We start from the raw sequence: 72089 nt of genomic DNA on the forward strand, positions 1-72089 counted from the left end.
AAAGCAAACAAACAATCTATATTTCAATATAATTACCAACCAGCCAATCATGCCTACATTATCATAAGCCATTCGATTGAAAATATAATTTATAACACAACAAGTAGCAGTCTCCAATCACTCTTAAATTTCTTGGTTAAAATGAAATCACCTTTTAAAAGCATTCCAAATTTGATCTTCAAGGGAATATTTTAAATCTTTCTCAAAATATCGATCCCCGTATTACGTTAAAACTCTCTTTTCGTAAAATGTTCATTGTAAATATTTAAATGATATTTTGTATCAAAATAGCATGGTGAATATGTAATAAATTTCATGAATGCACACCACACGAACAATAAGGCACAATTTCCTTTGATGTAAATCTTTTCAAAAAGCTTGTTTCCCGATTTAAAACACTTTACGTCTAATATATATATATATATATATATTTCAAATGATTTCTGAAAATAACTTACACCCACAACTCCTTAAAATTTGATCAACGCATGCTTTCCATAAATTTTGCACTTCACGTAAAATATACGTAAATGTATATATGTATATATATATAGAATTTTTAAAATTGACACCCCCTACTCACCTCATAATAGTGGGATATTACTTCACTATTAATTCGTACGCGTATATAATTATTCCTATTTGTCAGTCACATACTTAGTTCAGCACGTCTCCACGACAAACTTTCCTAGCAACAATTTAAACTCAGTATATTTAATCACACATTTGTATGAGTAGTAACTCAATTAAAAATTCCTTAAACAACTTGCATATTTTTCATCCAAAATATGCACAATATTAAACTACCCATAAATCTTAAAATATAACATTAACTTACCATTGGGCATTTTTCATTTCTTTATGACCTTTGGGCCTTCTCCATGGGCTTTTCCATTTTCCCTATTTAGGCTAAGCCCATTTATTTTTATTTCTTATTGGGTCATGCCCACTTATTTTCTATTTGGTCATGCCACTTATTTTCTATTAGGTCATGCCCATTTATTTTCTATTTCTTTTCTTTTCTTTTTCTTTCTTTTTCTCTCTTCCATGTTTCTTCTTCTTTTTTCTTTCCAGCCCGTCACTTCCCTTCACCACCGTGGCTTCCTCCCTTCACCACCGTGGCTTCCTCTCTTCCTTTCCTCTTAAAATCGATTACCAAAAGCCTCATTTTCTCACCCTTTTTGCTACCATTTTCTGCTCTAAAATCAGCAGATTTTCAACTCAATTTCTAGCAACAAAACTCCTCAATTTTGAAAGCACAAAGCTGTCCAATTTTCCTACACAAATTACCAGCAAACAGCTCCAATTTTTTTGCAAATTGTTTGCACAAAATTGGCAACAAATAGGTCCAATTTTCTGCACAAATTGGCAGCAAACAGCTCTAATTTTTCAGCAGCAAAATTTGTCCCTCAATGACAGCAAAAACCTCTAAAATTTCCAACAGCAAATTCACACAATTTTAGCAGCAAAAACCTTGAATTTTTAGCACCAAAATCAGCCATAATAACCTCAAAAATTCCAGCAACATAACCTCAAAATTCAGCTTTCTTACCTCACAAATTTTAAGCTTTCTTCTTCCTCTAAAAATTGTAACAAAAGCTCTCTTTTTCCTTTCTCAAAGTGCAACAAAATTGTTCTCTTTTCTCTTCCTCTCCCACAGTTCTTTCTCTCCCCTTTTCTCTTTATTTCTTTCTTCCTCTCCCACAGTTTTTCTTTCCTTTATTTTTTTCTTCACTTAACCGACTTAATTTTTCTCTCTTATCTCTTTTTCTTTTCTTTCATCTCACATGGCCGGCCCCCACCATCATTTCTACATTCTTCTTTCTTTGTTTATTTGCTTTTCATTTCTTTACTCCATTCACTTGGCCGGCCACCCATTTCACTTGGTTCCAATTTAGTATTCTTTCAAATGACTTTGACTTTTCTTCATTCCCATCCAAACCACATCATTCCCATTCTTGACTCATGTACATATAAAAATATTATTTGACTTTTCAACATCTTTTCTTCATTATTTTATCATCCATTTTATTTTCATTTTATTTTTATTTCTTCAAAACAAAAAAATTTACATATTATGCCTTAACTTCATTTTATTTAATACACCTCCCTCAAATTTTCATATTTTAAAATTAATTCTTCTGACACGTGTAAAAATTCTAATTTTCTTCTATCTTCCTTTTTTTACACGTGTATAATCAAAATATCGAGATCGCATTTCAATGCGATCTCACCATAATATTTAAACATTTACTGACCCGCGTTAGCTCGATTTAATAAAATCACATTGTCACAATTATCATCGTTTTCCTTCAAAATTCTTCTTTACTTCTTCTCCCCCACTTAAATTAGTCATATTCCATTTTTCATGACTAATTCCGATAACATATAAAATATTAATATTTTAATATTATTTTATTTCAAAATTTGTCACTTGCCTTCTTTGGTCCCAAAACGCATCATTACATCTCGGTTTACTTCTAAATCATCCTTTAGCTTACTAATTCTTCTCCAACGAAAATATTATTATTTAATTATTATTTTTGCATGCACGAAGTATTTTATTCTTAAACGTACCTTTCATCCTTTGTCGCTCTTTAGCACGCCAATTCACATCAAACGATCATTCGTTTGATCAATAAGGTCTTATTTGTGTCCAACGAGAGTGCGGGATATTACAATATCTTTATTTATATTTATTATTTGCTCATTTCAATTTATTATTAAAAATTAGTATAGAAAGATCACACACTTTATTTTTTACATAAAAAAGAGATTTTTGGTTGCACAAGTTTTGATTCTTATACGTAGTCTTCAAAAGAATATTTAAAAACTAATTCACCCCCTCTTGCATATTGCTTATTGAGACTTCTACACTAACAAAAATGATCCTAATCTACCAATTTTGAAATTCAATTTTTTAAAAAAGAGAGTCCCAATCCAAGCTAAGATTAAAACAAAAATGACTACAAATACCTATTCATCAACCAAGAATAGAGGAAAGGTAAAAAACAGAAAAAAAAAAAAAAGCTTTCAACAAACAGAAAACTTTGCTTTTAGTGGTGAGAGAGACAGATAGGTTTTGGGAAAATCTAAAGGTTCCAATTGGTGAAAAGGGCAAGAAGAGAGAAAGGGTGCTACGCCGCTAAAAAGAGAAGCTTGAGTAAAAATGAAGCGAGGTTTTATTTTGGGTTTATATACTGAGAGTATTAAACGACACCGTTCATATCAAAATAGGAAAATAATAATCAATTAGCGCCATAAATTGGTTGGTTGGTTGGTTTGTAGTTTTGTGTTGGCGCCATAGCTTGGTTGGTTGGTTGGTTAAAGTATAGTTTGGTGAGTGGGAGGTCTTATGTTTAAACCTTTACTACTAGTTGTACCATTTTTTATGTTTATGAGGTTGATGTTGACCATGGACTTGTGTTGACCAGCTTTGAGCAAGGTCCATTTCAATCCAATCTTAGCTTGTGACCCATTCAAAGTAGTGGGCTCTAAAAGGGGGCAAACCTAGTTCATGTAAAGAAGGTATGGACTCATTTTCTCTTGTTTTTTATCATTTCATTTTGGTATTTATTTTTATTTTTATTATTAGTTTATTTTTTATTTATTATGTCATTTTTATGGTAATAATAAAACCAACAAAAATATAAAATAAAAATAATAATAAATAAATAAATGGTGGAAATATTTAGTAATTTGGAAACTGTACCATGATATTAAATTGTGAGCTTAGTTTAAAAAATAATAATTAAAAAATAAAAATTTTTCGATAATGAAACTTCAAGAATATTATATGGGATAATCTTTTTGAAACTTTTTAAGTGATAAAGTTTTTCTTAAATTCTACCAAAAGAGTTGGGGAATTTAGGAAAAATTTTAATATGAAAGGATTTTTATTTATTTCAAAATAATAAAAAAATTTAAAATAAATATGTAAAATAAGTTTAACATAAATAAATAAATGAATGAGTAAATAAAAACTCTCCGATGAAGGAATTTCAAGAATATTACAAGGGATAATTTTCTTGAAAATTTCTAGGTGAGAAATTTTTCTTGTATTCTACCATAAGTATTGAAGTATTCAAGAGACATTCCAATAGCAAGAGATTTTTTTTACTTGAAGAAACATATAACTATAAATATAAATTAAATAAACAAAACAAATAAAGGAGTAAATAAAAATTCTTCGATGATGAAATCTTGAGAAGGCTATAAGTAATAACTTTGAGAAATTTTCTAGGTGAGAAATTCATCTTTAAGAGTATTCAAAAGATATTTCGATATCAAAGGATTTTTTCTTAGTTGTCAAATGATAAAATAAAATAACAAAATATAAAAATAATTAAGAAAAATAAAACTGGATATTGAATTTAAAATTGATTTATTAAGGCTAAAAGGATAACATATGATTAATTAGGTACCACATTAAGTGGGCCTTTTAAGGGTGCTAATACTTTCTTCATACGTAATTGTACTTCCAAACTTAACTTGTTTTGTGGACTGGAACCTATCCTTTTAAATGAACTTATGTCAAGCTTAAGACCTCATTAAAAAGTATAGTTTTACGTAGGTGACAAACCACACCTAAATAAAAAAAGATTGGTGGTGACTCCTCTTTCATGTTGAATGATTGAGTTTACGGACTCACATGTTATGACAATGGTTATTTTTATTTTATTTTTATTGTATTGGTTTTTACATTTACATGTAAGCTAAGTCCAAGGCCATTTGTCTTGGCAACCAACGATAAAATTGCACATTTCTCAAAAAAAAAATACTCGAAAATGTAAATGATTAATTTTTATAAAAAATATGTTATTCTCTTTGTTAATTCTTTTCTTTTAATTAATATTTTTTATTTTTTTGTTAAGGATTATTTAAGTTAGTTTTCTTAACCCATTAAATAGGTAAACAAGTTGTAATTTTTTTTATTGACCAATTATTGAAATAAAAGTCTCTAAATCTAATGACTCTTATTTAATATCCTTATGGTAAGCTCAACTTTATTGACCTTATTGTAGAATTCATCCATTATGTAAGATTAATTGGTAGATACAAATTTTAAAGTCTTAAATTATTTTGGATTGCTTTCGAGTCGAAATAAAAAATATTAAATTTGTCATAAGATCTTAACTCTTACCTCAATTGTAAATAAAAGATATTAGAATTTTGAAGTCCTAAATCCAAGTTTCGTAATTTGTACTTTTTATCCAATTGGATATATACATGTTGATACGTTGAGTAAAATACAAAAATCACCTTCAATATACTTTTAAAGCACACTTGGACCTCTCTTATTTCAAAATGCATTGTTTCACCCCTTGATTATTTATTATCATTAATCAACCGTAATTTGCATATATGAAAAGTTATAATTACTCTCAAACCATTGAAAAATAAAAAATATAAAAAATATCATAATCTAATTTAATTAAATGATAAGGAAATTATTTTTTATTTAACATTTATCAATATAAAAAATAAAAAGGAGACATGTAAGGATTGAAAAGGAAAACATAAAAGAAATAAATAAATTATTTAAGATTATTTTATTTAACAATTTAAAAAAACTTATAAATTTGAAGTGAAAAAAACTAAAATCTAAAAAAAAATTAAGTAATAATATTCTAATTAAATTAGGCATAATTTTTTAATTATTTTCTCTTTTTTCTATTTTCTTCCCTTCCTCTCGTTCTCATTGATGTCAAAAAGTATAATGGTTTGTTTCTTTTTCTTCCCCTTTTTCCTTTATCTCTCTTACTTTGATTTATTAATCAAATTTTTACTAGATGTAATACTACATTTATATTGAACTATTGCTTAATTCATTGTAATTATAATTTATACTATCATAATAAAATATATAAAAAAATCTTAAGTCATCTAAACAATAATGATTCCTATACAAGTTCGCAATCCTTAACACCAATTTTTGAAATTTCACGATATTTAAAGGGTATTTTTAAACTTTCTCTCTTTTTCTTCTTCTCTCTTCATCCTTCCCCTCTGATTAGGCCATCGCTCTCGTTTCAACTCATCCCCATTCCTAACGTAAACATTCTCAACTAATGAGAGAATTATAAAGACAAGAGCAAGGCTAGGGGATGGGGATGGAGATGGGGATGGGAGTTAGTAGGAGTTGGAGGAGCTTCTGTTAAGAATACATCAAGCATGAAATTGACAGTTAGAACTGTCACGACTCGGAACTCCCATCGGGCCCGTGACAACCGCCGCGACGCTCGATAGGCACTCATTATCCCGAATGCCAATTGGAACCCCGCAAGGCTTAGCATCAGCTTTCGCATCTCCCCGGTGAGCAATAGTTATTAAATCTTGTATTTCAAAAAAATCATATGTCGTTTCCAAATCAAAATAATAAAATATTATTTTCTGGCTCACAAAGGCATTTTCGTCATTTTTCTTCTATAATACCAAAACTCGCCAAAAACATGGTGTAAAAGCTTAATATGTTCATACATATTTTAAATCAGATAACTAAAGTATAAAATTACTTTTACAATGACACGTGGGCCCCCAACTAACCAATAAGAAGCGAGTTTGTGAACCTATAATTTTGACAATGCAAGGCTAACTGAAGTCCTTGATGCAATCGGCTATCTGCCAGCTATCCCGAACCTGAAATGTGGGGAATTGAGGGTGGTGAGATTATAAAATCTTAGTGAGTAAACAGACACCATCTAAACTATCTAAAGGCGAGTAAATGGAGACAATTAAAAAATAATTAACTTCAGCAAATTTTTCACATCACGAATATTCATTTCAACCAAATGATCAACGTGGCTCGTGAATTACTCAAAATTTGGCTCATGCCAAATCCTGTACTCGGTGACACCTAGACCAGGGGTATCCAACCGAGCCCGCCAAGGCTGTTAAAAATTCATATTTCGCATAAATCATATTTTTATTTTGAAACATAGCCGTTCTTTGGCGTTGGCTGAGTCTCACTCTCACGCGGTGGTCCACGTGAAGTGCACTCAAAAAGCCCACCTCAGGAGATACCCTACGCGCCTCTACGACCGAGGTGAGAATATAAAGGAGTTTACCGTGCCCCTCTAATAGGCTAGCCCACGGAACCCCCCACCACTGCAGTAGCTAATCTTTTATCTACCACCTGATTTATAAAATCTTTTTCTGCATGACATGGCAATTTATCGCAACCTAGCCTCTCAAGGCTAAATACACAGTACAAATAATTCTAACACCAAAATCAGTTTAGCCATTCATGCTCATTTATTGTCATAAGCCATTCAATTTAAAACCATAAATTTACAACACAAGCAGGCAATCTCCAATTACTCTATTTTCAAAACCAGTATTCGATTTTTCAGAAAATTTATAAAATCATTTTATAAAATCACAATTTCTCCTAAAACATAGCAATTTACAATTTAAACCCATTTTCCATAAAATCACACAATTGTATAAAACTACTTTAGATAATTAAGACGATAATAAGTTTACTCACAGTTTCTGAAAACTAAATTCGGGTACTCCAACTATTACTCCTCGAGTGCGATTTCTTTGCCCTTGCTAGAGGATTCGCCACCTTGACAAATTGCACAATTAAGAGGTTTACTACTTTGGTACTAAACCAAAATAAACTAATTTATACTACTAATGCATGATATGAAGTGCAAAATGTCTAAATTTTGCCTAAACGAGATGTTAGTCTATTTCGATCTTTTACCATATAAATCGATATACGCGTCCGTTTAAACTCCAAATTAATTTTTTTTCAATTTCTATACCTCAATTGCACCCAAATTGACTTAATGTTCCTCAGTGTGGTGCAAATTATCAATCCCGATAGCAAATTACGAAAACACCCCTAATGGGTAAAAATTCATATTTTAGCTCTGAAAATTTCCATTATTTTTCTAGGCTCATAATTCATCATTATTCATCATAATTCCTCAAATAAACATCAAGATCAGCAGCCAATATTCCCTTAGAAAATTTGGCATAATGGGTTTCAATGGGAGAAAATTATTTCTCTAGCTTATTTTTGCTATATTTCAATATAACCTAACTAAAATCACTTAATTCAATTAAAATCAACCAAAACTCAAGCTCAAAACTCATCCATGGAGGTTTGGCCAGCATGGGTGTCCATACCCACTTTTTAATTTTGTATAGAAATGAGAAAAAATGCGTGGGTAGTGAAAATCACAAGGAAAATTAATGAAATTTACCTTTTTAATGCTTGATTTCTTGATTTCTCTTGATTTTCCCCAAACTTTTTCGGCTAGGGTTCTTATTTCTTTTCCCCCTTTTTCTCTCCTGGTTTGGACAGCTGAAGAAGATGAGAATTCTGGAATTTTGACATTTTTAAAGGCTAAAATAATATATAATTGTTTTATTCATTGTTTTTGTTTTATTAATTCCTGAAATTCTAGCCATCCATTTATTTCCAAATTTTCACCATACACTTGTACTACATATCCATAGCTTAGATAAAATTCTCAGACTTATCCAAAGTCTTGGTGGAGTAATTTTTGAAATTTACACTTTTACCCCCGTAAAAGTCAAAAATTACATTTTTGCCCCAAAAACTGAAAAATTGCCCATAGACATATTTTTCATCCCTTATACTGATACCATTCTCAAATTTGTCAAATTTGATCTAAATTCTCTCAAAATCTCAAATTTTTTTAGTGAGTGGAAAAATTACGATTTTGCCCCTACACTCCAAAAATCACCGAAATTAAACTTTGTCACTGCCAAACCCTCAAATTATACTCCAATACTCAAATCATACTCCAATAAGTTAAATGGGGCCAAAAAAAATCTTTTCTCAAAATTCTCATTTTATCTCCAAGTGGCAAATGATCATTTTGCCCCTAAATAGTGAAAATTTTGGTTTGACTCCAAATTGATCCTCGAACTCCGAATTACCATTTTGAGTCATCCTTGAACTGTGAAACTCTTAATTTCACCTCAAAATTCTTATTTGAACTAGTTCAAAGCTTAATCGACTTAATGGTACTATTAGGGTCAATATTGTCTTTTAACGATTCCTCGAACTTCCTAAACATGCAAACATTCTATTGAGCATGTAAATGAAGTCGTAATTATTTTATATAACAGGGTTTGACAACACTACCCCCCTTAAAATAAAATTTTGTCCTCAAAATTTCACTTATCAAACTCAAAGAAAATGTGGGGTATTTTCTTCCATTATTTCCATGTACTTCATGTTTATCTCACAGGTATGAAATATCAATCTTCTTAATCATATTAATCCATCTCGTACGGCTTAACCATGCTATAGATCACATTTCCTTGATATTATCTCCTTGACTATCTCTTAGAGTCTTTTATGTTCACATAGTTTAATTTCTAATAAAATTTCTTATCATGGTACTACCTGTATCATTCATCATATATTAAGTTTGAATCTTAGTTCACTAAAAATCATTCTTCATTTTAGTTGATCACAATATCAACCCCACATATGTGTATATGCCTTATAATCCCATTTATACTTCCAAGATCTACCTTGATTTGATCATTGAATACGATGCAATATCATAATTTCTCAGAGTCATTCTTTTGTCCTTAATCATCTTTTATGCCTCTATATTACCTTGTATCTTTCTTGCGTTACAATATTGATTTGTCACTTAAGACTCAAACTCATTTGAATCATGTATACCTCAAGCATTTTCGAATTCCAATTTCCATAATGTATTAGGAAAATTTCATTATCTAACTTCATTTTCAAGGTTAACTTCTATCATCCTTTGTTCTACTCTTTCATATAAATTTAACATCATTTTTTCTTAACCAATTTACAAATTGTACCTGAAATTGTAAACTTGAAACTAGATTCCCCTCAAGTACTTTTCAATATTAATATGAATATCACTTTCAGCTTACAACTTCCTTTTTATAACTACATAACTTAGTGTTTGCTTTCACGAAATCCAGGGTAGAACTTCTCTTGATTATTTTCTTGGGAATATCTACTTTAGACTTATGTCTCACAACAGATGATTACTTAACTTGTGACTTAGCCGTTAGGCTCCTCAACAAGTTTTAAAAACTCACATCTTATACTCATCTCGTATAATGTATAATTCTTCCTCAAAGGTATTTAAATATTCTTGAAACACCTAATCACTTATTTGCTCTTTCATACTTCAAGTATATCATTTCCATAAAGGTATACCCAACTACTCATATTTAAGTTTATCTCCAAGAGTTTCTAGCATGTCACCTAGTTTACTCTTGTTGTCACTAATCCTTTCCTTTCAACAAAGTTAAGACAAGATCAGTATATTCTCATAACAATATTCTATATCAACTCATTTGCTATATCATTATTGAAATCTTTATTTACATTTTTCCTCACTTGGTATTGACATCTCTTATCAGTATCTCATACATTCATCTAACCTTTCACTCGCTTCCTCATTAGTCTTTAACAAGACTTAATCTCTTATTTTCCTTATTTCTTAATATTTGACTTCAGCCATCATATTATTCATCTTAACACTCCCCATGTTAATTTATTTTTATGTAACCATCTCAAAAACTCTTTAACTTTTCTTTCTCTTACATGCCAATATACAAGGCAATAAAGAAACTTTACAATTTCACTCATCATCTTTATCTTAATACCTCCCCAATGCACTTAAGATTCCAAACAACAAAGCTTAGCATGAAAATCAATGACCATTCCTCAACTCGCAAGTTTCATCTTCATGCCACTATCAGTTTGCTCATGCTTGCTAGCCATTAGGGGTTCTTAACGCGACAACGTTTGATAGTCAATACTGTGGTGTTCAACTATTTGAATTTACTTTATCCCAACAATTCTTCTACCTTTAAAGCTACTACCTCAATTATTCACAATCGTGTGGTTTCCCTCTGAGTTTATACCACAATTAGCAATAATAACTTTCTATCACAAGTACGCGATCAGAACATTGATTTAATGTCTTTATTTTGCCACTAACATTCATATATCTTTACCATAACATTTAGTATGAGTTTGCTTAAGCAAAGATGTCCAAATTTATTCATAGCTACATGTATCTCAGATTGCACATCACTTATCATCAGTCAATAAATCTCACTTTAGAATACTCTTTCCATATTGTATAGTAACTTCACCATATAGTATCACGACACTATATTCCTCCATTCTACTATCATGCATACTCCATAGAATTTAATTAAAAGATTTATGTACCTTAACTAATGCCAATTCCATTTAATCATATCTTAAATACTCCAAACTTGTAAATTACAACTCCAAGCGTATGTCCATATATTGATAATCTTTATATATTTCATGATCATGAAAACTACAACTTATGAACTAGCTTTCGATCATATGCACACTATTAGAACATTAACTTCAACATGTTTAATTCTCCTTTGGTGATATGTTAAGATCATTCCTGGATACATTTTCATATTAACATTGATATGCCTTTACCATAGCATTTAGTGCAAATTTGATGAAGAAATTGTCTCCAAATAACCCTTAAATACATAATTATCAAATTGTATTCCACTAAACATCAAGATCTTGACTTTATTCATCAATAATCAATCACATTTATTAAGTGAATAATTTACTTAGTTATTACACCTTGCCTTTGCAATCATAAGATCAAAGTTGTTCTAAACTTAAGATGCAGAAGTTCTCTCTCTTAGAGTATATCCGAACATCAACATTTTCTAAATTCCTTGCTCTGGGGAGATCACCTTTAAGACTGATCATTCGCATCATAGACCACACTTTGAATCGAATAAACTTTTAAATTGATCTTTCAAGTAATTCGTATATCAATCTCAATTATAGAACTTCATATGGCACTTAAACTAGATTCGACATTTCCAAGTCATTTAACCTCAAGCTGCCAATTCCACATCTAGTCCTTTAGTCCCTTGGCTCCTCTTTACTATGCATAGCAAAGTTCAAGCTCATCCTTAGAGCAAATTTGTTTACTAACTTCTTACTTCATGACCACACATCAATTATAGTAATCATTAGTACTCACTCTCGAGTTTGTTCACGTGCTTATATCCATGAACTATAATAGATCCAATCAATTTTTGAAATCTCACAATCATTTAATTGAAATCAACACCACTTTTATATGGGCATAACACGCTCAATTAACATAGTGTTCTCATCTTCATGCACTCCACCAAATGAATTTACTCTTACCTCAATGCTTAATTTATACACTCCACCAAATGAATAAATTATCACGGCCTATTTGTCCAACTCCAAATTTCTCCATCCATAATCGGAGGGATATCTCATTTCATTAATCTTTCATTAGGAGCATTCATTTTAAGATCTCTCTAACATTGGCTCGTGGCACGGGTGGCATCTTAAACTCGAACAACGGCCCTACTAATGACCTTTGCATGACATTAACAAGGAAGTGAATTACTGGGAACAGGAGTTCCTATAGCTCCCATAAGATCTATAAGAAAAACCAAAATAAGTCTAAACAACTCCAAATTCTATATGCAGATGCACGTATTCTATTCTACCTAACCTGACTTAACTTAACTAACTTAACTTAACTTAACTTGAGCCACGCAGTGTCAGTGTGGATTTCTTAAAACAACTTTAAAACCAAAAACTTTAAAATCAAAAGCTTTAAAATCAAAATCTCTGATCTTTAAATCATGCTCGGATACCACTTTAATTGTCACGACCCGGAACTCCCATCGGGCCCGTGACAACCTCCGCGACGTCTCGATAGGCACTCATTACCCCGAATGCCGATCGGAACCCTGCAAGGCTTAGCATCAGCTTCCGCATCTCCCCGGTGAGCAACAGTTATTAAATCTTGCATTTCAAACAAATCATAAGTCATTTCCAAATCAAAACAATAAAATATTATTTTCTGGTTCACAGGGGCATTTTCGTCATTTTTTTTTATAATGCCGAAACTCGCCAAAAACATGGTGTAAAAGCTTAATATGTTCATACATATTTTAAATCAGATAACTAAAGTATAAAATTACTTTTACAATGACAGGTGGGCCCCCAACTAACCAATAAGAAGCGAGTTTGTGAACCTATAATTTTGACAATGCAAGGCTAACTGAAGTCTTTGATGCAATCGGCTATCTACCGGCTATCCCGAACCTGAAATGTGGGGAATTAAGGGTGGTGAGATTATAAAATCTCAGTGAGTAAACAAACACCATCTAAACTATTTAAAGGCGAGTAAATGGAGACAATTAAAAAATAATTAACTTCAGCAAATTTTTTACATCACGAATATTCATTTCAACCAAATAATCAACATGGCTCGTGAATTACTCAAAACTTGGCTCATGCCAAATCCTGTACTCGGTGATACCTGGACCAGGGGTATCCAATCGAGCCCACCAAGGTTGTTAAAAATTCATATTTCGCATAAATCATATTTTTATTTTGAAACATAGCCGTTCCTTGGCGTTGGCTGAGTCTCACTCTCACACGGTGATCCACGTGAAGTGCACTCAAAAAGCCCACCTCAGGAGATACCCTACGCGCCTCTACGACCGATGTGAGAATATAAAGGAGTTTACCGTGCCCCTCTAATAGGCTAGCCCACGGAACCCCCCACCACTGCAGTAGCTAATCTTTTATCTACCACCTGATTTATAAAATCTTTTTCTACATGACATGGCAATTTATCGCAACCTAGCCTCTCAAGGCTAAATACACAGTACAAATAATTCTAACACCAAAATCAGTTTAGCCATTCATGCTCATTTATTGTCATAAGCCATTCAATTTAAAACCATAAATTTACAACACAAGCAGGCAGTCTCCAATTACTCTATTTTCAAAACCAGTGTTCGATTTTCTAGAAAATTTATAAAATCATTTTATAAAATCACAATTTCTCCTAAAACATAGCAATTTACCATTTAAACCCATTTTCCATAAAATCACACAATTGTATAAAACTACTCTAGATAATTAAGACGATAATAAGTTTACTCACAGTTTCTGAAAACTAAATTCGGGTACTCCAACTATTACTCCTCGAATGCGATTTCTTTGCCCTTGCCAGAAGATTCGCCACCTTGACAAATTGCACAATTATGAGGTTTACTACTTTGGTACTAAACCAAAATAAACTAATTTATACTACTAATGCATGATATGAAGTGCAAAATGTCTAAATTTTGCCTAAACGAGATGTTAGCCTATTTCGGTCTTTTACCCGATAAATCGATATACGCGTCTGTTTAAACTCCAAATTAATTTGCTTCAATTTCTATACCTCAATTGCACCCAAATTGACTTAATGTTCCTTAGTTTGGTGCAAATTATCAGTCCCGGTAGCAAATTACGAAAATACCCCTAGTGGGTAAAAATTCATATTTTTGCTCTGAAAATTTCCATTATTTTTCTAGGCTCATAATTCATCATTATTCATCATAATTCCTCAAATAAACATCAATATCAGCAGCCAATATTTCCCTAGAAAATTCGGCATAATGGGTTTCAATGGGAGAAAATTATTTCTCTAGCTTATTTTTGCTATATTTCAATATAACCTAACTAAAATCACTTAATTCAATTAAAATCAACCAAAACTTAAGCTCAAAACTCATCCATGGAGGTTTGGCCAGCATGGGTGTCCATACCCACTTTCTAATTTTGCATGGAAATGAGAAAAAAATGCATGGGTAGTGAAAATCACAAGGAAAATCAATGAAATTTACCTTTTTAATGCTTGATTTCTTGATTTCTCTTGATTTTCCCCAAATTTTTTCAGCTAGGGTTCTTATTTCTTTTCCCCCTTTTTCTCTCCTGGTTTGGACAGCTGAAGAAGATGAGAATTCTGGAATTTTGACATTTTTAAAGGCTAAAATAATATATAATTATTTTTTTTTGTTTTATTAATTCCTTAAATTCTAGCCATCCATTTATTTCCAAATTTTCACCATACACTTTTACCACATATCCATAGCTTAGATAAAATTCTCAGACTTATCCAAAGTCTTGGTGGAGTAATTTTTGAAATTTACACTTTTACCCCCGTAAAAGTCAAAATTTACATTTTTGCCCCAAAAACTGAAAAATTGCCCATAGACATATATTTTCATCCCTTATACTGATACCATTCTCCAATTTGTCAAATTTGATCTAAATTCTCTCAAAATCTCAAATTTTGTCCGTGTGTGGAAAAATTACGATTTTGCCCCTACACTCCAAAAATCACCGAAATTAAACTTTTTCACTGTCAAACCCTCAAATTATACTCCAATACTCAAATCATACACCAATAAGTTAAATGGGGCCAAAAAAAAATCTTTTCTCAAAATTCTCATTTTGTCCCCAAGTGGCAAATGATCATTTTGCCCCTAGATAGTGAAAATTTCGGTTTGACTCCAAATTGATCCTCGAACTCCGAATTACCATTTTGAGTCATTCCTGAACTGTGAAACTCTTAATTTCACCTCAAAATTCCTATTTGAACAAGTTCGAGGCTTAATCGACTTAATGATACCATTGTAGGCAATATTATCTTTTAACGATTCCTCGAACTTCCTAAACATGCAAACATTCTATTAAGCATGTAAATGACGTCGTAATTATTTTATAGAACAGGGTTTGACAAGAACCATGTAGCCATCATCCTTGTAGATTGAAATCTCAACTCATCCAATTTGAAGCATGACAAGAGAAGGAAGATACGTTATGACTTATCTTTAAGGAACTCACTAAAATGGTTTTTTAAAAGGGTGAGAGAGCGATGGAGATAAATTAAATTAGAGGAGTTTGGAGTTAAAGTTTGTTTGGTTAGTGAGAAAGTGAGAGAAAGTGTAAGAAATCTTTGTCTGCAATTCGGTTTTATATTATCAAATTTCAAAGATAGAAATTAAAAGAATAGTTAAGGTGAATTTATTTGTGGTTTGTGTAGAAAAAGAACAGTTAATTTTTTGTTAATTTTTTAATTTAAAAAATAATAAGAAGAAAATGAAAAAAATAGACAAGTAATATAAGGAAAAAAAGAAATTGAAAAAGAAATTAGTTAGAATTTTTTTAAATGAACTATTTTGTGAATTATTTTTAATGAAAATGGTATTGTCATGAAAAATTTAAAATATACTTTTCACTTACCATCATGCCTCTGCTATGTAAACCAAAAAATTGATTCAACTTATTTTTTGAAGAATATAATTTTCATCACTGGATATAAAATAACTTTTTATACAAATTGTGGCAAGCTATCTTTGTACATGTGTAAAAATTTAATTGGCATGATGAAACTATATATATATTCAATTTGTTGCTAAGATATGTAATAATACCATTCACAATTTTTAACCTCAAATGATAATTAAATTTTAAAAAATGCATATCGATCCAATATTTAACAAAAATCATGATATTATCATCAAAAAATCTTTACCAGTTATAAATCTTGTTGCGTAGTGCAAATATCTTCTAATTAGAAATTAAAATAGAATTTTAGGTGAAAAAAAAAAGGAACAACTATTGAGTAGTAGGGTTTGGTCGGCAGTTCATAAGAGGGTCGTGATCCTGTAGCAACAAGATTCAAATCTTGACAACTGGTTTATCTTCATTGTAGACGTAATAAATGAATAAAATATTTAATTATGATTAATTAATTCTTTCAGTAAAAAAAACAAAACCCAAAGTTTATTAATAATCAAAAAAAGTTTTTTGTTTGTATAATGATCACAATGTTGAATATGAAAGGGTTTAATTCCTCCAATCTGTTGTATGATAGCAGAGGACTTGGAAAAATATGACACAAAGTAGAGCATTCTCTGTTTGGCATTCCATATCTGAAGTCAAGCATAAATGCTAAACTTAGTCAAATGTAAGTTGGGCAAGACTATCAACTTTCCCATCTTAATTTACAAGCAAAAAAATGAGAGCCACCAACCTCAATTTTGACTAAATGATTTTGACTTGATTTAATTGCACAAAATTAGGTTAAATGTATTTGACTAAAAGATTTTGTCATTCAAATGCATTCTCATTCTTCGTATATTTTTTTACCTGGCCTTTGCAACTACCCATCTTAATTGAAAAGTAGACAACTTGTAGGTTTGAATACTATTAAGCATTCTGTGTCTTTTAATATATATATAATTAAGAGAAGGAAAATTCGAACTTTGCTCTATAAAAATAAGATAATGCACTATCTAATGAGCTAAATACTTGAATGTATATATATATATATATTTGTTATTTTACATCTTTATATAACTTTTTGTAGAAATAAATTTTAAAAAATTAATCAATAGATTTCACAATATCTTAAAAATTTAGACTTTTTAATCAATATGCTATTTATATTATATCAATAGAGAATACCTTAATTTACAATATATATTTAACAGTTTAAATTTTTATATTTTTAAAAAATAATTGTGCATTTTTAATTAGTTTGAAATTTTACATGCATGATCTATACACAAAATATGAAAATCTAACTGTTACATTAACAAAATAAAAATTATATAAAAAATATGAAAAAATGTAAAACTCAACAAGTTTTAAACTGGTGTAAGTGGATCCCTTTTATATATATATATAAAAAAAGAGCCCCACCTCTTTGGTCTATATTATTTAATTAGAATTAGTCTCAAGGAGAACGATGCTTGCACCAGTAATAAATTATGGAATATATACTTGCAAATAAAAGGAAAAAATGGCAAAGTGAAAGACTAAATTGACCATATTAATTGAAAAAAAAGGAAACGATAATGCTGGTGCTTGTGGGCTAATTAATTTGATCAAGTAATTGATGACCTTATTCAAACTTTATTTGAATATTTGCATGGTTTGCAAGAATTGAATTCGTCCAAGACAAGTTATGTTATTTATGTCTTGTTTGAGAAGATCAAACCATGGAAGACAATTGTTTAATGCTAGCTGAATTTAAAAAACATATTTAAAAGCATGTTGGTCAAGTATCTTTTCAAACCCAATTTTTTAATGATATGATCGATGAAATCTTCTTGTCAGGAGCAAACCCAAAAGGTATTTAAATAAGAAAAATAGTGAAACACACGTAAAGCAAATATGTATAATGTGGTTGGATGCTCTTTATTTACATATATATGATTTTAGAGACTTTTAAATCCACCAATATCAAAACCTAAACCTCCTCAGACGTATTCCCAAAATTTAGGTTGGCAAAATCTGATAACTAGAAACCTAAGTGACACAAACCCAGAGGGACTGGGGCCCAAACCCGGAATAAAATCAGCGGAGGCATGTTCTTTCTATGGCTCGGATGAAAGCGCTCGGCGCCAGTCCAGGCAAAATTTGGTCGAGGGGCGGCTTCTCTTAATAACAAAGGGGGCCATGGCCGCCCAAATATTTTATTTTAATATATAATTAATTTTTTTAAACCTCTCCAAATATTGTGAATTTATTAACTAAGTCCAGTATATAAATTTCAACTTAATATGTTTAATTTATCATATTTAAAAAAATAAAAATGAATCTACTTACCCAAATCACTAAATCTTAATATAAATTTAAACTTATCATAACATGTTATATCTCAACAGTTCAGCTCAATAATCTAATATACTAATTAGTAATTAACAATTGAAAAGGTAAATTGAAAATAAAAAAAAGCTTCATCTAGAAGCTACCATTTTGTGTAAAACACACAAAATAAAGAGATATTTCACTTGAATCTGAAAAATCATTTTTCTTCCAGTTTTTCTGTTTGGCTTCTTTAAAAATGTTCTAACTCCACCCTGGTTGCTAGAGTCGAATATCCCAACCTTAGAGGCAGACTGAAGGTGGTGGTGTGACCGCCACCCCTCAATTTATAATTTTATATAATTATTTTTTAATCATTCTTTATTTTAAATTTTTACTATCCAACTTTAGTGGCTAGAGCTCATGTCTGCCTAAAAAACAAAAAAAAATATTAAAAATTTTATTAGTTTCCTTATTAGTTTTAATTCTCGTTGATATCATTAAAAATGTTATACAAAAGGTGTGTGGACTGTACGATTAATTTCATAAAAAATGCTTGGAGACCGCAAGTTCTACTCAAAACAAAAACCAAAGAAAGTGCCACTTCCGGATCAACTCTTTAAAAAATACTTTTCACAATATCTTCAACGCATGATTATCACAGCAATTCCCACTTGTCCAAGGTTCCAAAATTCCAAGCTTACTTTCATGCCTTCAAATAGTTACAACTTGTAGTAATTAGGGTGCAAACTTTGGTACTTACAGTTGTCAACTCCCTCCTCACCCTGCCACATCCCTTCTCTTTTTGCTTGCTCAAAATTCTTTTGCGGAAAATGACCAAAAGAAAACCCAAAAGTATCATAATTTCACTTGTATCCTTTTTGGACGGTTGTTGCCACCGCGTACATCTGCAGTGTTCATCGTCGACTCCATATTGTTTTTAGCATAACCAAAAAGTCATCCTTTTATACTTTGTCCTTCTTCAATCCTTAAACACAAGTCTTACACCGTTCTAATTTCATAAACCTTACTCTTTAATTTTCAACAAAGCTTATTCATGCTATTGAATTAACCTACGGATTTCATGAGTAAGGTACCAATTAGTTTTCTCGTTTAACTGAAAATTTTTTTGCCTGTCATACTAATGCTACCAAGTATGCGAGTTTCTTTTAAGAGTAAAATACAAAAATCTCCTTCAATATATTTTTAAAATACACTTTAATGCCTCTTGTTTCAAAATACACGGTTAACCCCATTAACTTTATCACTTTAGACTTTTCAAAATAAAAAAAACACTTTTCCATCACTATATTAGTCAACAGTTATTTACAAATATGAAAAATCAAAATTATCCTCAAATAATTACAAAATTAAAAAATATCATAATTTAATTTAATTAAATAATAAAAATATTTTTATATTCAAGATCTATCAACTTAAAAAAATAAAAAAGAGATACATAATGATGAAAAAAATAAAAACTAAACAAAATGAATTATTTAAGAATATTTTATTAACAATTTCAAAAAATCATAATTTTGAAGTGAAAAAAATTAAAAAAAATTAAGTAATAATATTTTAATTAAACCAAGTATTATTTTTTAATTGTTTTCTTTTTTTTTTCCCTTGTTCTTTGTTTTTCTCTTGTTCTCTTTTCACTTGTATCGAAAAGCATAATGGTTCCTTCTTCTTTTTTTTTTGTTTTTTTATCTCTCTGTCTCCTTCAATCTCCACAAACCACCATGACTGCAAATCCAAAATCATTATCACCGAGACACCAACACCATATAGTGAATTTTCAATAATAATTACAAAAATTTAAATAAATTTACAATATTTAATAAAAAATAATAACTCAAATTTTACAATATTTCAACTTAGAATGCTTTGAATTTAAAATTGATCTTAGAGGAGCTTGGTTGGTTGAATTTAAAATAGATCTCAAAAGAGCTTGGTTAAGAAATACAAAAACCTCCCTAAATACAAAAAATTATAATTAGTTTAATTAGAATATTATTACTTAATTTTTTCACTTCAACATTATGAGTTTTTTTGAATTGTTAATAAAATAATCCTAAATAATTTTTTTTCTTTCTTTTAATTTTTCCTTTTTTTCCCATCATTATTACTTGTCTCTTTTTTATTTTTTAAGTTGATAAATGTTGAATAAAAATATTTTTGTTTTTATTTTAAGTAAACTAGATTATGATATTCTTTGTATTTTTTTATTTTTCAATTATTTGAAGGTAATTATGACTTTTCATATTTGTAAATAACTATTGACAATGGTAATGAAAAATTAAAAGGGTCAATATTGTGTTTTGAAACAAAAAGATCAAAGTGTACTTTAACGGTATATTGAGGAGAATTTCTGTGTTTTACCCGTACGTCACAGCAGGAAGTGTGACTTGTGGCATGGTTGAAGGAACCTTTGATTGAAATAATTAGGCAATTTCTGTTAGGAAGTGTGAATTTGCAAGCATGGTTAGTGCAAAGCAGTTTGAAGAATGATAGTGGAGTGTAATTTCCTGATCAAATAAAAAATAATGAACAAATTGACCAAGACTGTTGAAAAGGTGTGCGTTTAAACTATTGTGCGCCGTCTCGTTTGACTGAGGCCACGCTTGGAACACGACATGACTTGCACACATTTCCTCAGTACTTCCCATTATCAATAGTAATGCAGTGGGAAACAAAGCATCCTCGTTGCGTCTCCGTGCACATTCCACTGCGATCCTTCTTAATTTAATTTTCTCATGCATATTTATTTTTTTAATTTTTGACTCTCTACTAACAACAATTTATATACAATCTGTTTCTCTTTATTTACCCATAAATAGTCATACTTAATAATTAATATACTACACTTTTTTATACTCATGCAAACTTTTGTTTTCTCAAATATACTTAAACAGAAGAAATATATATTACTTTCAAATACATATAAATATATAGTAGCTTTCCAAAGTTAGAAAATTAGTTTCTCTAATTAAATAAATCAATTTACTCATGTCATTGGAATAAAAACTAAAAATAAAAAAGTCAAAAATATTTAAAAAGCCAAAAAAAAAAATCGCAATCATATATAAAAAAATTAGGAAAGAGAAACTAACACGGTATCTAACTGTTGGCTCAACACCTCAGCATTGAACCCAACAAAAATGGAACTAAGATATCAGCGAAGTAAAATCTGCTTCCTCTTCCACCAAACCAAACTTATTGATAAATCAAGTGAGGGACATTGAAAGTTATGGGGAAAACCAATAAATAACGATAAAATGAGTGTAATAAATTTAAAAATCATAAATAATTGGTTGCTCAAAACTTTCAAATAACTAATAATATTTTATTGTCATGTATTGGGAGTATAGAAGTTCGAAACCTAATTACATCAAACAAAAACCATATTGTTGTGAAATCCCAATTTTTTTTGATGATTTTGAGTATTAATGAATTATGTGGATGGATTATGCTCTAAGATAATGTTGGATGTTGGATGAATTTTTTTCCCAACTTTATTTACATGAAATTCTTCTTATGATGTTGTTGAATTAATGTGGTAACTGATGTATGAGAAAATGGAATTAAATAAAGGCCAAAGGAAAGCATTTTTGTAGAACAAGGCATGAATGGTCGATCTTTAAACAAGGAGGGTTGATTTTTGGAGTGGAATAAGCTTTAGAGAGCTATTGGATGTGTCTAGGATCAACCCCTGAGCAAGGGAGGGTCGATCCCAACATGATAAGCTCTTTAACAAGCTTCTAGAATGGCCTAGGATCCACCCTCGTGGAAGGGAGGATCGATCCCAACAAGAGAAAACACTTAAAAATATTTTGGGAAGCTTTAGGATCAACCCTCAATGAAAAAGGGTCGATCCCTAAAAGCTGGGAATGTAAGATAAGCTACAAGAACTCATAAAGGTTGACCCCTTAAGGTCAAGGGTTGATCTTAGCTACTTGTAGATAGAAAAATAAGCCTAAGGATCGAGCCCTAAGGTTTAAAGAGTCAATCTCAAGGCTCCAGTGTCACGGTCCAAACCCTGGTGTTCATGACCTGCACACGAGCCTGGCAGGCAAAGTTCACGAGACCCGAGCAAGCCTCAGAGTTCAAATCAAACATACATAGCCAAGGGATCTCATGATCAAATATTCATAAATAAACTTTGAATTTAAATATAAAACATTATCCCTTGCACATAAGTCTTATATGATATTTATAAGGTCATACATTGGCCATATAAGGTAAGTTCGTATATAACAACCCTCACACAATTTTCAAATGGTACATAAACTTTGTGGCGTTCATGGGTTGGAGAAGGAAGAGGTACAATCGTGGTAGCCACATCACTTCTTAAAGGTAATGTTATTTTTCTGATTACTTTTCTTCTAATTTTGTTTATATTAAAACCACCAAGGTGATCCATGAGTCGCGGCATGGCATGGTATGTTTAAATTTTTATTTTTCGCTGCGTATGATAATTGTTATCTCTAAGTTTCATGCCATTTCAGTAAGAATACCACTCAATTATAGCCCATTGTGGGGGTAAGAGTACCACATGAATATAGCCCATTGTGAGGGTAAGAATACCAACTTGACATTGTGAATGGTATGTATAAGAAAATGTGTGTTGATGATAAAGTACTTATATGAACAATGATGTGATTTAAATATTTAATTTTGTGGTTTTGCCTTGAATGGATATCATGGTATTAATGAGTATGATGATTTAATAGTAACTTTAACCTCCAAGTGAGAGGTAATGCTCGAAGGTCAAGTTGTGAGCTAGTATAATGTCGTTACCTAAGTTGAAGGTATCGGTACCCTTGATGTGAACTCTCTCGTTTTCTCCTTGCAAATATTTTGTTTTTGGAGCTATAGATGGTTACTGATTCTTAGGCAACTTGGCTTTCTAATGCATTTATAAAATGTTTGAAATGAGATTATTGATGTTTGAAAGGATTATGTTAAAGTTTACAAACTCATATTGAATTTTTGCAAAGTATGGTTTGATGCAAAAACTCTTTCCCCCTTGCTTGTCTCTTTTCCCTTATCTACTTATGGAGTCCTTGTAACTTACCCGTTATTTTCTCTTTCTTTTGTTTTACAAATTAGTAGCTCGCTTAACTAGGAGCCTTGTGGAGTAGTAGCTTAGCTTATACTTGGTAGGTATGGTAATACCTTTCTTCCAGTTTACTCAGTTCATTACACTCCGCAATGTGTCAAGTCAAGTCTTTTAATGTTGGCACTTGGATGACACTTGGTTATGTAAATAAATGTTGATATGCTCATATTTGTTTATTAATTGTGAATATTGTGTTGAGTCTTGGAAATGGGTGCAAGTAAATGTTAACACTATGATGAAAGAACCATAGGAGATGTAGGCACGCAATGCGTGCCGAATCACATATGGTATGTATAGAAATCACACTTGATGTTGAGAAGTTCCATGGTTGTGTGATGGTACGTATGTGATAAATGAATGTATTATGATGCACACGTTATGTTGAGATGTTTCATAATAATACGACAATGCGTATATAATTATAATGTTGTATGAATGTGGTGGATGTTAAACCCAAGCATGATGAATAAGGCTTGTTTAGGTCTAGTGGGTCATACCCACGTAGACTCATGTGCTAGTTACAATCCTTCATGAAACGAGATGTGATAATTGTTTTATAAAATCTCATTTATAAATTTCAAATAAAATTGATTTAATTATTTTTTTTTCAAAAACGTATTTCAAATTATAAATTTATATAATATTAAAAGGTTAAAATCCAAAAGTTTTACATTTCGTACCATTCTAGTTCAATTCAACGATTAGTAGAATATGAAATGATTTTTCAAATAAATTTTATTTTTTTCATTTTTTTCAAAAAATTTATTTTGAAATCATTAATTAATGGAATATAAAAAGATTAAAATCAATATGATAATGTTTTATGAATTTCCTCTCCCTATCATTTTCATTTTTTCTTTTTTAAAAGTTTATTTTGAAATCATTAATTAATAAAATACGAAAAGATTGAACTTTATATGTATGTGTGTGTAAGTGTGTGTCTATATATATAGAAGGTTATTACTTAAAAGTATATAGTGGGGTATATATACACATTTTACTGAAATATTGAATTATTATGTTTGTAATTTTTTGAGTAATCCTTTCCCACATGCAACATCATAATAAACTTAATATGTTCAAATAATAAAATAAGTGTAGAATTAATTAGCAGCTTATATTATTTAATTTCACTTCAATATGCCCTATAATATTAAAGGAGTAGCCGGAAGCCTAGCAAGACTACTGAACTGGTTTGGTGCATGGGCAGTTTCTTACACTTTCAACTTCTTTATGAGCTGGAGCTCCTATGGTACCTTCATTCTTTATTCTGCAATCAATGCATTGTTTGTGGTCACAGTGGTTCCTGAAACAAAGGGGAAAACCCTGGAACAAATTCAAGCAGCCATTAATGCATAGAGAATCAAGAAAATGAAGCAGCTCATTCTTCAGTGAGGCAGATATCTTGAGAGATTGGAGAGGCTTCCTAGAAATGAAGAACATTTACTGATGCCTTCAAAATCAAGCAAATTGGATGCTACATTTGGGTATTTTATAATGGAAATGAGATATTAACACTGAAGGAGATACAAAAACAAAAGGCACCATTTCTACGCTAAAGGAAAGCAAATGAGAACGAGACATCAGGCTCTGCTTCCCTTTTATAAGATGCATTGCCAATCAGAAATTATTTACAACCCAAAACGTTGTATTCGTAAAATTAAATTATTGTCTACACAATTTTATTTTTTGTGTTTGATTTTAATATTGTTATTAGTAAATCATGGTCATGGATCCTTACATTCAAGGTGGAAAACCACTTACCCAAAAATTAGTGAACCATTTCCTTTGCAAAAAAAAAAAATTTAATTAGGTTATAGTAATTGTTTTAGTTATCTTAATATTTATATATATTATGTGAATGAAATGCATATAAAAAGAATTTTTTTAATAGATGATATTTTATATATTATAATATAATAATACGTATGAAATTATATTATAGTTGTATTTATAAAATTATTAATTTTTATTTCATTAGATCATATGATTATTTATTGTTTATTTCTTAAAAGGTTTTTTAGTATTGATTATTATGCTTGCAATAATTTCAATTACTTTTATGATGAAAAGCCAAAACAAAACATTTTTTTAAAAACAAAATAGATGATGATCCGAATCGAACCCTAATTAAGTATTTTGCTAAGTCGATGATAATGGATTCAAAACAAAGTTGCTGATTCTTTTTCTAAGTGTTTACTTGCTGCAAATTCTTTTTTCAGTTAATTATTTTATATAGGAGAAGGAAAATTCTAACCTTATTCTTTGAGCATGATGATCCTATATACATCAACTACTGAATCAAATATTCAAATTCACTTTTAAGTTATAGAACTTATTTAAGCTAATAAGTTTAAATAAAGGTTAAAAAAAGTAAAATTACATGATAAAAATAGTTTTAATGCTACGCTTCATTGAAATACTAACTCTAAGTGGGATTATTTAGCTTTTATATCTGAATTCTAAAACTTTATTAAATTTGGAAATGAGAGAGTAAATATTATATAATTGTAAAATTAAAATGGTTATGGAATGCAATCTTGGCCGAACCAAGTTGAAAAATGGGGGCGCTACCTTTAATTGACTTTGACATTGCCACTCTCGAACGCCATCTCACAAAAAGACAAACTCGTTGAAACAAACTACATTGTTGTTGTAATTTTAAGTATTTTGGGTACAAACTGTTTTGCTAGTTTAAAAGACTTAAGCTGGCAAGGTGTGAAAGTGTTCCTTATAAAAAACCCCTTATTCTTTGCAAACAAACTCACACTCCAACGATCCCACAAAGCGCAATATGGAGCATTTCTATCTCTCCCTCCTCCTACTCTTTGTTTCCTTTGTAACTCTCTCCCTCTTCGTCCTTTTCTACAGGCATAAGTCCAACTACTCCGCCCCTAACCTCCCTCCAGGCAAGCCCGGCCTTCCCATCGTCGGCGAGAGCCTCGAGTTCCTGTCTACCGGATGGAAAGGCCACCCAGAAAAGTTCATATTCGACCGCATAGCCAAGTACTCTTCTCAGGTCTTCAAGACCAATATTCTTGGCGAGCCTGCAGCCGTCTTCTGCGGTGCTGCCGGTAACAAGTTCTTGTTTTCTAACGAGAACAAGCTTGTCACTGCATGGTGGCCAAGCTCGGTTGACAAAATCTTCCCATCCTCTTTACAAACTTCATCCAAAGAGGAATCGAAAAAAATGAGGAAACTCCTCCCTCAGTTCTTGAAACCTGAGGCCTTGCAAAGGTATATAGGTATCATGGATACTATTGCCCAGAGACACTTTGCTTCGGGATGGGAAAACAAAGATGAAGTGGTGGTGTTCCCGCTTGCAAAGAGGTATACCTTTTGGTTAGCTTGTCGTTTGTTTTTGAGTATCGAGGATCCCAACCACGTAGCAAAGTTTGAGGGTCCTTTCCATCTCTTGGCTTCTGGGATCATTTCTCTTCCCATTGATCTGCCTGGAACCCCATTTAACCGTGGCATAAAGGCATCAAATTTCATTAGAAAAGAGCTTGTGAAGATCATCAAGCAAAGAAAGGTAGATCTTGCAGAGGGAAAGGCGTCACCAACTCAAGATATACTGTCCCACATGTTGTTGACGAGTGATGAGAATGGACAGTTTATGAACGAGATGGATATTGCTGACAAGATCCTTGGATTATTGATTGGAGGACATGACACGGCCAGCGCTGCCTGCACTTTCATTGTCAAGTATCTTGCAGAGCTTCCTCACATGTATGAAGAAGTTTACAAGGGTATGTTTTCTCTACCTTTACACTTGTTTCCCTTTTTTTTCTTCTTTTTGTTATACTTCCCATACGTATTGAAGGTTTTCAGCTCTACGGAGATATTCCATGCAACTATTCATCAATTGATTGTTACTTTTTAATCATTGGAAGTGAAAAGCATTTTTTATATATGACAAAAGCAAACAATAATTTTCAGTAATAAAAATTAAACATATAATAATTTTTTGGAAATAAAATGTATAGTTTTAGTAATTTTATCTATAATAAGTATATATTTTAGTCATTTATTCAATGTTTTTATTCGGGTAAATTTTTTCTAATGGTTTGCCTTTACTATACTTTGGCATCTTTTTTAGAAAGTAAGGTAAATAGATAATATAGCTGCCTAAAATGGAACTTACTTTTAACATAAAGGTAGTTGTTAAGGATTATAAATTGTTAGATCATTGGTTTTTTTTTTAAAATTTATTTAATAAACTTAAATGAATTTTTATAATTATCAGTTGGTTTCAAATTGAATTGTTATTCTTAATATGCAATATGAAAACGTATAAATTATTCAAATAACTTCTCTTAATCTTTATACATATATTTGCAAATTAACATCTTATTATTGCTCCTCTATGTCCTTGTGCGTGAACCCTTTCCTGTTGGTGCTTTTCTCATTAACTTACATTAAATCGGTCAAGAAACATAAAGTTAGCCAAGACGAAGTGAAGAGAAGGAAAGGAAAGAAAAGTTCACTTTATTATTAGTCAAATTAATATAACTGGTCACTTTTGAATTAGTTTTAAGCGAAAGTTCCAAAAATTAGTGTGAACCAAAATTCTCATAAAAAAAACAAAAGCTGTCTGAGTTTGGAATAGATGCATGGGCTTCCTCAATCAACCTTCAATGGTGCAAGAAATTATTTTTGTTGGTTGAATAAACTAAATCTTTTATATACTTATTTATCTAGTCAAGTGCGTGTAAAATACTGAAATTTGAACAAGTCACCAACCCCCGTAAATTGAAAAATACCTAAATTCTAAGACTCAAACATCATATGTGAACCAATCATAACGGCTTGATGACCTCTCCAAATTTAGGACAAAGTCTTCCTACTTCCAAAGTAAATACAAATGTCATGATCCAATATTATACTTGTTAGAAAACCATTTGTCTTGCCGATTGAAAATATACCTGGGGCGGTCTTTGTTTTATGGTATATATTGTTCATTGAGCCGGCAACAACAGTTGAACTAGCAAGTTGGCGGATATGCCTGCCTGGAATTCAATTTCCCTCCTTTTCCCTGTACAGAACAAATTGAGATAGCAAATTCAAAAGCCCCTGGTGAATTACTCAATTGGGACGACATCCAGAAGATGAAGTATTCATGGAATGTTGCCTGTGAAGTGCTGAGACTTGCCCCACCACTACAAGGTGCTTTTAGGGAAGCCATCAATGACTTCATTTTCAATGGTTTCACCATTCCAAAGGGCTGGAAGGTGACTCCTCATTCTCCCATTCATAATCTTTTTGACCCAATATGAAAACAATATAATATATATATATATATATATATATATATATATATATATATATTGTAAAAAAAATTGGTTAACTTTCTTTGTTTCTTAATTAAGTCCCTCTTCCTTGTGCAGTTATATTGGAGTGCAAACTCAACACATAGAAACCCCGAATGCTTCCCGGAACCACTGAAATTTGACCCTTCAAGGTTTGAAGGAAATGGGCCAGCTCCTTACACATTCGTTCCGTTTGGTGGAGGTCCTAGGATGTGCCCTGGCAAGGAATATGCTCGATTGGAAATACTTGTTTTCATGCACAATCTTGTCAAAAGGTTCAAATGGGAGAAATTGCTTCCTGATGAGAAGATTATCGTTGACCCCATGCCAATGCCTGCAAAGGGTCTTCCAGTTCACCTTTATCCTCACAAAGCTTAAAGTGGCTTTACCTCTCGAGTCAACACATTCGTTATCTCTCTTGCAGTACAAAAGCAATTGTAATTTTTGTTTTCAACTCTTGGGTCTGTCATGTTTGAGCATCAGCACATTTTACACTACGTCTCTGTTTATTACGTTAGCTTTTTTACATTATAGTTGTAAAATGAATACTAAATAATTTTTGTTTATTGTGATATATAACAGGTACATGGTTTGACGGGTATCAATACCTTATTTCACAACATCCATGGTATTACTATTAACTAATTCTTGCAAACAAAATCAATAAGATCATTGAGAAGTATCTCTGAGCTTATTTAAACGATCTTCCAATTGAGGAGAACTAGAAGAAACTGATTCCTTTGATAGATCTAACTAGCCAATATGCACCAGGATTTGCCTTGTTATTATAAAATTGAGTCCATCTATCGTGACATATATAAATTAATAAATGAAAATGAATGAATTCTAATAAAAATTGACCTTAGTGTAAGATCAATATGTTAATTATAAATATGAATCATTAATTTAAATTTAAACTTGTAACTTGTAAAACTCAATATCAAATAACAGCTTTATAAATTAATTAAAAATATTTCAATTACTGGATTTTTTGTTTACATTAGATATCATTTCTTTACTACCCATTTGCCTTTGGATAAAAAACAATCATTGTTTGACCTCCTGACACAATTGGATGTGGTTTGCTTGTTACTCAAACCATTTCAAGAATCTGTAAGTTGATTTGCGATAATCTGCATGTAGAAATCCTTTATTTCTCCTCCTTCCTCATTCTTCAATTCTTTCTCCTAACACTCGGAGATATCCATATGATACTAGTCATGGAAAATCTTCTTCCATACAAAAAAAAAAAAAAAATCTGAGTGTTTGACCGATCTGGTGGAGAGACTATTCTTTGTACACGGTATATCCACGCCTAAAGACTCATCCAACAAGGGTTTTGGGTGGTCAGTGAACTAGAATAATGGTAGAGGCTCCACCGATGATGTTCCCACCATGACCCGAGTGCACCACTTCAATTGTCACAAATTGGCACTAAATAAACTTATCAAATTTGTAACACCCGCGATCTTGATGATTACCTATGCATGGAAGTCAAACAAATTAAGAGCTAATTTGAACCTTGATGTATATGATTATGAATTAAGGGAAGATGATATGAATATGTTCATATGTGAATGACGATGATATATATAAGTATGTGAAGGCTCAAAATAATGTTGTGCATATGTTTGGCACATGAATAATATTGTGCATTTAATTGGCACATAGATGAATATGACATTTAATCAAATTATGTTAAGTTTTGACTGATATATTATGTGGCATAGAGCATGAATGAGAATTTGAATTGTATGATGAGTTTATGTAATGATGTTGAGCATTTCATGATGAATTAAGATGAGAATGTAAGCAGGAAGTGAATGTGAAGTTTGAAATTTGAACTTAGGAAGCTTGGGGTGTTGAAAATATGCAATTTGGAGTAAATGTATCAATACATTCTTAATAGGAAGAACACAAAGAGGCATTTTATGAATTTTCTATTGATACATTTAAGAATGTATCAATAGATTTGAAGAAGAAAGCATTCTATGTAATTTCTATTAATACATTGTCCAAATATATTGATAGATTTCGGCTAGGGGACATTTTGTGAAACATGCATCGATAGATTTCCTCAATTTATCGATACAATTTGTGTAGAGAGCATTCTATGTGATTTCTATCGATACATTGCCTCATGTATCGATAGATTTGAAGAAAATCCATGAAAATGTATTGATACATTTACAAATGTATCGATACTTGCATGTAAATTTGAATATATATATATATATGAGCTTTGTGTTGTTCGCCCATTTGAAAACAAAGGAAAATAAAACCTCTCTATACAGCCCTTGGATTCCCATGTCCCACCCAAAGAAATTTGAAGTTTGGAGAAGGCATTTCAAGCCTAGAAAATCAATCTAGAGGTAAGATTAAAGCTTTTAACCTATCAATTTTCAATTTCAATGGTTCATAAGTTAAAATTTTCATTATTCCAATTTTGGTGGTTGATGATGCTTGAAGTTGCTGTAGATTTGGAATTTCAATGAGTCAAACTAGCTACTAAGGTGAGAATTAAGTATATTATTTATGAATTAAAGGAATTTGAGTTTGTATGACAAATAGCTAGAAGTGGAGCTATTTAAAAATGCTTGAAACCTACTGAAAGCTAAGAATAATGGATGGTGTGAGCTTTATGTGCAAGGGAGAATTAAGGTGTGAGCTTGCTACTGAGTTGAGAGTAACTGTATGATAAGGAGAATTTAGATTGATTGTTGCAAGAGCAAAGTGTCAAGGTGAGTGGGAATGTTTTATAAATTTTGAGCATAATGACTTTGATGTGCATATATGCTTCTTGTGATATGATATATGTGTCTAGAAATGTTACGTCTAGACTAATAGATGCTTATAAATTGCATGCAACTCCTAGAGGAACAATGTCTAGGCAAGATATTGATAAACAACTTTGATGTTTCTAGGAATGAACCTCATGATTAGCAATGTTATTATGTGAACTATGACAGATCTTAGATTATGAAATTGATGATATTCCATAATAAATTAATGGATGTATTGTTATGAATTGTCAATGGTAATTGAGAGAACAAATTTTATGTACATGATGTATAATATGAGTTGACTCTCACACAATTACTATGGAAGTTTAGTGAGGAGTTATGATCACCAATGATATGAATTAAGTATGTTCTGTCCAAGAGTGAATTCTCCAACTATAAAAAAGACTTCTCCAACACATTTTAAGAGAAAAAAGAGCTAAGAAAAAGATCATTTGATCTAGGATCAAATGAAATGAAGAAGAAAAGGAAAAAAAAAAGAGGAAAACCAAGCCAGAGCAAGCCACTCAAATTTTTCCAAAAAGCTTGTGAGCTATCTGATGTGTGCATCAAATACATATATTTAATGGGAGATTAAATATGTAATTAGTCTAAGTTAGACTAGATTTAAGATCAAATTTAAGTGTTTTTTAGTTATTTTATTAGTTTAGTTTAATTTATATTTAAATGTTTATTTTAAGTTAATAATGTTAGTTTTATATTATTTATATTTATTTTTATATTTTTTGTAGGAGTAGGATAAAAAATAATTTCAATTGGTGAAGAAAGGTGCATAATAGACTGGTGCTCTGTTTGCATATATTTCGGTTCTTCGAGCATATCTTTGGCTACAGAAATCCCAATGACATGATTTTTGAACCATTAAAAAGTTAAGAGGTAGGGCTACAAATTTTACTTTGCCCAGTTCTGATTGGAAAGACGTCGAAATCTTTGTCGAAGTGAAAGTACTATACCAAAAGAATAGAATTGAGACAGAACCTGTGAGAGCCGCGGCGCTCACCGTATTTTCCAAAAATAACAAGCTTATGGGAGTTGGAAAGCTAGGGTTTTTGGAGGCTATTTAAAGGCCTTTTACAGAGGTTTCTTGGGGGAGGCACCAAGTAATTTCTTTGGAAAAAAAGAGCCAACAATGAAGCAAGAAAGGAAGAGAATTGAAGGGAGAATCAAGATCACAAAACTTCAATTATTAGTTTTCTCTCTCTACTTTTGTGTTTTTCTTATTCGCTTTGACTTGGATTAATGGCTAATTTTCTTTGAATAAAGTTTTTATTAGATACTATAAACTAAACTATTTTTCTAGGATTGTAATTGAATTCTCATGTAATCTAAATTTTTAATCTCTTTCTTGCTTCTTTTCAATGGAATTGAATTGTTTATTCCAATTTGTTCTTAATACTTTTAATTGCTTGGCCACCAATTAAATTGATATTATTTGACTTGCGTATAAGATAGAGATATACCTATAGGCCATATATAGCTAGATTAGATCCTAAACTTAATGAGTATTTTAATTTCAATTCACATAGGGATATGGTGTTTTGATTAAAATAGATATTTTTATAAAACGAGTCTGGAGACCCTTATAAATAATTGAGGACTTTAAGTTAGCAATTCAACCTATTGAAATAAGTTTAGGAAGAGAGTTAAGATTTAGATGTAATGTGAGGGATATTATAACCCTAGGCTTTTTTTATTTGCTTTTTACCCAATTATCTTGTTGCTTTAATTTTTAATTAAATTAGTTTTAGTTAAGTAGTTTTTAGTTTAATTAGAATTTAGATTTTAATTATTTGAATAAAACTAAATTGTTCTAATTTTAGTACTTAGTAAAATTTTAGATCAATTCTCTGTGGGATCGATACTCTGTTTGCTTATATACTATCTATTCGATATGTTTGCTTACGTAGTAGAATTTAACTGACACTATCTTGTGCTTCAAATTCTTTGTGTTTTCACTCACATCTTTTGTGATCATTCTTTAACTCTACCAAACTCTTCCTCCATGTACTCACTAAGCAAAACCAACCTTCTAAAGGTATTATTTGCTTTGAGCTTGTAAGAGAAAAAACTTGTTTTTGAAACTAGAAAATATTTTTTGGTGAAAAAGTTTTTATTTTTATAATTAGATTTTCAAAGAAATTTTAATATACCAATTCAACCCCCTTGTTGGTATATTCCCCTTTGAGATGTCTGCACTAACAAAATCCATAGGTAAGCATGATTCTAATTTTGTGGAGATTTTTGCGATTAAAGGAGCTTTGCTTATCTTTACTAGTACTAGTATGTGTAATCATATAAGGCTATGGATTGAGAGTGACTCTCAAAATGCTGTAACGTGGTTTGATAGACTACAAGATGCACCATAGAGATTTAGAGAAGTTCTGCTTCAAATTGAACAATTAAAGAATCTAACAATCCAGTGCAAGGTTACACATATTTTTAGAGAAGCAAATGAAGAAGTGGACATGTTAGCGAAAGCTAGAATTAATAAAAGTAAGAGTTTGGTTCAGATGTTTAGTTAAAAGCTATGCTAATTGAAAGTGAAAGTGTAAGACTTGGTACATATGGCTATTGTGATTTAAGCGTTTGACCCAATCTTTTTTGAATGGTTGGATATGGATTAATTTCAGCTATCAGATAAAAATCTCCTACTTGGTGAAGGACTCTTTTTAAATTAGATTATTTAAGTTGTTATAGGACCCTAATAGTCTAATCAAAATTAGTGAGCAGGGAAGCTTCTTACTACAACATAGAGAAAGTTGTGGTTACTTGGTTTCAGATGTACCTAATGCATGGGATGTCTTTATTGTGTCCAAGAATGGCCAGAATATATCTGTATTTCCTGATGAATAGTTACGATTTTGCTTTGGATTTCCCCAAGTCCACGGTAACTGCTTTTGTGGGGTTTTAATTTATGCTATTCTTATTGATTTATTTCCTTTGTAACCAATGTCTAAGGCGAATTAGCACTGGAATTCAGCAATAAAATTATATAATTAAAAAACAAAGCTCTAATGTAATTGTATATCTATTTCTACTCTAAAATGTTATACCTTCACTTAGAGGTGAGCAAAAGTCCATTAAAATTAACTTAACCAATAAAAGTCAGCTAATTCAGTTTAGTTAAGTCGATTAAAACTATCAATTCAATTAAGTTAGCTAAGTCGGGTCAGTTAAAAAAAATTTAAATCGGTTAACTTAATTAACCGAATTTATATTTATTATTTTTAAGGTAAGTATTGCATGTATCTCACCCATATAACATCCTCCATACCCACCCACATGCAAATTAAGAAATTAAAAATAGTTCATAATCTCATCAGTATTTTCTTTTTTGTTGATTTCAAATTTGATTTATTTATTTTTATGAATATAAATATATAATCCATGCCAATATTCAACTTCCCAATGCAACAAAAAAAAATCAATTTATATTTTATAAATCTTTATTTAAACATTAATATCATTGATATAATCATATAAAACACTTATAGAAAATTAAATATAATGCGAAACTAACATTCATAAAATAATTTAAATCACTTTTTTTTATCAAAATTTATTTATTTACAATACATGTGACCATCATCTCACTCATTATCCAAAATCTGAAAGATTTTTTGTTAATCAATTGTTTTATTTGAACAAATAACTTACAAAAATTACAAAACACTTGGATAAATTTCTAAATGAGTAATTAACTACTTAAGAACTATTCATTCAAATCATGTTGTCTCTCCTTCTTTCAAACTAAGTTCTTTATAGTCTACATTAGGATAATTTTAGTCTTATGTTAAGAATTAGGATTTTAAATCAATACATCAAATAAGATTTATAAATAGATAATTTAATAGCTTTTATATTAATTTCTTTTAAAATTGTTAGCTTGAAAATGAATATAGTTTTGATTATGACCAAATGATTCAAATTTGCATTTGCTTTACTAGAGTGATACTTGACAAGTTCGTGAAATGATTAACTCTCATACATTTTGTCACAGCCCATGATCGACGCATGGGTCCAATGGGCATAGCCCACTAAGCCCAAGCAAGCTTTTTTATGCAAACCTGATCATCATTCCCAACCATCATTTCTAAAACCACATATTGAAATTTTGAACTAAAAAATTTCAGTAATATTCTATAATGACTCAAAACTCACAATTTTATTATGTCAAAATAATGTCACCTGTTTGCCAACTCATAGTGGTATTGGTAATCAAATATGCATAATTGACTTATAATATGGATCCTAGCAGATTACATTACATATACGTGTTCACAGGTAACAAACCCCTGATCGTCAGCGGAATGACCGTGGGTGTGGGTGAAGGTACAGCTACTAAGATGTCATAGTACCTACCAAGAAGGCGAGCATATGTGAACAACTCAATCTAGGTCCCAACTGCCTCCAAATCTGAAAACATGAAGTTTAAAAACGTGAGTATAAAACTCAATGAGTGAACATAAGAAGGGAACAAACAATCGATAGAAGGAATTTGGAAATCATGATGCATTTGTTTCAAAACCAATGCAATTGATTTAATTTCTTACTAAAAACCCCTCATTGCAAACTTTGATCAATAACCTCATAGTGTTGCAAAAACCCATGATCAATCCATGAAGTTAAATAGGTGAAAAATAGGTCAAAATCAAGCAAGGTAGCAAGCATGGTAGCAAGTTTCTTGCTACAGCGAGAAACAGTCTTTGTTTGCATATGTTTTAGTTTCTCTATCATATCTCCAACTACAGGAGTTCAATTGACCTAATTTTTGGACCATTAGAAAGATAAGAAGTAGGGCTACAACTTTTATGTTTATCACTTTTCCCAATTCGGAGAGGAAGGTGGTCAAAATCTTTGTCAAAATGAAAGTACTGCACTAGAACCTGAGAGTTTCTCACTGCAGCGAGAACCAGGTCAGTGTGATCCCCAAAACCCGAGAGTTTCTTGATACAGTGAAAATGAATCTTGCTGCAGCGAGAAACAAAGCATTTTAATTGAAATGGGTCTTGTTACATCAAAAGCCATTTTCTTGTTGAAATGAAAAGCAATTTGAGAGCAATTAACAATGCCAACTTGCAACACAATCACAAATATTTTCATAACTTTCTATAACACACACATATATATTCATATGCATTCATCATCATGTGTGCACTCCCTACTCGCACACTTCTACATCATCATGTGTTCACTCCCTACTCTCACACTCTAACATCATCATGTGTGCACTCCCTACTCGCGCACTTCAACATCCTCACACAACATTATTCATCAATGCACAATGTATATTCATATACATACATACCAACATAATATAGGAGCACACGGATTCATCTTTTTACACATTTCACATTTTCACAATATCAAAGCATTTTATCAAGGGCTTATTCCCAAGCACACATTTTTAAACAAAGGTTGGATAAAATCATTCAAATGTTTCATCCAAATACATTTACATCTCCCAAAGCAAATTTTGAAATGCAAGTTCACTCATCGGTCTTGTTGATTTTTTTTTCTTGACTCTAACCTCAACTAATACTCCAAATGGACATGTGAGGCTTTGTTGGAACCTATACACACACAACATCACAACCAACCCAAATTGGCATTAATATAATCCAAAAGCTTTTTCCTAATCAAGTTCCACTAGTTAATCCTAACTAGCTTCCAATTGCCATTAAATGGCTAGTTATTCACACTACTCTACTCACCCTAAGAGTGAATAAACAACCTCAATGATAAAACACTCACAAACCCCATTGTTAGCCATTATCAACAACTAAAGAAATTTAACCCTAACTTATATTCACCTTGATGGTTTTATAGTTGAATTCTCTTTCAAAATTCTTCAAGCTAACAAGGGAAATCACTTTCTCTCTCTCAACATGTCTAGCTAGTGAGAAAAAGATGGAAGTAAGATTTTTTAAGGGTTTTAAGGTGAGAGAGTGAAAGAGCACAAAAGGTTCTATGAAAAAGTGCTCAAAAGCATGAAATTAAAGCTAGAGAGAAAAAGTTATGGAATCTTTAAGGGAGGCTCCCATGGAGATGAAGAAACGTGAGAGGGGAAAGGAAGAAGAAATGGCTGGAAGCTGCTGGAAATTGCTGGAGCCTTCGATATTTATATCTAAAGTTTATCCATTTCTCACATAAATTACCAAAATACCCTTAACATGGTGACTTTGTCTTCCTCTCATCCTTTGCGCAACCTTTTACTCTTTTGACACTAGGGCAAGGTCCATAATAGTCTAGAAATACTTGAGTTCACGAAAACATAAAAATTTAGACCCGAGATGCAAAATGACCATTTTGCCCCTATCGTGGAAATTATCATTATTTTTATCTTCTTCATTTATTTACCATCATAAATATCATTTATTCATTCCTTAGGCCTATTTAGACCTTAATAGCTTAAAAAAAACCCACTCGTAAGAGCTCACCAAGAGAAATTACGAAATTACCCCTGATCAGTATTATCGCATCTACTTCTAGTTATGTGTCTATGGAGATCGAGATTTTATAGGTTCACTTCTGAATTACCCTTTTTAACTCGGTAATTAACCTTAATTGGCATCCGTAAACTTTATTAGCCACCGTATCAAAATACGGGGATACTACACATTTGTTCTAATAGGATTACAAGCTTGATTGTCTTAGTTGTGTGAATTCTTGAAGTTATTAAACTTTCACACAGTCACTTCATAAATGTCTACAAACTGGAATAACTTAGTTATATGAGTGTTAAACATACTTGAATGAGTTCTCCTCATGATCTCCCTAATAATTACTTTTAAGATATTTGAAATTGCAAATTAGGTTCACAAGTGGTGGAGCTTATATTAAGACATTCAAAGATGTTTGATCTTTAGCAAGGTTGTTTCAAGCCATGAAATTCATTCTCAACTCAACATTTGATCGTAAGGAAGATATGGCCAAAGTTACATGCTAAAATGTCAAGGAATCTTGAAAAAAAGAAGAAGCTCCAATTGATCTTAGAGCAAGGCAAGTTGATCCTACGGTAGAACGGGCAAGAATGGATGAAAAAACTTGAAAAACACACAACCATAGTTGACCTTATAAATTATATAGTCGACCTTATAGCAAGACTAATGAAAAATCGTGAAGAAATGAAGCCATAGTCGACCCTGACAAAGCTATAGTTGACCCCCTAACCTCTTATGTAAAAAAAAAAAGATTTCTAGAAGTGGATCAACTATAGAACTTCTATACTCAACTTTAGATGATTATTAGACAGAAAATTTAAAAGGAAAATGGCTAGTTTCTTGCTTTAATCACCTTCAACGACTCCAAGACTTCTTCAACTATAAAAAGGACCATTTGAAAGCAATTCAAGGTGAGGAGGAAGAAAGAAAAAGGGTCAAATTCTTGACGATCATGGTCTTTAGAAACAAAAAGGAAAGAAAACCAAGTAAAACCAAGCCTACCTAAGCTAAAACCTTCTGTATGCTTACACTCCAATCTTTATATCCTATCAAAATATCCATTGTTAGACATTCTTACTCCATTATACTAAACTAGCAAAACCCACCTTTTAAAGGCACTTTTGTTATTCTTTGTAAAGGTTCTAACTTTAGTGTAAAGGTTTTTTTTTTTTTTATAATTGGGAGAAAGGGAATTCGAATGAACTCTTTAGGCAAAGGGATTATGCACCAACCAATGAGCCAAATGTTCGAATAAAAAGTTAGTGTAATGGTTATCACTTGATCCAATTAAAAAGTAAGAATCCCTTTATGGATTGTGTAAGGGTTATCACTTGGTCTCGTTAAAAACCAAGAATCCTTTGACTAGATTGGAAATTCCTTAGTTAGCTAAGGGAGTGGATGTAGGCATTTGAGAAAGTTGAACCACTACAAAATCCTTGTGTCTTGATTTACTTCTATGCACTATGATTTATTTTTGAAAACCTTCACATATTGGTTTGGTTCTTTGCTAAACCCTTTGCAACTATCATCGCTTGCTTATCTCTTACTTAATTTTATGTGAAAAATGTTTTAAGCATCTCAAAATTGATCATTTGCTTGCATTTAATTTAGTAGTTTTACTAAAGATTTACGTATGCATCAAAAACCTCTTTGAAACCTTTTCCACTAGCTTTGAAAATAATTTACTAGTCAAGAGTCGACTACAAGTTTAATAGAGTCAACTATAAGATGTTCAAATTACTTTAAAACAAGTTCTTCACATGCATAATTGACTAGAAACTTTTTGTAATCAACTACAGTAGTATGTTCTAGTTTTTCAAGTTCAAAACATTTTTTTAAAGTCCAATTCACCCCCTTCTTGGACATTCTTGTCACTTATTTATTAAGCTAATGTTTCCAACAATTTATATCAGAGCATGTGTCTCAAATTTGTAGGTTTAAACACCTTGAGTAAAGATCCTTGTTAACTTGAAAAGGCAAAATGGGATGAAGAGTTAAATGTGCTAGAGCAAGGAGAAACAACTTAAAGATTAGATACTCTCTAGACCCACAAAATGAAAATAGGCAACTTCTTTTTCACTTTTTTCTTTGTTTTTTTTCTGTGCTTTTAAAGTTAAGAATTATGCTTTACAATTTCTTGAGATTGATTGGTTTAACTTGGTTTCTAAAAATTGTTTGCCTCTTTGATTGAAAATTTTGATTTCGTATTCTTACTTGAATATTGAATGCACAATTCTTCCTTGAGCTTTATTGACAAATCTTGACTATGCAAAATTGATTTAAATGTGATAAATGTTACAAATTGCATAATCTTGAAGAAAGTATGAACTTATGAGACTAAAACTATACTCTTACATTTGAACTTGAATATGTCATCTTTTTCTTTATTGATTTTGCTTGTGGAAAATTGTTTTGATAAAATTTCCTCATGTTTTGTGATATTGATTATATATTATTTCTTTAAGGAAAAATGATTTTTGAGCATTATTTTTAAGCATAAAAGATTTGATGTTGATGACATGTGAAATGGCTAATATGAGTAATAGATCGGTTTGCATAATTGCCTATTCTTGTAGTCTAAATCAGGAAAATTGAGTTTCAAGAGTTGACTTTTTAATTTCCCTTTGTCTATAATAATTTGACCATTTAAACAATCTTGATTTGCGTTTTAGAACTTGCTTGAGTAGTTCAAATTGGTTAAATTTGAGCTTAATAAGAATTGACTACTTGAATTGATACATTATATGAAAAATGTTTGCTATCCTTAAGCCTATGATGATTTATAAACAAGGTTGTTGGATGATGAAAATACTTTTGGACTTGTTCTTATTAGATGTGCATGTTTGCTTGCAAGCTTGAATAGTTGTAAGGGCATTTTTTATATATGATTGTGAAATATTTGGAAACAACCCTTGACATGCATAAATATGATTCATTATGCTTGCTACACATTCACAAATCAATAAGAACATAATTGAATAAAGTTGAGTGACATTGAGCTCATGATTTTACAGAAAGCATGTTAAACTCAAATCCTGCATGCTTCAAGTGCAAAGTTTTTGAAAAGAGAAATTAAATTTTTGTCAAATGATTTTCTTGCAAAATCTTTTTGGTTTCATTTGATTAAAGTTGATTTATTAATTATTGACTTTGATGATATAGCTTAGTTGAACAAAATCATTTTTGATAAAAAACACATATTCTCATTGTGCTTGATTTGTTCATAAGTGCTTAAATCTAATATTATTTCTCATATACATACATAGAAAACATTATTTCTTAAGAAAAAAAATGTTCATGTGTTCATTTCTTGAGAATTTGAATGTTCAAAAGTTTAGTCTAAGAATCAATTATTGCAATATGCTTCATGTTTGTGCTTAATTGATTGTTTCAAAATTGATTATGCATACGGATGTGATTAGGATGAACTAATTGACCTTCATGAAAATCATTTTTAGTTCATCTATCATTTTGGTCAAGTCACATGCCCACATGATATTTAATCTCGCTTGACCTTAATTTTTGAAGTCTAAAACTTGACTAGAGTTATGTACTTGAATATGAATTTGATTATCAAGTTTGATCATGACATATTTTTAGGACATAGTTGAAATATCTTTAGAACATGTATTTAAATGTTAACTATGTCTTCCATGAGTTTAAATGTCAACATTATATAAGGACTTTGTGTGCATCTAACTTGAGTTTATAGGTTACCAATTGAATGCTTATCTCTTAAACCCTAACAATGGTGTTTATTAATGTTTGGATGCTTGTTTATAACATAAGAGTCAAAGTTGGTCAATTCAATTAAATTTTTTAAGAAAGTCAGTTAATGAAATTTTCTTATTGAATTAATTGATGCAACCAACTACTCACCCCTCCCTACCCATATTAGAATGATTTATTGCTCTAGTATAGACAAGCATACACGTTGTCCAAATTTCATGACATCTGAAAGTTAGATACTACACCCTTTATCAAGGAGTGTTTTAATTTGTCATCATAAAAATAGAAAAGGATTGACTCCATATTTTTTCTTATGATAACAAAATATTCTCTTTTGGTTGTCCAATGTATGTGCTTGACTTTACAAGTATTATATTTGTATAAGTATGCTTGGCCTTAAAAAGAAGTAAATCCAAGATGACTGAATATATCTAAAAGCATCTCAAGGTTTTGAAGCCTACATGGGACTAATTCAATCGATTAGATAACATTTTAATATGCAATCAACATAAAGAATGAAGTTCAAAGTCAAACTAATGTACGAACATTAAGCGATTAATCTTAATTATCAAACAGATCTGAAAGTTACTTAAGTCTGAAGTTTGCTGCATTTTTTGACACATCTAATAGAAAGATTTGATTCAAATAACTTGATTTTTGAAACATGCTATAAAAAGTTGGACGTGAGTTCTAACTATCTAAAGAGATCATATTGAAAGGAATTGAGCTACAAAGTGTGAAGAATTTATCTACTCATTTTTGCTCTTGATCAATTAGTGATCAAGTTACACATTTGCAAAGCAGTCAACTTTGGCTGATGAGGTTAGGAAAGCTTGATTGATAAAAGCTTGGTAAAAGCCATTAATTTCACTAGTTTAGTAAAGTTGAAATTAAAAATCCATAAACCGAGTTATCAAGGTAATGAATATAGATTGGGAATGTGAAACCTTGACCTTCATAGACGCGTAACTTGAGGTGGAACTTATGTTTAAAGGTTTAATTTGAGCTAATGATGCTAGTTTTACATTACTTATAAATATTTTATGTCGTTATAGAAGTAGGATAAAAAAAAATTTTAATTGGTGAAGAAAGGTGCATAATGAACAGTAGCCCTATTTGCATATATTTCTGTTTTTCAAGTATATCTCATACTACATAAGTTCAAATAACATGATTTCTTGACCATTAGAAAGCTAAGAGGCAGGGCTACAACTTTGATGTTTACCACTTTGCCCAGTTTTGACGGGAAGGAAGTCGAAATCTTTGTCAAAATGAAAGAATTGTGCTAGAAGAATCGAAATTTGCAGAATGTTTAAGCGCCACGGCATTGGAAATTGAGAGCTGCGGCCCTCATCGTAAATTCTATAAATAACAAGATTTTGGGGTTTTTGAAGCTAGGACTTTTTGGGGCTACTTAAAGGACCTCTTTCAGAGGATTTTGGACCTTTCCCTAATGTCAAAAGAGTAAAAGATTTCACAAGAACAAGAGGAAGACAAGTGGCATTGCTAAGGGCATTATTGTAATTTTATGAACAATTGGATAAGTTTTACCTATAAATATCTTCATTCTCTAACACATTTCTCAGATTTCCATCACTTCATCTTCTTTTTCTTCCTCCCATCCCACATTTCTTCACCTTCCATGGGAGTACTCTTCAAGTTTCCATAACTCTCTCAAGTTAGCCTTCATTTTCATGCTTTTGTGCATTTTTTTTATAGAACCTCTTATTCTCTTTCACTCTTTCACCTTAAAACCCTTGAAATGTTTTAGATCAATACTTTCTCTCACTAATTAGGATTTTAGAGAGAGAAAGAAAGACCTTCTATAATAGTTTGGGAATTCTTGAGGAGATATTCAATTGTAAATCTAGCAAGGTAAGCATTGAAATTGAGTTGATATTTTAGTTGTTGAGAATGATTAATAGTTAGATTTATGAGTGTTGTGTAGTTGAGGTAGTTTATTCATTTAGGTGCGATTATAATAGTGCAAATAAATAGCCACTTGATGGTAGTTGAAAGCTAGTTAGGAATAACTAGTGGAACATGATTTAGGAGATAGCTTTTAGAATTATGGTTATGTGATTGAGTTGATTCTGATGCTAATGTGTGATAGGCTCCACCGAAACCCTACATCACCATTCAGGGCATTAGTGGAAGTTGGAGCTGCTTTAAGAATCAACAAAGATAGGTGAGTGAACTTGCATTTCAAAACTGTTTTGAGATATGTGAATGTATTTGGACAAATATTTTGAATGATTTATCCAATTCTCTTTAAAAAAAAAAGTGCTTGGGAACAAGCCCTTATGAAATATCTTTATGTTGTGAAATGGAAAGTGTGATAAATCCATGTGCTTCGGTATAATGTTGATATATATATATATATATATATGTATAGTACATTGATAGATAATATTGTGTAATGGATATAACCGTATGTGTGCACTATGTGGGGGGATGCACATACCAGTAATGACGGTGGTGAGGTAGGCGGATGGTGATATTGCCCCTGTGCACGATGTAGAGGGATGTACACGATGGCATTAGATGTGCATGATGTGGGGGCATGCACATGAGTTAGGGAGGTGGTGGATGTATATATATACATATATGTTTGCATATGTTCACATGTATTAATGCAATAAAGATTTTATGAATAACATGTGTGACTATAATGTATGTGGAATCTTACTTGCTGAACCTTGAGCATTTTTTTTAGTGTTCCAAATCAATTTGCATTGTAGTGAAATGGTTTATTTAGGATGAAAGGAAGTCTTTCTTGTTGCTCTGTTTCTCGTTGCAGCTAGAATGAAACTTTCTGTTCCGCTTATCATTTGGTTGGTTTTTGCCATATTTTCCACTTCTCCAATTTCATGTTGGATATGAATTCTCTATCGTCACATGATTTCTCAACCAAGAGTTCAATTAAGGGTTTTAATAAGGACTTAAGCTAAAGTTCATCGTTTTCAAATAAGTGCATTATGATTTCAAACTTTTTCTTATTATATTGCTTGTTCCCTTCATATGTTCACTCATTGGGTTTATACTCATTATTTTCAACTTCATGTTTTCAAATCAAGAGGCAGTTGGTAACTAGGTCGAGGTATCTTTATATATTCGACCCTTGGTAGGTGTCTTGGCATTCAGTAGTTGCACATTCGTCTGAGTCTCTTCGCTAGAAATCGAGTCTTCTTTTTTATATGTATGGTCAAACTTGGTGTAAATTGTTAAGACATATATTTTAGACAATGTATGTATATTTGGTTGGTATGTCACTAAGAGTCGAAAATGGTTAGCATTATTTTGGTTCGAAATTACAAAATGTGACTTTAGTAACTTTGATGGAATAATGAGCAAGATAATATAGATAGGCTTGCTTGGACTTAATGGACTACGTCCATTGAGTCTGTGCGTCTGTCACGACTTGGAAATCGGGTTGTGACAGACTTTGTATCAGAGCAAAAAGTTGTTAACCAATCCTTGGGAACTCTCGCATGTGAACAGTGGCGAAGCATGACTCTCCGCCTAGGGGCTTATAGGGGAGGGTGGGAGAGAAAGGTGTTTCGTGATCTCCCACCCTATGAGTACTTTGATAGGTACAATTTGTTGCCACCGTAGCGAAGGGCTAGGGGCTTCGTGATCTCCCACCCCTTGTGACAGACTTGGTATCAGAGCTCTAAGTTGTTTAGGTTATAGGACTTCTTTTTGTTAATCCAGAGGAGTGTCGGGTCTTTATGTGAAAACTTCTGTTGTGAAGTGTGAACCGCGGCACATTTTGCAACCAATGGACCACATAGATTCCCTATCGTAGAAACCACCTTCTTCCTTAGATATGATTATAATTGTAAAATGTGTTTAATAACAAGCGTTTACTCTTGTCTAGGTAAGAATGTCACCTAAGACATGAGCCGCCTCAAGATGGATGGGGGAGCAAGATGCTTCTGATGAGCTGACAGATAGGCAACGGGCATCCATCTTTAGGGGTCGAGGTAGATGTGGCAGGGCCACTAGGCTGATGAGGACGGATACGCTTGTGAGTAGACGAGAGGAGGGGCAGTCTTCGGGCGATGTGGATAGACAACCAATTGGGGGCATTACTATTGAGGACTTGGTGGCAAGCCTACAGGGAGTCAATCAGGTTGTAGAGATGATGGTGACCCATATGGATGATATTCAGAGGATAGTGGAGGAGAGACCTATATCACAAGAATCCCCTAGCTCCTAAGGATAAGCCAATCGCCAACATCGTGAGGTCGAGAGGGGTCATTTAGAGATTTCTCTTCCTAATTTTCTCAAGCTTAAGCCTCCATCATTTTCAGAGTCTGATGCATCAAAGAAGCCCCAGATTTTCTTAGATAAGATGGAGAAGATTTGTAAAGCCTTAGGATGTTCCAATGTCCGATCAGTCGAGCTAGTCGCCTTCCGACAAGAGGACATGCCGCAGCAATGGTATAGCTCTTTATGTAGAGGCAAACCAACGGATGCAGTGCCGTTGACTTGGAGTGAGTTCAGTACAGCTTTTTTAGATCGATTTTTACTACTTAGTGTACGTAATGCCAAAGCCAAGGAGTTTGAGGCTTTAGTACAAACGTTGAGTATGACGGTGTCAGAATACAACATCAAATTCACGTAGCTAGCTCGGTATGCACTTTATCTAGTGTCCACTGAGGAGATGAAAATTCAGAGGTTTGTGGATGTGCTAGTGAATCCATTGTTTAGGGCTATGGCCTCCCGAGATTTCAATACTTACTTCGCAACAGTGGATTATGCTTAGCGGATTAAGATAAGGACCAGTGAGAGTAAGGCTGTGAGGGATAAAACAAAAAAGGCCAAGATAGAATGTCATCAAGGTCGTAGAGATTTCAGTAGTGGGATGTCATCTTCTAGCCGTCAGGGTCCACAAAGGGATTCATGATTGGCTCAAAAGGGGAGTGATGTGGCTAGTGCCAGTGTTGGATTAGGGCAGAAAACCTTTGATGGGGGAAGACAGCAAGATTCTAAACAAGGCAGTCAAGTTATCCACCCTTGTGATACTTGTGGAAGACGACATAGTGGACGATGCTTGCATGCTGCGAAAGTTTGTTATGGGTGTGGTCAACCTGGACATATTAGGAGGAATTGTCTGATGGCTCATCAATCACAAGATTTTGCTCAGGGTTCCACCCAGCCAGTTTCGTCTGCTCTCTCAATTGCTGCCTCATCGGATCGAGAGGCCAGCGGATCCAGAGGTAGAGGTGCTTGTACTTCCTCTCAGGGCAAGCCTTCTGGGTCTGGATGTCAAAGTTCCGCCAGTAGGGGTCAAGCAAGGGTGTTTGCTTTAACACCGCAAGAGGCCTAGACATCCAACGTAGTGTTATCAGGTATTCTCTCAGTTTGTAATATGAATGCTCGGGTATTGTTTGATCCTGGTGCTACCCATTCTTTTTATTTCTCCATGCTTTGCATCTTGCTTGGGTCAAGACCGTGTTAGGAGAGAAGAACAATTAGTGGTGTCTACTCCTTTAAAGGAGGTATTGTGGCTGAATGGGAATATGAGTCTTGTGTAGTTCGAGTTAAAGACAAAGACACCTCGGTGAATTTAGTGGTGTTAGACACCTTAGACTTTGATGTGATCTTAGGGATGGATTGGCTATCACTAGACCTGTCAATATGGGCTAGCCCTGCCCAGCCCTAGCCCTTGTGGGCTGAAAAAATATGGGCCGGGCCAAGCCAGCCCATTTTTTATATGGGTTGTGAAATTCCTAACCCAACCCACCCCTTGCTAGCCCATGGGTTGGGTTGGGCCAGCCCATTTCTTTTTTTTTCAAAAAAAATTCATTTTTTTAATTTTAGTTAATAAATTTTCTATTAATAAAATTATTTTATGATTTAATTCATAAATTAAAATTATTAATTTGATAAGTAAAGATTAAACACATTAAAATATATAAAATAAGTAATATTATTAGTAATTAAATTATTAATTTTAGATAATTAAATATATAAAATTAAATTAATTAAAATTATTATTTTTTTGGCCCATAGGGCTGGCCTGTCCGAGCCAACCCCAACCCATTGATTTGGTGGGCTGACCCATCTAGGCCCGATTTAAATATGGGCCTAAATTTTCATGGCCCAGCTTACCCCATATTAAATGAAAAATGGGCTGACCCAATGGGCCAGGCCCATTTTGACAGGTCTAGCTATCACCTTGCCATGCCAGTGTGGACTACTATCACAAATTGGTTAGATTTGATTTTCCCTGTGAACCATCATTTAGTATTCAGGGGGATAGAAGTAATGCTCCAATTAATTTGATATCAGTCCTGTCTACTAGTTGGCTATTAAGACAGGGTTGTCAAGGTTACTTGGCTGTTGTAAGGGATACCCAGGCGAAGGTTGGAGATATAAACCAAGTGTCGGTGGTGAATGAGTTCATGGATGTATTTCTCGAGGAACTACTAGGTTTGCCTCCCTAGCGATAGATTGAATTTTGCATAAAATTGATTCCCGACACTATACCTATATCCATATCCCCATATAGAATGGCATCTGCGGAGCTTAAGGAACTTAAGGATCAGTTAGAAGATTTGTTGGATAAAGGCTTCATCCATCCTAGTGTCTCACCATGGGGAGCACCGATGTTATTTGTAAAGAAGAAAAATAGGTCACTTAGACTGTGCATTGACTACCGACAGCTTAATAAAGTGACAATGAAGAATAAGTATCCTTTTCCAAGAATAGATGATTTATTTGATCAACTACAAAGAGCACAATGTTTCTCTAAGATAGATTTGCGATCTGGGTACCATCAGTTAAGGATCCGAAATGAAGATATACCAAAGACTGCATTTCGAACAAGATATGGGCACTATGAGTTCTTGGTGATGCCATTTGGGCTTACTAATGCCCTTGCGGCCTTTATGGATTTGATGAACCGAGTATTCAAGCCCTATTTGGATACGTTAGTGGTGGTGTTTATTGATGACATCTTGATTTACTCAAAGAACCGAGAGGAGCATGAGCAGCATCTTAAGATAGTGCTCTAAACTTTGAGAGAACATCGATTGTATGCCAAGTTCTCCAAGTGTGAGTTTTGGCTTAAAAGTGTCGCATTCTTAGGACATGTGATTTCCAAGGATGGGGTATAAGTTGATCCAAAGAAAGTTGAGGTAGTGAAAAAGTGGCCAAGGCCAACATCAGTTACAGAGATTAGAAGCTTTTGGGTTTGGCTGGTTATTATCGTCGTTTTGTGAAGGACTTTTCGAAAATAGTCTCCCCTCTGACTAAGCTAACATGTAAAGATACAAAATTTGAGTGGTCTGATGCTTGTGAGGATAGCTTTGAGAAGCTTAAGGCATGTCTCACCATAGCTTCAGTATTAAGCTTATCACAAGGCACAGGGGGTTATACGGTATTCTGTGATGCATCACGGATTGGTTTAGGGTGTGTATTAATGCATCATGGAAAAGTGATTGCGTATGCATCTAGGCAACTTAAAAGGCATGAGTAGAATTACCCCGCACACGAGTTGTAGATGGCAGCAATCGTGTTTGCCTTAAAGATTTGGAGACATTATTTGTATGGTGAGACTTGCGAGATATATACGGACCACAAAAGCTTGAAATATATATTTCAGCAGAAGGATCTTAACTTGCGGCAACGTAGATGGATGGAGTTGCTAAAGGATTGTGATTGTACTATTCTCTACCATCCCGATAAGGTAAATGTAGTGGGGGATGCCTTGAGTCGAAAATCGATGGGAAGCCTGGCACATATCTCTGCAGATAGGAGATTCTTGATTAGGGAGATGCATAGTTTGGGAGACATGGGTGTGCATTTGAAAGTTTCGGAGGCAAATGCATTGCTAGCACATTTTAGAGTGAGGCATATTTTAATGGACCGGATTAAAGAAGCACAAAGCAAAGATGAGTCCGTAGCTAAGGCCTTAGAGGATCCTCAGGGAAGGAAAGGAGAAATGTTTACCGAAGGCACAGATGGAGTGTTGAGGTATGGAACCAGACTTTATGTGCCTGATGGTGACGGGTTGAGGAGAAAAATATTGAAGGAAGCTCACATGGCAGCCTATGTGGTACATTCAGGGGCTACAAAGATGTATTAAGATTTGAAAGAGGTATATTGGTGGGAAGGACTTAAGAAAGATGTAGCTGAGTTCGTCTCCAAATGCTTGGTTTGTCAACAGGTTAAAACAGAGCATCAAAGGCCTGCAGGGCTACTCAGCCATTACTAGTGCCTGAATGGAAGTGGGAGCATATTGCAATGGATTTTGTAACGGGTTTGCCTCGAGCTAGTGGGGGCTACGACTCGATTTGGGTCATAGTAGACTGGTTAACGAAATCAACTCATTTCCTTCCGGTTAAAACTACACACGAGGCCGCCCAGTATGCCCAGCTTTATGTAGATGAAGTAATACGGCTGCATGACATTTCTGTTTCTATAGTATCTGACAGAAGGGCACAATTCACCAGTAGGTTATGGGAGAAGTTACAGGAAGCGTTGGGCACTAAGTTGGATTTTAGCACTGCTTTCCACCCTTAGACTGATGGACAGTCTGAACGGACAATACAAATATTGGAAGATATGTTGAGGGCCTGTGTAATAGACCTTGGGGTCAGGTGGGATCGATATCTGCCCTTAGTGGGGTTTGCCTACAATAACAGTTTCCAAGCTAGCATCCAAATGGCACCATTTGAAGCGTTATATGGACAGAGGTGTAGGTCACCCATTGGATGGCTAGAGGTGGGAGAAAGGAAACTCTTGGGGTCTGAGTTGGTATAAGACACCACCGAGAAAATATGTATGATTGGTCAAAAGATGTTCTCAGCCCAAAGTAGGAAAAAGTCATATGCTGATAACAGACGAAGGAACTTGGAGTTTCAAGTGGGGGATCATGTATTTTTGAAGGTCTCACCAACAAAAGGGGTAATGAGGTTTGGCAAGAAAGGAAAATTGAGCCCTCGGTATATAAGACCCTTCGAGATCTTAGAAAGGGTTGGAGCAGTAGCATATCATTTGGCATTACCGCCAGACCTTTCAAATATTCACCCTGTGTTTCATGTGTCAATGCTTAAGAAGTATAACCCAGATCCATCTCACGTAATACAGTATGAAACCATCCAGTTAAGAGATGATTTAACATATGAGGAGCAACCGGTAACTATCCTTGATAGACAAGTCAAAAAGCTTCGTTCAAAGGAGATAGCCTTAGTGAAGGTGTTATGGCAAAACCACACCAGCGAAGAGGTAACATGGGAAGCCGAGGAGGAGATGTGGACAAAGTATCGACACCTCTTTAATATGTAGAGGTATGCTACCTTATACTTCGATTTAAATTCGGGGACCGAATTTATTTTAATGGGGGAGAATGTGAAACCTCGACCTTCATAGACGCGTAACTTGAGGTGAAACTTATGTTTAAATGTTTAATTTGAGCTAATGATGCTAGTTTTACTTTACTTATAATTATTTTATATCGTTATAGGAGTAGGATCAAAAATAATTTTAATTGGTGAAAAAAGGTGCATAATGAACGGTAGCCCTATTTGCATATGTTTCGGTTTTTCAAGTATATCTCCCACTACAGAAGTTTAAATAACATGATTTTTTAACCATTAGAAAGCTAAGAGGAAGGGCTACAACTTTGATGTTTACTACTTTGCCCAGTTTTGAGGGGAAGGTGGTCAAAATCTTTGTTGAAATGAAAGGACTACGCTAGAAGAACCTAAATTAGCATAGTGTTTAAGTGCCGCAGCATTGGAAATTGAGTTCCGTGGGCCTCATCGTAAATTCTACAAATAACAAGATTTTGGGGTTTTTGAAGCTAGGACTTTTGGGGGCTACTTAAGGGACCTCTTTTAGAGGAATTTGGACCTTTCGCTAGTGTCAAAAGAGTAAAAGATTTCACAAGAACAAGAAGAAGACAAGTGGCATTGCTGAGGGCATTATTGTAATTTTATGAACAATTGGATAAGTTTTAACTATAAATATCTTCATTCTCTAGCACCTTCCTCAGATTTCCAGCACTTCATCTTCATCTTCTTCTTCTTCCTCCCATCCCACATTTCTTCACCTTCCATGGGAGTACTCTTCAAGCTTCCATAACTCTCTCAAGTTAGCCTTCATTTTCATGCTTTTGTGCATTTTTTTATAGAACCACTTATGCTCTTTCACTCTTTCACCTTAAAACCCTTGAAATGTCTTAGATCAATACTTTCTCTCACTAACTAGGGTTTTAGAGAGAGAAAAAAAGACCTGCTATAATCGTTTGGGAATTCTTGAGAAGATATTCAATTGCAAATCTAGCAAGGTGAGCATTGAAATTGAGTTGATATTTTAGTTGTTGAGAATGATTAATAGTTAGATTTATGAAGTTAAGGTAGTTTATTCATTTGGGTGCGATTATAATAGTGCAAATAAATAGCCACTTGATGGTAGTTGGAAGCTAGTTAGGAATAACTAGTGGAACATGATTTAAGAGATAGCTTTTAGAATTATGGTTATGTGATTGAGTTGATTGTGATGCTAATGTGTGATAGGCTCCACCGAAACCCCACATCACTATTCGGGGCATTAGTGGAAGTTGGAGCTGCTTTAAGAATCAACAAAGACAAGTAAGTGAACTTGCATTTCAAAACTGTTTTGGGATATGTGAATGTATTTGGACAAATATTTTGAATGATTTATCCAATTCTCTTTCAAAAAAAAAAAAAGTGCTTGGGAACAAGCCCTTATGAAATGTCTTTATGTTGTGAAATGGAAAGTATGATGAATCCATGTGTTTCGATATAATGTTGATATATATATATATATATATATATATGTCTAGTACATTGATAGATAATATTGTGGAATGGATATAACTGTGTGTGTGCATGATATGGGGGGATGCACATACCGGTAATGACGGTGTTGAGGTAGGCGGATGATGATATTGCCCATGTGCACAATGTGGGGGGATGTACACGACGGCATTAGATGTTCACGATGTGGGGGGATGCACATGATGACTCCAGCTATGTGCACGATGTAGGGGGATGCACATGAGCTAGGGAGGCGGTGGATGTATATATATACATATATGTTTGCATATGTTCACATGTATTAATGCAATAAAGATTTTATGAATAACATGTGTGACTATAATGTATGTGGAATCTTGCTTGCTTAACCTTGAGCATTTTTTTTAGTGTTCCAAATTGATTTGCATTGCAGTGAAATGGTTTATTTAGGATGAAAGGAAGTCTTTCTTGTTGCTTTATTTCTCGCTGCAACGAGAATGAAACTTTCTGTTACGCTTATCATTTGGCTGGTTTTTTCCATATTTTCAACTTCTCCAATTTTATGTTGGATATGAATTCTCTATCGTCACATGATTTATCAACCAAGGGTTCAATTGAGAGTTTTAATAAGGACTTAAGCTAAAGTGCATCGTTTTCAAATAAATGCATTATGATTTCAAATTTTTCCTTATTATATTACTTGTTCCCTTCATATGTTCACTCACTAAGTTTATACTCATCATTTTCAACTTCATGTTTTCAGATCAAGAAGCAGCTGGTAACTAGGTCGAGGTGTCTTCGTATATTCGACCCTTGGTAGGTGTCTCGGCATTCAGTAGCTGTACATTCATCTGAGTCTCTCCGCTGGAAATCGAGTCTTCTTTTTTATATGTATGGTCAAACCTGATGTAAATTGTTAAGACATATATTTTAGACAATGTATGTATATTTGGATTGGTATGTCACTAAGAGTCAGAAATGGTTAGCATTATTTTGGTTCGAAATTACAAAATTTGACTTTAGTAACTTTGATGGAATAATGAGCAGGATAATATAGATAGGCTTGATTGGGCTTAATGGACTACGTCCATTGAGTCCATGCACCTGTCACGGCTTGAAAATCGGGTCGTGACAAGGAAGGACCAAATCTTTATAAATTACTTTGCATCATCCACACTTATTTACCTTTCATTTGATTTTGAAATTTCGAATATTTCTTTGAAGTACTATTCACCCCACCTTTAGCATTTTTCGCGGCTCACAAATCCATGACAAGTCCAACCTAGGCAATCATCAGGCCAACAGCAAGTAAAGGTTGTCATGCATACAAGACACTAGCAAGATTGGACTGCACAAGGCGCATAACGATGAGCTGTGCGGAGCAATGTGGATTAGTGAACTTGGCACGCAAGGCCCGTGAGCTTGTGAGCCAAGCACATATGGATTGTCTACTAAGGTTGGACTTCTTTTATAATGCTGCTAGGAAATGGTGACTAAAGTAGTCTATGGTTAGACTAAATGGGTTTTATTACGAATAGGACAATTTCCATTTTTATGTTTCCTTGTTGATTGCTTTGCTTACACTATGAGTAAGTTTAGAGTTAAGATATTTTCTTTTATATGATTTACTTGTACACCAAGTAAGTCTAGATTTAGGATGAGTTATAAATAATCTCTTTTAATTTCATTGTAAACATAAAGGAAAAACATACCAATAACCGACATAAATCTATTGGGCCGTGAGGACTAATATACTTTATTTCTCACATATCTTCTTCTTTACTTCACACTTCCACATTATTATTACAAGTTAGGCTTGCTTAATATTCATATAGAAGTCTAAATATTGTATAAATCTTAACTAAAGTTCCAAACCTGTGACACATTACCTATCTTGGGATCAATAGAATCTCCTTTCCAAAAATGAATGGCATTTGCTCTTATACTATTGAAAACACCAAGGATTTTTTTTTTGTAAAAAGAAAATTACTACAATCGAAGAGAAACAAAATATCTCATGAGTAAATTGTGCCATTTACGAAGTGGATATACCTCATGTATAAAACTTTGTACTACTTACAAATAAAACATTTAGTTTGAAACAAAAGAAATATATAATTACAAATAATCATATTCATTAAATTTTAAATTATCAAGTCCTGTTAGACTATGTTTAAGAAAATTAATAAATCAATATAATAACTAAAAAAAACGAAACAATATTTTATCGTGCTTATAGATTTTTCTAAAATCATGTCACCACTGTTGGTTTTACTAAAGACATCAATTGTAGCAATCACACCCCAGAATCTCACAGTTGCAATCTCATGTTGTAACATGTCCACAGCAATCTCTTCTGAAATAGATGCCCAGAAATTAGAATTGAAGAACATAAACAACACAGAGCACCAAGTCTTCATCAAATGCATTTGTTATTAATTAGCCTCCCAAATCCTACGTTTCCAATATTGAGGTAAATTGAGATCCAAAAGGCATCGCATCAGGGATAACATATGACAAGCATATTCAACTAACTGCTGTGCAGTGCCAATGCCAAACCACCCCTATATTGAGGTAAAACAACTCCGGATGAAAACCCAAAAGAGAGCATAAACCAGGCTATCTTCTTGCCCATGGCCACAAGCACCTTACTAACGCTGCAGCCTCACTGCTTCAAATTGCCTGATCAATCTTACCACAAATGCTGTTAGCAAGCAAAGAATCTATAGAATCCCAAAATGAGTTTGTCAGGTTAGAGCAAGCATTAATAACATGCCCGCAATCCTACAACTGCTTCCAGTTGTCACACATCTGTCATAACTTATCAACATGCTGAATTCTGGTGATCTCTGCCATTATCCCCCACCGATACTTCTTTGCTATTTAGCTTGTCTTCCAATTGTAGCACTAGAATGAACTCGAAATTTTCGTTTATGGATTCATTAGCTAGTGAAGCTAAAGCATCTGTTCCTGAGCTACAACCCATTTCTCTTGATGGTACTTCTCTATCCTCATTCAATCTAAGGGTTTGAGCAAGAGCATGAGACATTTGGTTAACAGAGTCCCCAGCACATAAATATGAAGCATCCACTGGTGAAAAAGCTGGGTCTCTGGCCTTCTTTTCCTTCAAAGCTCTTTCTTGGTTATCATAAAATACAAAATCATCTAGGATAGATGTACGAGTATCATGATCCTAGAAAATTTTCAACATTTCAATGCCTTGCTCTAAATTCACCTGATTATATTCCAACAGCAGAAGAATATAAAACAAGACTGAGATGCACAATTATAAGGCAAGCAAGACTGAATATAAAACAACACCTTGATGCTAGCAGGAAAAGCATGTTGGGGCTCAGATCTCACATCAGTTCAACAAATCAGTTCAATGTGAATTCCAGCAAAGGGACCAAATCAGAAATAGTGGGCTAGAGGTTTAGCAAATCAGCTACATTAGTAATTATGCAGCCACAAGGGAAGACACACCATAGTTACCAGGAATAAGGTACGTCTCGGTTCATTGTACGAGAACAGGAATGACGTCATTTAGCTAATTTTTGGTACAACGGGGGTAGGTTTAGTTGTTACGCTATGGAGGTCGTGGTACATTGTAAAACAGCTCTTGGGTCACCTTCAGTTTGATTTGGTTGATTATAAGTGATAATTATAAATTTAATAAAGATGTTGAAGAAATTTTGAATTTACTTTCCTTGTAATGGATTTTTTTTTCTCTAAAATTGTAAGAGGGCTCCTAAATATTAGTTCATAAAACATGAAAGGGTTTTTTTATTATGTTTTAAAAATGGGTTTTTTTTTATTATTTAAAACACCAATTAGGCAGCGGGCCAAAAGCCTTGAAAGAAACAATCGGCCTTTTTTTTCTTAACCCTAATATTAAATGTTTTTGACTCCACTCTCTATTTATGCATCTCTATTATTCTATCTCTCTGTTCCTCTTGTCTTCAGCCTTCTCTCTCTTTATCTTCCTTTCTTTTGTAAAATTCCAGAATTTGTGCTTCTCTTGTTCTCTCCTCAATTCTGCATTTTTTTCGCTGCTTTTGTTGCGAAGTTTTGATGTTCGGTTAACTCTATGATCCAAAATCTGGATCCCCAATTTTAGAATCCAGATTGCATACCAGGGGATCCCAGACCGCAAAAGTACCACACGATCTGGATAGCAAGATCCATTTCATGGTTCCAGGGGGGTAGAGAGAACCTGGTAACTATGGGAGACACACATTCAAATACACACCCCATCCCTCAAAAGCAAGGGAAATGGGAGAGGGATGGGTGGGGGGTGGCAAACATACTCTCAAGAGAAGCATGTAAAAGAGCTTAACGCTGACATACAGTTGAAATAAACCCCCAACCCTTACCACACCCGAACAGCATGAACTCTCAAATAAGACTGACAATTAGCTAAAAGTTATTCAGAAGACAGAAGAAGACACTTAAAAAGAAGCATGTAAGGAAGCATGCTTGCACAAACTGAAACATTAAAATTCTTGATAGGAGCAGTAAAATCAGCCACCTATAGGCTATAGGGGAGAGTAAGATGGGTGCATTTCACAGCTAAGAGACACAAGAAAGAAGCATCGCTGGGTAATCATGTTCTCCAAGAGCAATAGAGATGCACACACATGCAAAAGTTAAGGAGGCTTAATACAATTTGATACTTTTATAAAGTGACTTTACAACAGTGACATAAAATTTGGTTTGTCATAGATGCATGCTATGGAAATTTGAAAAAGTTTCAAAAGAAGCAAGATCGCAACACATTTCTTAAAATACCAAACTAACATACTCATCTAACGAACATTTCTATAAGAATCTTTATTCTATATTCCACCTTAACAAGAGGGTCGTGTCGAAGATGAGGAAATTAACCCCTTTGAGCAACTAATACTGTAAAAGCCTTCAAATATCACAATCGTTTTAGAAGTTAGAACCAAACAAACCAATGTACTGGTCTTATGAAGTTCTCTAAAGCACATTACTACACTTCATGCCATTGCGACCTTCCAGTCCAAGGGCATCTAGCTCTCTAGTACAAGTAAAATCATAAAAGCCTTCTAATGCGACCATACTCTCTGACTGTCTTAGAATCTATCACACCAATGTAGGATGGCTACTATGTTCTTATATTGAAGGAAAAAAACACACACGCTTAAATGAGAGAAGTCAACTAAAAGAGAAAACTTGACCTTTTCTTTCACTGTAACCAAGGCACAGGATTCAACAGGCACTGAAGATAAAAGAAGCAAACCAAGGGCTTGTTTAGTTCTAGAAAATTATTTTTATTTTCCATCTCTATTTTTATATTATAAATTATCAATGAAATAAGGGTAATAACTAAATTTAGAAATCCTTGTTTTCCAATTTTCTATAAAAGTAAAAAAAAAAATTTTTCAACTGTTTTCAAACTTCCTACCTGCATTTGGAAATCCTTTTTGAATTTTCCAAATTTAGTTATTTACCTAATCTTATTGATAATATTTAGTTTGAAAAACAATGGAAAACAGAAAACAATTTCTAACAACGAAACAGATCCTTACTTCCTAACTTCTTTACCAATAAGAAACACCAGAATACTACTAGAATGCTTGAATACCATTCTGCATCTCAGTCAACAAAAAAAAAAGTGGAAAAAAAAAAAAGAAAAGAAGCAAGAAAAAAGAAGGAACCGGAGGGGGAGAAGAGATAACGAAGCTATGCTACCTCCTGTGAATCTCGACTGTGGGTAACAGGCTTGTTGTCATTATTCTGCAGCAAAATATGACGGAATCCATTGTTTGGAACGTCTTTGATGACATGCCACTGAACTGGGAACTGTCCACTCCACCTATCTTGTTGCCAAAAATCTGCATCGCTCTCAAAATCTACAGGTCCAGCCATTTGAGCTACCCCACAAAACTGTCCACTGGCCTTGACCTGAAAAAGGTAACCAACAATTAAATTTTTCTAACAAGCTAAATACAAGAAATAGATGAGAGTAACAATATGTTACATATAGCGAAGGCAACAATCCTCTCAATTGACAGCTAATGCAATAAAACAAAATTAGAACAGGCTGCTTTTCTATTTCGCTGGCATTGATACTAATCAACTTGGTTGACCCTATTCAGATCCACATTCCACAAACATCTAGAAACAAAACTTTACTTGTTCTTCGGCAAGTTGCAATTAAACCATTATATATACACCTTAATAAACCACCACAAGACAACAACAACAGCATCACTGACTAATGGAGCTCCCTGCATTCAATTATATCTTCTATCACACTCTCTTCTATAATCACACATCCTAGGTTTGAAACCAATGATGACACTTCTTTTGCTCATCTGCACAAAGAGATTTAACTAAGGCCCAAAAAGCGAAGTTAGTCCAAATTAAATTTTATTTAAGAAAAGAACATATATCAAGTAAAGTTGAGTCATGCTACTTACTGAAAACAATAGAAAGACTGGACAGGTTTCCTTCTTCTCTTTGGCTTCACAATAGGCAGCATCTAGTTTTTTGTTTCCATGTGGAGTGCTGGCCCATACATTGTATTTAATACTTTTGTGAACGTTGTCTTCACTGAAAGATTTGATGATAAAAAACTTGGCATTCTCATAATCAGTACGAAAGTCTGGCCGGTTGTACAAATCAAGATCAATTGCAGATATGGCTGAATCCATTTGCTATTATCAGATCGAGAGCTCTGTTCACTGGTGCTCTTGCCCTTCAGCTTTAAAGCCCTTGGTCCACGATTATGGTCAGTACCCTGAGACTCATTAGAAATACATATTGAGTCCTGGTCTCTCTCTCGTCTCTTGCCCTTGTCAAGAACAAATCTTGTCTGGTCATTAGCCCCAAGAAAGGAACAGATGCACTGTTGAACTTGGAGCTCTGATAAGAGCCATCGTGTGGGTAGTGTCCAACAGAAGAGCCAGATCTCTGTAGAAAAAAATGCATAATTATAAATTTACAAAAGTAAAATGGCTATGCAGTCCTAGAACCATAAATAACAAATAATCGTAAAAGAACCCAACCAAGTAATATCCTTGTATAGGAAGCAACCATCTACGAAAAAATGTTACAAATATCATATAAACAATTCAGTTTAGCAGGTGCGCTTGATGACATTATTGCTGAATTAGATTGTGGGTAATGGAGCTCCCAAAACTTAATACCATGCTGTATAATTTGACATGCCCCACAAAGAGGGAAACCAAATTGTTTGAAAATTTCACTGCTAAAAATCAGATACAGCATGTATGAATAATGAATGTAAATGAAACAGCAAAACTTTAATTTTTCTAAATTAAGAAGCCATTAGTGCTTGTTTTTTTTTAAAACAGCCAAAGCTTTTTCATAAAAGATTCAACTAGCTGTATATGACAACCACTTCATGATATTTCTCAGTAAGTTGTATAGCAGTACAGTTCCTATATGTCTCCTGCTGCATCCCACAGTCATATGTAAACTATATGAAAGAATGAGGCATATAGACTTCAACTGGGTCAGCCAATTAAGATAGGTGATTGTCACTTTCAATACCAGATTCACCGAAGAAGGGAGTGATCAATATACAGGATAATGAAATATTATTTCGTCTATTTATGGAGCAATATTCTTTAGTTGTCACCATTTTTAGCTCTCATGGAACAAATTGATTTTTTTCCCATGATTTGCCCATCGTGGAAAAATTTTAAGGGAGCTGATGGATTTGGTATTTGTACAGAAACGTTCTTTAAGCAATCATTTATACTGCTTTCCTTATGATCAACAAATGGTAAAGGTCTATTCTTTAGGGGGACATGTTATGCAATTTTCTTTTCCCATTTATGCCATATTGGCATAGTAGCAGTGTTAGTAAAACCATAAAATATGAAAATCCCACCAGCAAATTTTTTCTTTTCCCTCTTCTGCATATCGGGGCACTACACTTTGGACAATATGACAATGTTCTAAAGTTAAGAAAAGAAACCTGTCTGTGCTCATATGAACCAAGAATGCCCACTGGTTGAGAATAAGCTGCAGGAGAAGTTACAGCGCTAGAACCAAAAATCCCAGAAATGTTCCCCACACCATATGATCCATATTGTATTAAGTAACCTGACCTTGTTCCATAATGCACATTCTCCCTACTACTTTCCAGTGTCATCAGCTCAGTTGGTATAACTGGGACAGCTGCAGGAACATTTGGAGAGGCAGGTAGTGGACGATAAATTGGAGGAAATGGAACTTGTTGTGAAGCACATAGTGGGCCTTCTACCAGTAGAGAAGGCAGAGGTGTACCAACTGGGGAATATTGTCCATATGACATTTCAGGAGTGAAGCCATAACTAGCGTGCAGCAAAAGAGATTGATTTTCATTGCAGATTACCTGATCCAGGCTAAAATAATTATCTTTTTTAAGAATAAAAATAGAGAAGAGCCACCATATTGTGACCTTTAAACTAGGAAATATGCTTTGAAGATTACAGAATGAAGTAGTCATATTCTCACAGGAGATAAGTGCAATCCATCAGCATTCACAAAGTGAGGATATCCATCCCAACTACCGGTGCTATTGCCATAGCCTGAAGCCAAAAGAAAATTTGATGCACACAATCGCACACATAATTGTTCTGAGCACTCATCCAAACATTTCGAAGTAATAATACTGCTAAGGTATTATCAATACTTAAAGAATATCTTTAAAAAGGAAAAAGAAAAGATTTTAAAACTTAATCTGAAAAGCTTTGTATATGAAAGAATACTGGTCAAGATTCAAAATAGTTAATACAGAAGGCCAAGGTTCACACATGCAAAATGAGTAACAGGAAGCAAGGACGTGAAACTAACCTCCGTATGACACATGTTGTTGATGAGAACCACAAGCACTGAGTGGACGGATGATACTAAAATCTCCACTTTCATTTGAAGCTCCAGGATAGTCAGCAGCATCCATTGAAGGTATTATGGTGGCTGCATCCGGAGAAGGATTCGCTAAAATATTCCTTTAATCTTTTGGCGAAAGTAGCTGATAATAGATTACAAAATAAAATGCTAATAGAATATATTGACCTATGGTCATCAAAATACATGGAAACAAATACAATTAAACATTTACCAAGCAATTCATAGTTAAGTACCTGCTCCATTCAGATATCAGGCCAAACAGGCCTCTCCTCTGCAATCCACCATTGAACATTCATTGACTCGTTGCAAAAAACATATCATAAACATATTGAACAAATTATTCAATCTCAGATAGCAAGAAAACCATCACGGAAAAGAGATAAAATTACACTCTGTGACTCATCGCAACATAGACAACATATCATGAACATATGTTAAAACATATTGGTCAAGGGTTCCATCTCAGATCTGGAAAAAAGCATCATGAAGAACAAAAATATTTCATGGAGATATAGGAGACTCTAAAAATGTTAAAACAAATCTTGAGGTCTTAGAATGAAAGAAAACAAAAATTAATATGACATTTCTCTAAAGTTGAGGCAACTCAAAATGACACATCTTGAGGTGTTATTTAAAATGCTTACTTTGGCCTTCAAAATACCTCATCCAACAACTAAAAATTTTATATTTCAAAATTTTATTTGACCAAACAAGTTAATTTCATTTTTTGAAATTTAAAATCCTTTGTACAAATGAAATTCCACCTCAAATTTCTCATCTAAACGTATTTTAAAGGTTATGAGCATAGTTCTAAATCACGGTCACGCAGTCATGAAGCAGTCACAACGTAACGGATGCCAATGCACAAATTTTACAAACTAGGCCATAAGTGTAGCAGATGTAAAATTTTTCTTTAAGAATGCAGTTTGTCTTTAAAAAAACTTTCATAAAGGCTCTGTTTGTTTCACTGAAATGGACTTTACGTTTTCTAATGTTTGCTTGCCATAAATTGTCTTACTCAAAGGAAGATGTCTTCTTGGTAAAAGGAAAAAGCACTCTTTGGGGAAAATTGTCTTCCTTTTTTTTAAAAACAGAAGACAATTGCCAAAGTTAACAACAAAGGGTCCCAAACTCCCAAAACCTTTCACCCTCTCAGCTCGTTCATTAGACTACATGAAACCACTATCCCTCTTCCCCTTCGTCTGCTAGAGCTTCTCCTCCCCCCTCCCCCCCCCTCAGACACACACACACACTTTTCCTCAGACTACAACCTTCTCCCCTTTTTTCCTTCTCCCTTTCTTCTTCCCTCTCGTCTTGTTTTTTTTCCTCTGCCAGCAACCTTGCCTTCCTTTTCCCCCATTCTCTCTTTCTACCTCTATTACCCTTTTCTCATCCTCTTCCTATAAACTGATCCAAACCCATTTTTAATCGCATCTCAACAAATTGCAACCCAAAATCTTGATTTATTTTGAGACCTTGTTCTTGTGTTGCGCAGCTGACAGTTCCTTTGCCACCAAGCTCAAAACCGCAAGCCATAGTTGCATTCCTCCACTACCAACAACCAATTCCTTTTATTTTTCTTACCATTATAATTTGTATTATTGAGTGGGTAGCATCTAGGTGCATTTTTTACTAGTAAATATTCTGGATTTCCTCACCTTCAAGAATACTTAAGGATGATGAATTCTCTTTTGTATTGCTTCATCATTAAGAATACTTAATTACGGAGTCTAGCTAGCACCTCCTTCATTGTAACCCACTAAGAATTAGCCTCCTTCAAACTCCTATAAGGTTATAAACTTTCTTTGGAAGTAGTTTTGAGAATATATTCAGCCAAATTATTGAGAAGCATGGTGTGATGCCATACTAATTGTGGTGTGACTCCACAAAAGTTCCTAACTGCTCTCAAAAGTGTTTCTTCTATTCTTATTCTCTTAATTTAAATTTCTACTTTGCTGCATTAGTTCTGGTATCAAAGCTAAAAGTTCCTATTTTGAAAGATCAACTACTTGTTTAAACGTTGCATGCAACTAAGAAGTGGAAGAACTTATACAACCATGAGCTCTAAGAGTGCTTCTGATCAATAAAAATCACAATTAAATGAGATTTACAGCAAACAAGAATTTCAAACTAAAGAAATTACTGAGCTCAAAAATCAACTCAAGAGATAATGAAGTTGTTATAAAGAGCATGCGAAAGAGCCGGCCGACAAACTAAAATCTCTGATACAAGATTCGACCAAGTTAGTGGCAATTTTGCTACTATAGATCAAGTTAGACCAGCACAAGAAACAAGTTATGCCTTGGTGACTAAAGATATAACAAAGAAGGTTCATATAGAAGTAGAAGACATGTAAGGAAAGTTGAAATGTATAGCCTCTTTTGATAGGCTTATATCTATGTAAGATTATTTTAATTGGTTTTCTAAGCCAGATGACATGAAGGCTCGCTTTACGAAGGCAAAATTTGAAGGGAACAGCACGACCATGGCAGCACAGTGTTTAAAAAAAAATTAAAACTGGGGAAAGGCTTATAAATTTGTGAGATGAAATGGAGTTGAAGATGAAGGAGCACTTTCTCCTTGCTGATTAGGAGTAAAACTTGTATATAAAACTTTCTTTTAGACAAGGAGCTAGATCGGTAGAAGAATAAGCAGAGGAGTTTTATGAGTTAACAATTTGAAACTATAATACCTCATACTTTGATATTGTCACAGCCCAAATTTCGAGCCATGACCGACGCATGGGCTAAATGGGCATAGCCCACTAGGCCCAAGCAAGCCTCTGTATGAGATCCTGTGCCTCATTCCATCCATCTTTAAAATCATGTGTTGTAATTCTCAACGATGAATGTTTAAGTAATATTTTATAGCAACCGAATATTTATATTTGTATTATCTCAAAGTACTGTCATTCATTACCATCTCATAAGAGCATCATCATCATCAATCCAACATATACATACTTCATTTATAACATGACTCCTAGTAGTTTACATTACATTAGTGTACGTAGACAAAGACTCTCAACCGACAGTGGAGTGACTTTAAGTGAAGGTATCGCTACTGAGATGCCATAGTACTTACCAAGAAGATGAGTATATGTGGATACCCAATCTAGGTCCCAATTGCCTCCAAATTTGAAAACATGAATTTTAAAAATATGAGTATAAAACTCAGTGAGTGAACATAAGAAGAGAACAAGCAATCGATAGGAAGAATTTGGAAATCATGATGCACTTGTTTAAAAAACAATGCAATTGATTTAATTTCTTACTAAAATCATTCCAACTTTGATTAATAACCTCATAGTGTTGCAAAAACCCATGATCAATCTATGAAGTTAAATGGGTGAAAAATAGGTCAAAATCAAGCAAGGTAGCAAGCATGGTAGCAAGTTTCTCGCTGCAGCGAGAAACAGTCTCAGTTTGCATATATTTCAGTTTTTTATCATATCTCCCACTACAGAAGACCAATTGACCTGATTTTTGGACCATTAGAAATCTAAGAGGCTGGGCTACAACTTTTATGTTTTCAACTTTTCCCAGTTCATACGGGAAGGTGGTCAAAATCTTCATCGAAGTGAAAGTACTGCACTAGAACTTGAGAGTTTCTCGCTGCAACGAGAATCAGGCCAGTGTGACCCCCAAAACCCGAGAGTTTCTCGCTGTAGTGAAAATGAATCTCGTTGTAGCGAGAAACAAAGCATTTTAAGTGAAATGGGTCTTGTTACATCAAAAGCCATTTTATTGTTGAAATGAAAAGCAATTTGGGAGCAATTAACAATACCAACACACAACACAATCACAATTGTTTTTATAAACTTTTTATAACATATATATATATATATATATATTTGTATATACATACATCATCATGCATACCATCCCACCACACTCAACTCAATGCAATATCATCATCATGTGTGCACTCCCTACTCGCACACTTCAACATTATCATGTGTGCACTCCCTACTTGCACACTTTATCATCATCATGTGTGCACTCCCTACTCGCACACTTCAACATCATCACACAACATTATTCACCAATACAAAACATATATTCATATATATACCTACCAACATAATATAGAAGCACATAGATTCATCCTTTTACACATTTCACATTTTTCACAACATCAAAACATTTTATCAAGGGCTTGTTCCCAAGCACACATTTTTAAAGAAAAGTTGGATAAAATCATTCAAATGTTTATTCCAATACATTACATTTCCCAAAGAAATTTTAAAATACAAGTTCACTCACCGGTCTTGTTGATTCTTTTGCTTGACTCTAACCTCAACTAATACTCCAAATGGACATGTGAGGCATTGTTGAAACTTATACACACATAACATTACAACTAACCCAAATTGGCATTAATATAATCCAAAAGCTCTTTCCTAATCAAGTTTCACTAGTTATTCCTAACTAGCTTCCAATTGCCATTAAATGGCTAGTTATTCACACTACTCTAGTCACCTTAAGAGTGAATAAAAAACCTCAATGATAAAACACTCACAAACCCCATTGTTAGCCATTATCAACAACTAAAGAAATTTAACCTTAACTTATACTTACCTTGATGGTCTTTGTAGTTGAGTTCTCTTTCAAAATTCTTCAAGCTAACAAGGGAAATCACTTTCTCTTCTTACATGTCCAGCTAGTGAGAGGAAGATGGAAGTAAGACTTTTTAAGGGTTTTAAGATGAGAGAGTGAAAGAGCACAAAAGGTTCTATGAAAAAGTGCTCAAAAGCATGAAATTGAAGCTAGAGAGAGAAAGTTATGAAAGCTTTAAGGGAGGCTCCCATGGAGATAAAGAAACGTGAGAGGGGAAAGGAAGAAGAAATGGCTAAAAGTTGCTGGAAATTGCTGGAGCTTTAGATATTTATATCTAAAGTTTATCCATTTCTCACTTAAATTACCAAAATGCCCTTAACATGGTGACTTTGTCTTCCTCTCATCCTTTGTGCAACCTTTTACTCTTTTGACACTAGGGCATGATCCATAATAGTATAAAAATACTCAGGTTCACGAAAATATAAAAATTTAGACCCGAGATGCAAATGACCATTTTACCCCTACCGTGGAAATTATCATTATTTTTATCTTCTTCATTTATTTACCATCATAAACATCATTTATTCATTCCTTAGGCCTATTTAGACCTTAATAGAATTAAAAAAAACCCACTCGTGGGAGCTCACCAAGAGAAATTACGAAATTACCCTTGGTTTACATTATCACATATACTTCTAGTTATGTGTCTATGGAGATCGAGATTTCATAGGTTCACTTTTGAATTACCCTTTTTAACTAGGTAATTAACCTCAATTGGCATTTGTAAACTTTATTAGCCACCGTATCAAAATACGGGGTACTACAGATATGGTGACTAATAAAGCTTATTGGATGCGAATTGAGGTTAATTATAATGTTTAAAAATGATGGAAGACGAAAAGAATAGTTTGGGATAAAATATTTCGCACGTGCTAAAATAATAATAAAATAATAATATTTTTTTCGGAGAAGAATTTTTGAGATAAAAAGTGATTCGGAAGTCAATTGAGGCATAATAAGGTATTTTGGGTACCAAGGAGACAAAGGAGACAAGAGGAAATTTTTATAATAAAATAATATTAAAATATTAATATTTTATTCAATATCGAAATTTTTCATGAAGGAGGAGTATATGGTCAATCTAAGTGGGGGAGAAGAAGAACGAGAAAATTTCGAAGAAAAATGATGTTAATGGAGTCTGCGTGTCTTTATTAAATAAAGATAGTGTGGGTAAATAAATATTTTAAATATTATGGGGACACCACGTTGGAGTACAAACTTTATACTTCATTTGTACATGTGTAAAAGAAGATAATAGAAGGAAATTGGAGATTTAAAGATTTTGGGAGGACTTAATTAAAAGGATGAGAACCTTGAAGGTTAAAACGGTAATTTTCTTCAAAGCTTGGTCAAAGCTTTCTTTTGGAAGCTTTGACTCTTCTTTTTGTTCCTCATGGCCGGCCATCCATATAAGATTGTTGGAAATGTAAGGCTTATGTACAAAAAAGAAAAAAGAGAAAGAAAGGAAAAGACAAAAATTTTACTATGCATTACTTGACTAAATGAACAAGCTTTTACCTTACTTTTTGACTTTTTCTTTTCATTCATATGGCCGACCACTTGAAGCCAACTTCCTTATTTTATTTATTTTTGTTCTTGTCAAAAAAGACTTATAGAAACATCATCACACTCATTGCTTTTTCTTTCCTTTTTATCTGCCACACTAACAATAAGGAATTGGCTTTGTTTTGGCAAATAAAATCGTACCTTTAGAAACAAAATAAGTAAGGTCGGTTGGAAGAAAGGAGAAAGGAAAGAAAGAAAGGAGAAAAGAAAGAAAGGAGAAAGGAAAGGAAGGAGAAAAAGATAGAAAAAGAGAGAAAGGAAGAAAAAAAAAAACCTTGGTTTTGTAACTCAAGCAAGCAAAGCTTGATGATTTATGTTTTGAAGGAATATTAGAGTGCAAGTACGGGTCAAGCAACCATAAAGGTTTTTGTGGTATTTCAGGATTGCTAGGATTAAGACTTTGTGGACGATAGTCTTGTGAGTTGCCATTATTGAGGTGAGTGAACTTGCATAAAAAAATTATTTTGGGATTAGGGCAATACAGTTGATTGAATCTATTGAAATATTTTGTTTTTCTTCCTTTAAAACATGCATGGGAACAAGCCCTTAATGAAACGTTTTGCATTGTAAAATGTGACTATAATTGATCCTTGTGCTTATATATCATGTTGATGTATATATGTAAATATATGATTACGTGATAAATATTGATAAGTAATATTGTTTGATAAATATAACCGTGCGTGTGAGCAATGTGGGGATGCACATGCCGGTGATGATGGGGTGCGGAAGTGTGGATGATGATATTGCTTGTGCACGATGTGGGGGGATGCACACGATGATGATATTGTTTGTGCACGATGTGGGGGGATGCACACAATGATGATATTGCTTGTGCACGATGTGGGGGGATGCACAAGATGATGTCATTGTTTGTGCACGATGTGGGGGGATGCACACAATGATGATATTGCTTGTGCACGATGTGGGGGGATGCACACGATGGTATTAGCTGTGCGCGATGTGGGAGGATGCACACGATGACTCCGGCTATGTGCGATATGGGAGTGCACATGAGCTGGGTGAGGTGATGGTGGTGTATGTGCTTATATATATTTACTATATAGAGATGTTTGGAATCAATATGTGATTACATTGACTGTTGAAACTTGAAGATTGTCAATGTGTTCAATTTAATGTGCAATGTGACATGAGTGGATTTTCTTTGTGGCAATGAAAACCCCTTAGATTTTATCTGGCCAGAATTTCGATGTAGCGAGAATGCCTTTTCGTTGCGATGAGAGTCAATCTATTATGCTTGACTTGCTTGAATTCTACTAAAGTTTTCACTTTTCAACTTCTTTGTTGTTCATGGGTCTTTCGTCATCAAGTGACTAAACGACAAGGATTTGAATTAGGGGTTTTTTTATAAGAAATAAGCTAAATTGCATTGTTTTTGGAACTTAAGTGCATCATGATTTCTAAACCTTCCTTAAAGTTTGCTTGTTCCCTTCTTATGTTCACTCACTGAGTTTATACTCACGTTTTTAAACTTCATGTTTTAGGTTTCTAGGTCAAAGGTGATTGGATCCTAGGATGAGGTGTTCCTCCCTATCCATTGCTTGGTAGGTTTAACGTGACACTAAGTGTTAGCAATCGTGCCCAAAGTCACTCCGCTGACGGTCAAGGTCTAATTATGTGTATATGAAAACTTGATGTGAAATGTTAAGATTCATTTGTTAATCTATATATGTATATAATGGTTGATGATGCCATTATGAATGCATGATTGGTTTTTGTGAGTTGTTTTCAAAGGAACTATATTTGAACACTACGAATTTTGGATTTTAAAGAAACGTGGATTAATGTATAAGATTATATAAATAGGCTTGCTTGGGATTAGTGGGTTGAGCCCATTGGGCCCTTATGTAGGTCATGGCCCAGGAATTAGGCTGTGACAGAAATCAAGTAAAGGAAAATGACATGCAACTTGCTGCTTGGTATAAAGTAGGCCTTCCAATGAAGATAGCAGCCACACATACCTACAGTTTGGAGGAAGCTTACCAACTTGCTTTAAAAATTGAGGAAGCATTGAAGTTTCACTCAAGTACATAGACAAATTTTCAAACCAGGGAAAAGCCAACAGCTCAAAGACCTTTAAATATAGGTAACTATTCTCAGCCAACTTTCAACAACGCTCACAGTTCTAAGCCTAGAGAGTCAAATAAAGCTCACACTCCTGATTCTAAAGGAAAGACAACTGCTAATCCAACAAAGAAGGAAAAGAAGTTCACCTATTTTAGATGTGGGGAAAAGACCATTACAGTTCCCAACATCCAAGCAAGAATCTTCGCATTGGAGTTGAAGAAAATAATGCTGAACTAGTAGATTGTGAAACGTTTGAGCATGAAGTTGGTGAATACACAAATGATGAAAAAAATAACCAAAGAAATATTGAAACTAACTTTGTCAATTTCATAAAGTGAACTTGCATGGTGAGGCAATTACTAGCAGCACATAAAGTGGAGAATAAGGAAGATTGGCTGTGGACTACTATTTTTCAGACCCTAGACAAGGTATATCAGTTTCCCATTTTTATGCCAGCAATAACTTTCATTTAGTCTTGTCCTATCTTTTCATTTGAAAGTATAATCTTTGTAAGAGGTTTGATTAAGAAATTTTGGAGAGAAACATCTCTGCAATGGCATTGCTGTTGCAGCTGTTATGCCCTAGGTAGCAGCCGTTATCAACATGAATCCGAATCATGGTGATTTTTTTAGGTTTCATGGTTTCAGCACCTTCAAAGCTATTAAAAAGTGGCTTGTACACTGCATAACAACATATTTAGACAATACCTTTGTGTTTCATGAACAAATTGATTCAATACAAATTTCAGTATTAAGTAACATTAATCCCTTACCTTGAGCACCAAAGAGTCATTGAGAATCTTAGGATACATCATTATTTGAGAAAGGTTATACACTGACAGCACGTTTGGTAAGGGGAATAGCTATGCTATTCCCCCTCTATTCCATTGCCATTCCTCATCCCTTGTTTGGTTGTCAAACAAGGTGAGGAATAGGAATTCCTAAGGAATAGAAATTCCTCAGATTTGTCTTTGGGGTGGGAATGGCTAATACCAGTCCCTCCCTTGGTATTATCTATTCCGTGAACGGGGAATAAGTTTGAAATATCATTTGACTAAAATACCCTCAATTGATTCATAATATCACGATTATGTCCCATATAAAACCTACTTTGTTTTCTCTCTCTTTCTCCTTCCTCTGTCTTCCTCAGCACTTTCAGTCGCCCTTCCCCCGAAAAGCATCTCCTCTCTCAGCCGACCTTCCCTTGTCTTCATCTACTCTCTCAACCGATCTTCCCCTATCTTTCGTCCTCTTTCAATCGATCTTCTTCCTCTCTCTCAGCCACTATCTCAGCTGTGGGTCTTCCCCTCTCTCTTACCCGTCTTTTCCTCTCTCTCAGCAAGTTTGCAACCATCCTCCTCCACAGCCGCTGTCGTCCTCCGTTGTGGTGGCTCCATTGGCCAGATCGATGCTTCAACGGCTAGATATAGCCAGGGCCAACGCCAAATTAGCTCTCCAACGTTTGAAGAGAAAAAGGAAAGATGAGAAAAAATATAAAAAGTGAAAATAAAATAAAATAAAAATTATATCAATTAATAAATTATTAATTTTTAATGAAAATAAAAATTAAAAAGATTAAAAAATAAAAAATACAAATAGAGAAAAATACTCAAATAATGAAAGTAAAAATTATATAACTAATTTAATATAAATTATTTAATAATTTAATAATAAATTATTGATGTTTAATGAAAATGTAAATTAAAAGGTTAAGACATGAAAAATACAAATAGAGAAAAATGATTCAAATTGTTAAAATTAAAAATCATACAACTAATTTAATAATAAATTATTGATATCAAAAAACATGATTTTCTATTTCTACTAGTTTTTTCATTTTTTTCCAAATATTTCTTCTCCAATATTTTTTTTAAACACAAGTGTAAATGATTCATAATATATGAAGAATTGGCTAAAAAAAAAAATCTATACACAAATTTAATTGATTATGATAGATAAAATATAATATAATTAAATTATATTTTTAAATAATTATCTATTTATAAAAATATGTGATTAAATTATAATTATTTTTAGTAATTGGGAAAAAATATAATTATGATGGATAATTATCTTTTGGGATAAATGTGTATTTAAATGATAATAAGGATAATTTTATTTTTTTATGAAAATAATTGTTAATATGGTCAAGGGTATTTTTGTCTTTTTATCACCTATTCCTTTCTTATTCCAATCTTATTTCTACCAACCAAACACTGTGATAAGTCATAATATCAATTCCTGCTCTATTCCATTCACAATACCAAACAA

General features: G+C 33.3%; 2 protein-coding genes across 2 annotated transcripts; one reads left to right on the forward strand and one right to left on the reverse strand.

Moving 5' to 3' along the window:
- Positions 1-26350: 26350 nt before the first annotated feature.
- LOC18589551 (beta-amyrin 28-monooxygenase-like) lies at positions 26351-29529 on the forward strand. Its single transcript, XM_018126579.2, has 3 exons — positions 26351-27349; positions 28644-28831; positions 28988-29529. The coding sequence occupies exons 1-3, from the start codon at positions 26395-26397 to the stop codon at positions 29285-29287; spliced, it is 1443 nt and encodes a 480-aa protein (XP_017982068.2). The 5' UTR covers positions 26351-26394; the 3' UTR covers positions 29288-29529.
- A 25362-nt stretch (positions 29530-54891) lies between these two features.
- LOC18589549 (YTH domain-containing protein ECT2) lies at positions 54892-61595 on the reverse strand. Its single transcript, XM_088809693.1, is given in 8 exon segments — positions 54892-55892; positions 58373-58585; positions 59104-59336; positions 59339-59515; positions 59518-59596; positions 60630-61028; positions 61151-61272; positions 61490-61595. Coding segments are annotated over 8 exon segments (1740 nt in total). The 3' UTR covers positions 54892-55481.
- Between the last annotated feature and the right edge of the window lie 10494 nt (positions 61596-72089).

This window comes from Theobroma cacao, chromosome 9 (genome assembly GCF_053813885.1).
Source record: "Theobroma cacao isolate CCN51 chromosome 9, ASM5381388v1, whole genome shotgun sequence".
Taxonomy (NCBI): Eukaryota; Viridiplantae; Streptophyta; class Magnoliopsida; order Malvales; family Malvaceae; genus Theobroma; species Theobroma cacao.

Excerpts from the sequence above, each read along its gene's own strand:
- LOC18589551 (XM_018126579.2), top strand. The coding sequence starts at position 26,395 with ATGGAGCATTTCTATCTCTCCCTCCTCCTACTCTTTGTTTCCTTTGTA. Across the intron at positions 27,350-28,643 it reads GTATGAAGAAGTTTACAAGG|AACAAATTGAGATAGCAAAT; the intron begins GTATGTTTTCTC and ends TTCCCTGTACAG. Across the intron at positions 28,832-28,987 it reads CCATTCCAAAGGGCTGGAAG|TTATATTGGAGTGCAAACTC; the intron begins GTGACTCCTCAT and ends TTCCTTGTGCAG.